Raw genomic sequence first — 72089 nt, 5'->3', positions numbered from 1 at the left:
GAGGAAGTAGAAGTTCATGAAGTCATCTCTCTAGAACTCTACAAAGTAGCCGAAAAGTCCTCCACCTTGGCAAGGCTAGCTTTTCCTCATCTCATTTGCCATATATGCAACTTATCTGGAGTTGTCATAGAAGGAGACATCCTCATTGAAGAGGACAAGCCCATCACTAAGAAGAGGATGGAGCAAACAAGAGAGCCCATTCATGGATCTCAAGAGATGCATGAGGAAGCTCATCATCAAGAAATTCTTGAGATGCCTCAAGGGATGCATTTTCCTCCAAACAACTATTGGGAACAACTCAATACTTCTCTAGAAGGATTGAGTCATAACATGAACCAATTAAGGGTGGAACACCAAGAGCACTCCATCATTCTCAATGGGATTAGAGAAGCTCAAAGAGCTATGAGGGAGGAGCAACAAAGGCAAGGAATAGACATAGAGGAGCTCAAGAACACCATTGGTTCTTCAAGAAGAAGGCGCCACCCTCACTAAGGTGGACTCATTCCTTAACTTCCTTGTTCTTATCTTTCTGTTTTTCAGTTTTATGCTATATGTTTGTCTATGTTTTGAGTCTTTACTACATGATCAATAGTATTTAGTAACTATGTCTTAAGGCTATGAATAATTCCATGAATCCTTCACCTTTCTTAAATGAAAAATGTTTTTAATACAAAAGAACAAGAAGTAAATGAGTTTCGAATTCATCCTTGAAATTAGTTTAATTATATTGATGTGGTGATAATACTTTCTGTTTTCTGAATGAATGCTTGAACAGTGCATATTTTTTATCTTGTTGTTTATGAATGTTAAAATTGTTGGCTCTTGAAAGAATGATGAAAAAGAAAAATGTTATTGATGATCTAAAAAATAAAAAAAATTGATTCTTGAAGCAAGAAAAAGCAGTGAAGAACAATGCTTGCGAAAAAAAAGAAGTGGCAAAAAAAATTTAAAGAAAGAAAAAGAAAAAGCAAGCAGAAAAAGCCAATAGCCCTTAAAACCAAAAGGCAAGGGTAAAAAGAATCCAAGGCTTTGAGCATCAATGGATAGGAGGGCCCAAGGAAATAAAATCCAGGCCTAAGCGGCTAAATCAAGCTGTCCCTAACCATGTGCTTGTGTCATGAAGGTCCAAGTGAAAAGCTTGAGAGTAAGTGGTTAAAGTCGTGATCCAAAGTAAAAAGAGTGTGCTTAAGAGCTCTGGACACCTCTAACTGGGGACTTTAGCAAAGCTGAGTCACAATGTGAAAACGTTCACCCAGTCATGTGTCTATGGCATTTATGTATCCGGTGGTAATACTGGAAAACAAAGTGCTTAGGGCCACGGCCAAGACTCATAAAAGTAGCTGTGTTCAAGAATCAACATACTTAACTAGGAGAATCAATAACACTATCTGAACTCTGAGTTCCTATGGATGCCAATCATTCTAAACTTCTAAGGATAAAGTGAGATGCCAAACTGTTCAGAAGCAAAAAGCTACAAGTCCCACTCATCTAATTAGAACTAATATTCATTGATATTTTGGGATTTATAGTATATTTTCTTCTTTTTATCCTATTTTATTTTCAGTTGCTTGGGGACAAGCAATAATTTAAGTTTGGTGTTGTGATGAGCGGATAATTTATACGCTTTTTGGCATTATTTTTAGGTAGTTTTTAGTAGGATCTAGCTACTTTTAGTGATGTTTTTATTAGTTTTTATGCAAAATTCACATTTCTGGACTTTACTATGAGTTTGTGTGTTTTTCTATGATTTCAGGTATTTTCTAGCTGAAATTGAGGGACTTGGGTAAAAATCTGACAGGAGGCTGAAAAAGGACTACAGATATTGTTGGATTCTGACCTCTCTGCACTCGAAATGGATTTTCAGGAGCTACAGAACTTCAAATGGCGCGCTCTCAATTACATTGGAACGTTGACATCTAGGGCTTTCCAGAAATATATAATAGTTCATACTTTATTCGAGTATAGATGACGCAAACTGGCGTTCAACGCCAGTTCCATGCTGCATTCTAGAGTAAAACGCCAGAAACACGTCACAAACCAGAGTTAAACGCCAAAAACACGTTACAACTTGGCGTTTAACCCCAAGAGAAGCCTCTACACGTGTAAAGCTCAAGCTCAGCCCAAGAACACACCAAGTGGGCCCCGGAAGTGGATTTCTACATCAATTACTTATCTCTGTAACCCTAGTAGCTAGTTTAGTATAAATAGGACTTTTTACTATTGTATTTTTATCTTTGGATTATCTTTTGATCCTTTGATCACGTTTTGAGGGCTGGCCATTCGGCCATGCCCGGACCACTATCACTTATGTATTTTCAACGATGGAGTTTCTACACACCATAGATTAAGGTGTGGAGCTCTGCTGTACCTCGAGAATTAATGCAAAGTACTACTATTTTTCTATTCAACTCTTGTTTATTTCTATTTTAAGATATTCATTCGCACCCAAGAACCTGATGAATGTGATGATTATGTGGCGCTCATCACCATTCTCACTTATGAACGTGTGCCTGACAACCACTTTCGTTCTACATGCAAATAAGCTTGAATGAATCTTCTTGGTATAAGCTAGAATCCATTGGCAGCATTCTTGAGAATCCGAACAGTCTAAACCTTGTCAGTGGTATTCCGAGTAGGATTTAGGGATTGAATGACTGTGACGAGCTTCAAACTTGCGACTGTAAGGCGTGGTGACAACGCAAAAGGATAGTAAATCCTATTCTTACATGATCGAGAACCGACAAATGATTAGCCGTACGGTGACAGCGCACCTGGACCATTTTCACTGAGAGGACGGACGGTAGCCATTGACAACAGTGATCCCCCAACATACAGCTTGCCATGGAAAGGAGTAAGAATGATTGGATGAAAGCAGTAGGAAAGCAAAGATTCAGAAGGAACACAGTATCTTCATGCGCTTATCTGAAATTCCCACCAATGAATTACATAAGTATCTCTATCTTTATTTTATGCTTTATTTATCTTTATATTTGAAAACCATTATAACTATTAGGATTCGCCTGACAGAGATTTACAAGATGATCATAGCTTGTTTCATACCAATAATCTCCGTGGGATTGACCCTTACTCACGTAAGGTTTATTACTTGGACGACCCAGTGCACTTGCTGGTTAGTTGTGCGAAGTTGTGAAGAATGTGTGTGAACCATAGTATTGTGCACCAAGTTTTTTGAGCCATTGCTAGGAATTGTTCGAGTTGTGAAAAGTATGAGTCATAATTTTGCCTATCAGATAACAACTAATAAAAAGATGCATTCATGGTAAGGATTGAGAATCAAGACTTTCCATCCTAGTCATTAATTATCATACAATAGTTAACAAGAGCTAATCCTATTTCGTCATCTCCACCATTGGAAGAAAGTATAATGTTATCTTCACATTGAGAGAAAGTCAAATAAGACTAGTTAATCTCAATCCATAAGTCTTAATCAACTTACTAATTGAATTAGCAAGAGATTAGAGTCAATGGAAACAATATTAACTAACAACTCTAGATCACTAACATAAGTTGGGTATTAATGACTCAAGAGAACCTAATTTCTCTTTCCAAGCCAAGAACACACAAAATCTACTCTAAACCTAAACCAAACATTTTGTCAAACACTTGGAAGGTATAAAAGGAAAGCATGATAAAATTGCAAGAAATATAAATTCTGCAATTACCCACTACAAGAAAATTAACAATAACTCAAACAAGCAAGAAAAGAACATAAAACCTCAATTGCATTAAATAAAATTAAAATTGACAAGAGTTCATCAAACTAAAAGGTAGCTCAAAAGAGAAAATAACAAGAGAAATGATACGTAAAAATGAGATTTCACGTACAACCGGCAAGTATACCGGGTCGTATCAAGTAATAAAGCTCACAAAGAGTGAGGTCGATCCCACGAAGATTGGAAGATTAAGCAACTTTAGTTAATGGTAAATTTAGTCAAGCAAACATAGTTTTGATTTCATGAGCATTTTGATTTTTTGAACATAATTGCAAGAATGTAAATGACACAAAATGTAAAGAACTAGAATAGAGAAATAAAATGGAAGTAAATGACGGAAACTTAAAGTGCAAGAAACTTAAATGACATCAAAGATAAATTGCAAGGAATTAAAGTGCTGAATTCTAAAGAGCATAAGAGTGAGAAATAAGAAACAGAATGTAAATGACAAGAATAATAAATTACAAGAATGTAGAAGGGAATTGGGTAATGGGTTTTCAAACACTAAGAACAAAAGAAATGAGAATTAATGTTGGAGAGGATCATTAGGGATCAGAGATGTTAGTTTTCATGAATTGATGTTAGTCAAATCCTTCTCAATCATGGGTATAGATCTATGGCAAGTGGGTGATTGAACCCCAATCTCTTGGTGATTCAATCTCTCTCAACATAACCAATTGCCACTCTCGTGATCTAATTGTTCATGAGAAGAGATGAAGCTCATATATTATCCAGCCACACAATTTCTATAATCTCAACCAAGGAGAGTTACATCTCACATACTAACCAAGGTATATTGATTAAAGAAATCATGAAAGGATGAACTCTAAACTGAATTATGTGGCTCATTCCTCAAACTCACCACATAATTCATATAGATTAACCCCTCTCTCGATGGTGGTTGAATCTGTGAAGATCAAGAGTTCCCTCTTTAAATCAACCACTAGAATTGAGGAGGAAAGATGGGTTCATCAATCCATTCCAACAAACAGAGCTCCTCCCCCTAATGAAAGTGGGGTTTAGTGAGTCATTACTCCAATTTCAACAACAATTGCCATAAATCAAAATTAAACTAAATGTAAAGGAAGAAGAAGAAGAAGAATGAAATGCTTAGAACTTGAAATTCAAGAAGAAAAATTCCAATAAGAATCAAAGACAAATGCTCTCCGGGTATCCTCCCGGAAGTACCACAAGAGTTCTCAAAAGTGCTAAAGAGTCTAAAAATTCTAAGTGTTAGAAAGTATTCCAAAAGTGTAAAAAGTAAAAGTGTAAAAGTCCTCCACAAGTACAAACTCCATCTCTATTTATACTAGTCCCAAAACTCTTTCAAAGATCTTGAATTGGATTAGCAATATGGGCTTCCTCTTTGTTGAATTCTTGGCTCAATTGGAAGTGTTGCTAGACTTGGAAAGGAAGAGTTCATTCATCATGATTCTGGCCCATTGGCTTGGCGTTATTGGCACTAACTCCAGGCCAAATGCACGTTGGCAACGTGCAAGACATTTTCCTGGAAGTGAAGTATGAGACTTGGGCGTTGCTAGCCCAAGTTGTTGCCAACAACTTGCTTTTCCTCTTCTTGGCTTTACTTTCATGCTAAATGTAGCCCAGAATTTGAGTGTCAACCTTCAGCTTCAATATGGACTATTATACATCATTGGAAAGCTCTTGATGTCTATTTTCTAATGCCACTGGAATCACCTCAATTGGACTTTCCTAGCTCAAGTTATGGTTCCTCAAAGAAGGTAAGGTCAAGCTGCCAAGTTGTTGTGAATAACGCACCTTCAACCCCAAGTTAGCAACGTGCCCGCGCCTTACTCTCCCAAGGCAAGGACTTGGGGCTGGCGTTGTTGCAAAACACGCCTTTCTTCTGGCACGTTGGCAACGTGCTCGAACCACACTCCAAGGCTAGTCTCTAGCCTTCTTGAATTTCACTTCATGTTCTTGTTTTTAGGGCCTAAAGATGACTATGGTTTGGCTTCAATTTTGTGCTCCACCATAGACTATTATATATGGTTGGAAAGCTCTGAATGTCAGCTTTCCAATGCAACTGGAAGCACTCAATTTGGATCTCTGTAGCTCAAGATATCTTCCATTGAAGAGGACATGGTCAGGCTGCCTTGTTGGAGTTGTTGTGAATAACGCCCATACATTTCAAGTTAGCAACGTGCACCATAATTTCCTGGCGTTGTTGTGAATAACTCCTTCTCTTTAGCACGTTGGCAACGTGCTCGAGCCTTTCTCAAGGCTCCATGTTTGCTTCCTGGCGTTGGCAACGTGCATGGCAAGGCCAATGGGCGTTGGCAACGTGCATGGCAAGCTTGTGGACGTTGGCAACGTGCATGGCAAGGCCAATGGACGTTGGCAACTTGGTTGGTGTGGCTGGTGGGCGTTGGGAACTTGGTTGGCACGGCTTGTGGGCGTTGGGAACTTGGTTGGCACCAAGACTTGGTGCCTAGCCAAGCACCCATTTCTGGCGTTGCCAAGGATAACGCCAATGCTTCCTAGCTTCAATAACGTGCTCGAGCTCCTCTTCAAGGCTTCATTCTTGCTTGTGTGCGTTGCCAAGGAACACGCCTTCATAACTTGGAGTTGGCAACGTGCATCTCATTTTCCTGGGCCAAGTTTGCTTGCTTGTGGCTTGTGTGTGGCGTTGGCAACGCCCTTCTCAAGTTGGCAACGCCAACTTTGCTTCTTATCTTCCTCCAGGGCCAAGCTTGTGTGTGTGGGCGTTGGCAACGCCCTCCTCAAGTTGGCAACGCCAACTTTGCTCCTTGGTTGCCTGGCGTTGTCCATGAAAACGCCCTTCATCCTCCAAGTTGGCAACGCCAACTCCTCTTCCTAGCGTTGCCAAGAACAACGCCCCTTATGTCCAAGTTGGCAACGCCAACTTCTTGCCCAGCTTGCATCATTCTTGCTTCCATGCATCCTTGTTTCATCACCTATCATCAACAAGGGAAATAACTTCAAAGTCTTGCCAATTCATGCAATAAATTTCATGAGATTCATTCATACTCATTCATATATGCATTCCTTAAATCATTTGCATGAACTTGGCTAGAATCAACATATTCCTTGGTATTCTCATGCATGGAAACAAAACTCATAAAAGGACTTGTTTATTTAGAGAAAATGAGTGAAATTAAGCTAAAACTAACTAAACTAACTAACTAAAATGGCAAATATGCGAATGCATCAAGAAACCAAAAAAATTGAAGTTAATCAATAAGGAAACATAACGGAAACTAAATCAAAACAACTAATTAAACCTAAATCTAAGAGAAAACTAAACTAAGAACCCTAATTTCTAAAGAGAAGATGGAGCTTCTCTCTCTAGAACTAACCTACAACATGTTTCCAACACTACCTAATTGCTCTCCCCTTGTTTCCTCTTGAATTCTGCATCAAATAACCTCAGAAATGAGTTGGATTTCAGCCTGGATGGCTCAAAAATCACCTCCAGCGTATTTACTTTAATGAGGTCACGTGACCAACATCACGCGTGCGCGTGGATGACACGTGCGCGTCACCTGGCAAATTCCCTCCTCACGCGTACGCATGGGTGACGCGTGCGCGTGGCCTTGAATCCTCCAAATGCTCATTTCTTTATGAATATTCCACTTTGCATACTTTTCTCTTCACTTCTTCCTTCCAATCCTTGCCTTATGAACCTAAACGCACTCAACAAACATATCAAGACATCAAGTGGAATCAAAGTGAATTAAATTTAGCAAATTAAAGGCCCAAAAAGCATGTTTTTAACTCTTAAGCACAATTAGGAGAAATTCACAAAAGCATGCTATTTTATTTAATAAATGTGAGATAAGTTGATAAAATCCCCTAAATTCAACACAAGATAACCACAAAATTGGGGTTTATTAGGGACACTAGAGGTCAGCCATACTAGCTAGGTAGGCATGACCTGAAGCCGGTTGCTAAAGAATAGTTAGAGTTCATTCAACGCTCCATCATCCACACAAGCAACCGGTCTTAGGTTACAGTAGACCAAGCAGTGATGATTCATTGCATCATGCTCAGCAATGAGGTGGTGGTTCACCGTGTGATTCCTTAAGAGCTGTACCACATAGCCATAAAGGCCTCCTCCTCTGCCAGATTGGCCTTCCCTCATCTCATATTTTGCCTGTGTGAGGTAGCCTAAGTTCGTACTGATGGAGATACCCCAATTGAGGTTGACACACCGATCACTAGAAGGGGTACGGAGCATTCTAGGGAGCTTGGGTATGCACCACCACAGGAGCCAGTTTCACTTCCTTAGCAGGACCTTCCAGAGATGCATTAGGGAATCTATTTCCCTTTCTGTGACTACTGGGACCATTTGACTACATCCATTGGAGAGCTGACATCTTCTATGGATCAATTGAGGATTGAGCACCTGGACCACTCAGCTCTCCTTCATCAGCTAGTGGAGGAGCAACTGAAGCAGAGATCCAACATAGATGAGCTGAAATGCTAGAGAGGATTCCCAAGAGGGAGCAGCAGCCGCCATGACTGAGGTGGTTGAGTTTCTTTATCTTCTGCTTTCCTTATTTTTCGTTCTTCAGTATTTCTATCTTATTTCCTATTTTCTATTTAAGTTTTTCCATGATCACTAGTAGTATTTTACTACTTTCTAGTTTAGTTATTTATTTTGTTTTATGCTTATTTTAAAAGATATCTCATGTATTACTCACTGAGCTTAAAAAATCAAAATCAAAAGAAACGAAATAGTAAAATGCATGAGGCTTGAGTTATATATTATGAGTTTTTCTAGTTACCTTGATGTGGTGGCATTATCTTTAATTCTGAATATATGAATAAACAGTGCATATTTGATATTGAAGTTAAGAATATTGGTTCTTAAGGTACAGGAACCTATAGAAATATTATGGATTCTATAAAGTAAGTGAGACATTGATCCTTGAAGCAAAACAAATAGCAAAAAGAAAAAGAAAATAACAAAAAGGTCCAAGACTCTGATCATCAATGGTTAGGAGGGTCAAAATTGATCATAAAGCTCAAAAGAGTTGTTTTCCTAACCATATGCTTGTGGTGTGAATGTGTCAAGTAATTCTTGAGATAGAGCACTAAGAGTCGTAACCAAGTGCAATTACAGAGTATGCCAAAGGCTCTGAGCACCACTATCTGAGAAAAATAAAAAGAAAAATTAGAACTCAAGGAGAAAACAAAACACTTAGAGTCACGGCTAGGCTCAAGATGCAAAGTACCAAAAATAAAAGAAAAGAAAAAGTTGTGTTCAAGGATCGATTAGAGCCTAAAGAAAAGAATCCATAATATTATCCGAGTTCTATTGCTAAAGGATACCCATATTTCTGAGCTTCAAAGGAGAGTGAGGTGCCAAACCTATTCAAAATTAGAGTATCTTTGGCCCCACTCAGTAACTAGACATGAGCTTAAATGAACACTCAAGTCCTAGGCATTTTCTCTTCTTTTCTCAGTCCTATATTATTGTAGTTATTTGAGAATAAGCAACAGTTCAAGTTTGGTGTTGTGATGCGTGAGCATCTTGTACCCATTTTCCCTGGTTTTCTAGTCATTTTCAGTTAGAATTTATTAAGTTTTATTATGTTTTAGTACAAAAATTCTCTTTAGATGCTACTTTGAGTTGTTTTAGTATTTTTATGATTTCAGGTGAAATTTAAAGCAATTTGGCAGAGTTATGTGCTAAAAGGAAAAGATTTGAAGTTGCCTCTCTGGGTGCTAAATGGCAAGCCTCAACAAAACAGAATGCTACTGCTTCTTCGGGAGCTAAATCCAAGCCAAGCCCACATCAATGAAGCATCTTCAAGTGGATTTAACTTTATTAGTTATCTTTTATTTTATTTTTATAATTTTTAATTACAAACAATATCTTTTAGTTTTAGGATTTATTATTTTATATTGTTTCAAATAAAATTAGGTTAGATATAAAAGGGAAAAGATTCACCCTTCAGGGGATCTTCTCTCTTCTGCACTTTCATACTTTTCAGAACCCTTGTTTTTTCTATAAGTCATGAGCCACTAAACCTCATTGGTTAAGGTTAGGAGCTCTATTTATTTTTATGGATTAAGATTATTACTTTTCTATTTTAATTAATGTATTGATTCAGTTTAAGGATTACTTTTGTTCTTCATTTTGTGAATATGGGTGGAACAAAAGTATAACCCTTACTCTATATGTGTTCTTGTGATCCTTGGAAGAGGTCGCTCACCTGGACAACAGCTTGAAAGTAAATTCCTCCTAAATTTCTAATTAATTGAACTAATCAAGATACGTGACACATAAACCTCTTCACTTTGTGTAATTAGGGATTTTATGGCCATAAATTAGATTTAAACTTAACCCTCTAATCGGAATCAAGTGACCAAGACATTGGTGGTTGATGAAAGTTAGAGGAGACTAAATCACTAAGACATTAGGGTTTGGTCAATTACAAATTGCCATAAAATGAATCTTGCATGATTAAAATAGTTGGTAAGAAAACTTAATTCGAAAAAGTAAACGTCTCCAATACTTTAACTGCTTTCTCTTATTGATTTCTCACCAATTCTCTTATTTGCTTTCTTTACTCTTGAATTACTGTTTAATGCGATTTTAAATCACCAAACCAACTTTTCTGTCTGCCTAACTAAACCAATCATTCGACTATTATTGCTTAGTCCATCAATTTTCGTGGGATCGACCATCACTCACCTGAGGTATTACTTAGACCCCCGGTGCACTTATCGGTTAGTTTGTGGGTATTCAAAATTCCGCATTAGTCACCAACACAAAAGCTATTTTGAGTATGAAAATGTAATTTAATAAAAGATTAGGATTAGAAATAGTAATTACATAAGTTTTAGGAGCATTTTAAGTAAAATATAAAAGTTTCAAGATAAATCGGATATTTTATAAAATTTCAAAATTATTTCTAGAAATATAAAGTTAAATTAGTAATTATATATATATATATATATATATATATATATATATATAAAGTTAAATTAGTAATTCTATAAAATATCGGGTTAAAAATTAAAATATTTAAAAGCTTGAGATTTAAAATGAAATTTCTAAAAACTTAAGAATAAAACCTTACAAATTTGTTTTTGATAGTAAAATAAAAATATTAAATATTACTAATCTTTAGTTAATATTGTTACTTGTACTAATTTTATTAGTATAATTTTATTAAAGTTATTATTATTAAATAAGAAAGAAAAATAAAATAATAAGATTTCTTAAAAGCATTAGAAATATAAAATTAAATTAAGAATTTTGTGATTCTCCTTCCATAAGACACGTAGGTAAAGGTAAATAAAGAGTGCGAAATTAAGTTGAAATACTAAAAATAAGGACTAAAAATAATAAAGAGAAAAGAAAAGAAAGAGAAAAGGAAAAAAAATGGGTGAAAGTTAAGGAAAAATTTTAAATAATGAAAAAAGAATTTTTGTCCTAGTTGAATATTTAAAGAAACCTAAAATAATTTAAAAGAATAATAGCTTTGGAAAGTAGAGAAAGGATATTGAAATAATGTTTTAAGGAATTGATATGAACGAATAAATGATTGAAAATGAGAATGGCTAAGCCTAACTGAGAACTGAAAACTGAGAAAGATATAAGGATTAGTAAATGAGAACTAAGTGATTGAAGGTTCACCTGGCAAGGACGAGGGTTTTGTCCCATTTGCCTAATGCATATACTGATTGATTGTTGAACTTGGAAAAATCCATGTATTGATTGATTGTTGAACTTAGGGAAAACCCACGTACTGATTGATTGTTGAACTCGGGAAAACGACGTATTAATTGATTGTTAAACTCGAAAAAATCCACGTACTGATTGATTATTGAACTCGGGGATGCCCACATACTGTTAGTTTCTATTTCTCATTGTGCGTATATTATGGTGATTATCTTTGCGACGATTGTTGGTGGTCACATACTGATGGTGTTCTTAACCATATCGACACTTGCATGTATAGTACACAATGAAAAATCATATTTAGAGCTTATTTCTAGGTAATGTCGGGTTATGGAATGTAAACCGACACATGAGCCTATGGCCTACATAGGACAGACATGTATCATACTTATTTGTGCATACTTCTCTGTGATTTTGTGTGTGTGTTTCTTGACTTGTGATTTTTTCTGTATCTTTGGTTTACTAAAGTTGTTTGTATTAAGGAGTTTATTGTTGTTGGCTATCTATTGAAGATTGTATGTATTCTGTTGTGGGATTGTTGTGTAACAAATAGTAAAATGAACCTAATCAACTACTCCGACCCTACTAATAAGGACTCCCCAGTTCTTACCCCTCTTTCCACCCCCTTCCAACTACAGGTGCGAAGGCTTATTGCGAAGCTGCAAGAGCATAGAAGAATATGTTTGCAAGTTGAGTTATTGTTAGAATTCATTTTTCCCCTCGCCTTATTAGTTGAAGTTTTATTTAGAGGAGTAGGTTATGAATATGTGTTATTTGTTCTTGACGAAAAATTTTAATCTTTTAGTAAAATTGTTGACAAATTAACGCGTAAAGGCTCAATATTAAATACATAATAAGGAATTAGGTCAGTAATGCCTTACTTTTGGTGCGATCATGACGTGCTAGAAGTTAGGTCATTACAGGATTTAGAGATCGTGCCCAATAAAGTGTAAAAAATAATAATTATACAATGCAAAAAATAAGAAAGAACAAATAGAAAGACATAAAGTATTGAAAATTACAAAATTTGTATTAAAATATGTAAAAATTGACGAGTAATTTAATGAAAATGATAGAATTTAAATAATAGAAAGGAAAGACAAAATTAAAATTACTAAAAGGAAAAAGGATAGAGCTTTTCAATACTTACATGGACTCGTGACTCATGTTTCTGTGTATTGGTGTGACTAGAAATTTTAGAGTGAGAGGAGTGTGTAAATGCATGAAAGCTCCTTTAGCTTACTGAAACTAATCCTAGTTATAGAGAAAAAATCTTAAGCTAAATGGTATAATCTTAGACTTCCTGTAAATTTACACTTCAAGTAATCTTGGACCTTGAATTTCAAGTAAACTTGCATTTCGAGTAGTTTTGGATCTTAAGCAAACTTGGACTCCAAGTAGTCTTGAACCTCAAGCAAACTTGGGCATGAAGTATAAGGTAAGTTGATCACCGAGCCTAACTCATTCTTACTTTCTCCAATCATGGTGTGCTTCATATACATATGATATTCGACTTTAACTTTTGAATTTTTTTTCGAGATCGACCAATTTGGCACAACAAAATGCTCCTCGAAATTTTAGATGACTTCGATTTTGATTAAGAACCATTAAAAACTTTGAAACCACTTATAAATTCAATCCAAAAATAAATTTGAATTGATCTCCGTCTTCTATATCAATTTTCATAAGTGCGTGTGTCTTTTATCTTGGTTGTTTATCAACTATTTCTTTTTTTTCTCTTTGCAACGTACCTAAAGCACATAATTATATTCATTTTTTATTTTCTTTGTTAGGTCAGAAAGTCTAACAAATCTTCACCAGCCTTAAAGTATATAGGTCTTACTTTGAGCATGCTGGCGTCAAAAAGAATTTCTCATTTTACTATTCTATTGACAATAAAACCCTCAAATTTAGCAAAACACAAGGTCAACTCGCAAAGAATTTGGTCGACCTTCATATCTAGTGTCTTGTTTGAAAATCTTGACTTGCTTTCAGTAATTTTCTTCTTTCGGAATATCTTTTTTCTCAACAAGGTTAAGAGATTGACACATAAATTGTGATTTGTCTTTTGTTTCGACTCCAAGTACATCATTTTTTACCATCAAATCAAAATATATCACACAACCAACAAAAGTTACTACTTTTTCAAAAAAGTTGTCATCTTCTTGGTATTTTTCTTTTTGTAGCCTTTCGATTTGTTGAACTTTATCTGCCAATTGAGCAAGGTCGATAAATTGTTATTTAACTATCTTCTTTCTAATTTTGAAGTCAAGCCCATTAATAAGACAAATTAGAGAGTGTACTTTTTAGTTCTTCTATAAAAAATTGATCATGAAAATTCATCTCCAACAATTAGCATTATCATGAATGTGTCAACTTGGACTACAAATTTAAAAACCAAATGAAAATATTTGTGGTAAGAGAAGAAGAAAAATATCTCATTTTAATTTATTCATTGCTAGATAGAACTCTGATTTCGACTGTGTAATGAGTCCTATGCTCGACAGTCGACTCTTCACTTTTCGTAGAAAACTTAGTCAAAGATTTTAGAATTTTGACTCCTCTAGAAAATTCTGCTTGCAACATGTGGTCAGGAAAAAAAGATATAAAATATGGTTGGTGAGTCAATTTTATGTTAAAACCTACTTATTTAATATATGCTCGACAACTTGTGTAATATTCTCCTCATCAATTTGGGTAATATTATGTTGGGCAAATTAATTTTGTTGGAAATCATTTACTACATCATCTGAGTTCTACTCCTGACCTTCCAAATGAGGTTGGTGACCTCCTAATAAATTTGGTGCCTTATAGTTACTTTGGACCGCCACAGGCAATTCATTCATCTACATTACTACTTGTTTAAACTTAGCATTATTATTTTATATAAAAAAGTTTAAGATAATTATCATTTTCTGAATCAAGTTATTGACTAAATCATTATGATTTTCTACTAGTTACTGTCTAAAAACTACTAAAGAATCTATGGTATTAAGCAGCGTTGCTCCCGATATTGATATTTTCTTTGACCTTTCTGAGAACAATAGACCTTTATGCATTTTTCTAGATACCGAAGGACAACAAAGGTCGAACAAGGTACTTCCATTTGTATCGATGGTTGAGTCAATAGATCAACTTGGGTTGGCATTTTCCTTATATATGGTTGTATCGATATTGACAAAATACCTTGTTGAGGTAGTTCTGATATCACGAATCCCGATATCATCGATCCCAAATAAGAAAGATTGACCATCAAATATTAATATAAGCATGGGTTGTATCATTGTACAAAACCTTAAAATTTATTCCAATAATTGAGTTTGATTGAACTTTTGAATATACTCTAAAAATATGTGAATTAGCTAAAGATGGTAAATATTGAGATAACTTATACATAGACCAAGTAGTCAGATTTACTACGATTACACTAGAAGAAGCCACTGAAGTCACATTTATGTTGTTCATATGTCTAATCAGACTTTCAGCAAAAGTCCCAAATACTTGTATTGGTTCAGTGACTTTTGGTTGCGAAGATAATATTATCTCTTCAGAGTCATGGTCGAACCCTTCGGTTGAAGAAGACGACTGAGATGACATAAAAATAGAAGCATTTGGACCAATATAGGATATGAATTTACCGCTTCACATACAACAATCACTTTAGGCATTCAATCTTACCTAAGGTCTCACCAAGTGTGCCAATTTGTTTCGCTTGATTTTGATTTTTGGACCTCAATAGGAGATGTTGATCAAACTTGTATCAATAATCTTAATTTGAGAAGTAGATACGATTTTTTTTTTGTGGGTTTCTCTTAGAATTTAGAGATCATGCCCAATAGAAATATAAAAAGTAATAGTTATAGAATGCAAGAAATAAGTAAGAACAAATGCAAAAACATAAAAAATTGAAAATTACAAAATTTGTATTAAAATATGAAAAAATTGACAAGTGTTTAAATGAAAATGACAGAACTTAATTAACAGAAAAGAAAGACAAAATTGAAATTATTAAAAAGAAAAAAGCTGGAGTCTCCCAATATTTACATGGACTCGTGACTCATGTTTTTATGCGTCAGCATGACTAAAAATTTTAGAGTGGATGTGTGTGAATGTATAAAAGTTTCCTTAACTTCTTGAAACTAATCCTATTTATAGAAATAGAGAAAACGAAATCCTATACTAATTGGTATAATCTTTGGATTTTAAGTAAACTTGCATTTTAAGTAGTCTTGGACCTAAAGTAAATTTAGACTTCAAATAATTTTAAATCTCAAGTAGTCTTGAATTTCAAGCAAACTTAAACACAAAGCATTAAAGTAACTTGACCATCGAATCCAACTCATTCTTATTTTCTCCAACTATAGTATGCTTCATACACATATGATCTTTAACTTTAACTGTTGAAATTTTTTTTATATCAACTATTTGTGTTAAATTTTTGGCATAACAGACCCAAGTTTGTTTACTATTTATTTTTTACATAATATGTTGCTTCTAGTTATCATGTAAATTTATTTTTAAATTTTGCACTTTTTATCATTATTTTCTTTTTTTTTAATGGATTAGGGGCAATGAACTTTTTTTGTTTTTCTTTTTAATACATACCTAGTTTTATAAGATTTCATTCATGATTAAAATTTAGAGGCGTTAAAATAAATAAAAAAAAAACATTAATTTTTCAACGAAAGTAATTATTAATTCTTTTGGAGTTATTCGCTCTGATTCAGACGCCCATTTCATCCCATTTCTTGTTTGATCTTAGAACATTGAAGTTGTGGGTAGGAGTGAAGATGTATGGGTTCGCATTTGAATGAATTAATTATTTTGATCAAATAATATTAATGGGATGAGTCTAAAATAAGTCTAATAAATTTATGCACATTAGATGTACTTTTTTTATAAATTATTAGATTTTATTAAATAAAAATAAAAAATTATTATAAAAAAATATTGATAAATTTTATAAATATAGAATATATTAATGGAGGTATACATAAATATATTTTAATATATAATCTTTAAAAAATAACAAATGTAATTTTTATTTTAAAATAAATAAATAAATATAAAGTATATAAATATATATAAAAATATTTTTTATTTATTAATATTAATTATTATGTAATATTATTTTAATTGAAAAATAAAAAATAATTAAATTATTTTATAGTACTTGAAAATAATTAAATTATTCGTTAAAATTTTGAAAATATTGTAATAATTAATTTTGTTAAAAACATATTATTATATAATACAATTTTCTTTATCCAAATATTTATAAACATGTATTTTATTTAAGAGTATATACCTATTTTGGTCCTCAAAAAATTTCAAACCAGACATTTTAGTCCTTAACTAAAATTAATTACTCGATTGGTTCCTAACAATTAATTCTGTCAATCACTTAGGTCCTTGGCTCCGTTAACTCCAACGGAAGACAAAATGATCCCTAAAAACTCTAACATGGGACAAAATGATCCCTGACAATTCTAACAAGGGACAAAATGATCCCTGACCCCTTTATTCGAAAACGACACTATTCTTCCCCGATTTTTATCATATCTCGCATAACCCTAACATTCATACTTTCCTTCTTCACCTTCACAGTCTTCTTTTCCATCTTTTCCTTCCTCCTCTTTAGCTCCAAGATTAAGCCATGGTGTAATTGTCACACGTATCGCACCAACCTCAACATGTCATGGATCACACACTTTCTAAATCCTTGTGACTGGTACATTCACCTCCTCTGTACTTCACCCACCAAAAACATCTACTTCCACGTCTTTGATAACACCACCTCCAACTCTGACAATGTCCACGGCATCCTCAAGACCAAGTTCTACAACTATTCCAAGGGCACGCCTTTCTCTACTCTCCGACAAGCAATATAGATTGTTGGACATCAGGACATCATGAGAAGATTCTCCTTCGATATCATATGCAAATTCTCATTTGAAATAGATACTGAGTGCTTCATTCCTTCTTTTCCGGAGTCCAAGTTGGTAGACAGCTTCGACCTCGCATCCAAGCTATTACAACGAGCAATGTCGTCGTTGCCGCTTATATGGAAACTGAAACGATTACTGAACATTGGTTCGGAGAAGAAGTTGAAGAAAACGATCGGAGTGGTGGACAATGTGGTCATGGAGATGTTAGGGTAGAGGAGGAGGCAGATGGCAACAACAACGACTAGTCTTAACAAATCAGACTTGCTGTCTAGATTCATGGGATCCATCAAAGACGACAATTAGTTGAGAGACATAGGCATTAGTTTCCTGAGTATAAATTGGTTGAGAACAAGTTGAGAATTTTTTCTTGTGAACATTAAATTTATAGAGTATGCATTGTGTAGTTTGAAGTTACAGTGTTAGACTGTTAGTGTTATGCGAGATATGATGAAAATTTGAAAAGAACAGTGTCGTTTCCAAACAGAGAAGATCAGGGACCATTTTGTCCCCTATTAGAGTTGTTAGGGACTATTTTGTCCTCCGTTAGAATTAACGGAGTAAAGGACCTAAGTGACTGACAGAGTTAATTGTTAGGGACCAATCGAGTAATTAATTTTAGTTGGGGACTAAAGCGTCCAGTCTGAAATTCTATGAGGACCAAAATGGATATATACTCTTTATTTAAAATATTATACATAATTAATTTAATTTTTCACACTTTAAATAAACATTTTTGAATTTCTTTATTTATGCTCTTAAAAAATAAAAATAAAAATAAACAACATTATTTTCACTTTTTTAAATAAAGATAAAATTTTAATTCTACAAAAAGCAAAATCTATGGGGTGACATGAAAATTGTATAATTATCATTAACATTTTTATATAATTATATATATGTAATCTTTATATAATTATGTATAGTTTTATTTTCATAAATGTTTTTTACTTTATATGAAATTGATGTTTTAGCTATTATTACAAAGTAAAAATTAAAAAGGTAAAAATAATTATTTAGCTATAATTTAATAAATAATTGACAATTTCAGTAAAAAAAAGTTAAAATTTCATTCACTTGTGGCTAAAGTTTTTTAATATTGAATAACGAAATATAATTTATGTTAATATTGAGTTATTTTAGTGTAATATATTGATATGAGATATTTAGAGTTAAAATAAATCGTTGATCATAATTTTACTAAAGACAAAATTTTGATATAGCAAGTGAAATCGTGAATTACGGTCTTACAAAAGACAAATTTCTTCTTTCAAAGAAACATGAATACCGATTTCAAAATGTAAAAAAAAAAAAAAAAAAAAAAAAAAAAAAAAAAAAAAAATCCATACTTTAAGAAATTGTGAATACCAATTTCACATTTTAATAATAAGAAGAATGCCCACCGTAAACTTGATTATAAAAAACAACTATAATATACTTAGTTAACATATCATTTTTATAATAATAATAATAATAATAATAATAATAATAATTAAACACTATTCTAAAAAGTTTCCTAATTATCTCCAATCCACGTCATATTTGTCATAATAATAATAACTAAAAAATATTTTAGAAAAAATTATTAAATACTTTTTACCCATTTTATAATAATAATAATAATAATAATAATAATAATAATAATAATAATAATAATAATAATAATAATAATGAAACCTTCATCCATTGATATAATCCTACTTTTATCATTTTTGCAATTTATTTATTTTATTTTAATCTTTGACAATGGAGTTTCTGAAAATGAGAGAAAGTGAGCTAAGAAGTGAGTGTTTCGCTTTTCATTGGAAGAAAGTATTAAATGTTGTATGTGTTGGAATAAATTATTTCATTAACTCAGATCATTCATATTGAATCACCAAAAATATATCATAATACGAAAGCATATTTTTATTCATAGAAATAAAAAATTGACGGAAGGATTATTGCAGTCTTGTGTTCTTTCGATGTTCCTCAACTAAAGCCTTCTGTATCCTTAATAGGGCTTAATTGTGACTCTTCTGATAAGGAAAGAGCGACAAAGGCGGCCATTATTTATATTTGAACATGTCACCTATTAAACCCTAAAGTCCAAATAAAAATAATATCTAAATTCTAAAGTCCAAAAGATAATATATCTAAAATCCAAAAAATAATTATCTAAAGTCCAAAAGATAATATCTGATTTTATTCTCATTTAATTCCAAATCAAAAGTAATTATGACTTATTCAACTCACTACAAGAGAGGCGAAGGATACTGGCCAAAAATTGTCGACCGTTGAACCAGTTGCCGCAAATAACAGATATACCAGCCATTGTAATTCCACTGCCGCATCATTTGATTGATTAGCGGCTACTGCATGAACCGCCGGTAATCAGAACCTTTATATCAATTTTCATTTATTCAATCTCTTTTTTATCTTATAACAAACACCCCCTCCCCCAACATCTGCCGAAATCCCTAATCTCTGCTCCACTCTGCACCTCTGCGTGGTTACGGAGTTGCGCGCCTGCCGTCAATCCTTCTCTCCCCGACGTCAGCCTTTTGCCTCTCCTCCACATGCACAATGCGTGAAATCCCTGCTTCCTCCTTCACGATGTGCAAAATCCGTAGTCTCTGCTCCACCGTGCGATTCTATGTCATCGTGGAGTTGACCCCGTGGCTGTCCATACATCCACTTCTCATCGTTGTTGAAGAAGAAGAAGAAGAAGATTTATACTTTGATGCCATGGAAGAAGAAGAAGATTTCTTTGATGAAATGGATGAAAACAACCATGCTGATGGTGATGTTGCCGGCGATGATGCTCTTGATGAGTATGAGATAGTAACCCCTTTTCTTTTTCTGTTTCTATTTCTTTGAACCCTTTCAGTTATTCATCGAGTTCATATAAAAACCTTTTTTTAATTTGTTTATTTAAGAGAAAAATGGGGTATTTGTTTTCATGCTCATAAGGTGTTTGATGATTGTTGCAGCTCACTAAGGTAACTGATACATCAGCTACACAAGCAAGGAAGAAAAAAGACATTCAGGGTATTCAATGGGATAGATTGAACATATCAAGAGATAGTTGCAGAGTTACAAGGCTTGAACAGTATAAGAATTATGAGAATATTCCTACTTCTGGAGATGTTATAAATGAGGTTTCTTCTTTTTTTAATATTTTTTATTTTATCAAATCCTTTTCCTTTGGGATTATGGGAGGCAGGGAAAGATGCAGAAGTAAATTTTGTTTCTTTTTCTCTCAGGATTGCAAAAGGTCTGTGAAGGGTGGAAAATAATATGACTTTTTTTATAATACAATAATGGTTAAATCTACCATTCTTCATTTTCAGGTTTGTTTGATTTTTCACATGGTGCTTGGACCTTGTTGCTACTTGATTTTATTCATGTTGATTCTCTCTGTCCATAGCTTGTGGTTGTACAAGCTGACTTGAATCGTCACTTGAAGGCCCTGAAAGACTATTTTCTTTTGGCAAAAGGAGATTTCTTCCAGGTAAAGTATGAAAAGTTATCTATACTACTAACATTTTTCTGCTGACTTGTGTTGATTCTTATTTTTTATTGATCTTTTTTAATTTTTTATTGAGGATCTTTTGTCCTTATTTCCTTTTGTAATAACCTTTTCTAATTACTAATATTTTGTCTTGTATGAAAAAAATACTAACATTTTTTATACATGCATCATTTTTTGTGCTAGTGTTTCCTCGAGGAAAGTCACCAGCTAATGCGTTTGCCACCTCGACAATCAATTGCTGAAGCTGATCTTATGGTGCCATTTCAACTGGTTAGTTAAATTTTGCATATGATCTTTACTTTTTAATGCGGTTCATCCTTTAACTATTTAATCTTGTTCATGTTTTAACTACATCAATGAAAGATGATTCCAATTCCTTAAAATGTAGGCTGCGTTAAAAACTATTGGTGAAGAAGACAAATATTTCTCAAAAGTATCCTTGCGATAAGGTTCTGCCTTCATTTTTAGTTCTTCTGTTTAAGTTAGCTTGGAGCTATTATGAAATGTGCTTTCCCTCTTCTAGGATGCCATCTTATGGAATCACAGTTAGACCTTCCCTATTAGATGTATCAAGCGCAAACACTTCAGCAGATGGAACTAGTGCTTGAGTATTCTGTCGATTGGCCTTTGCATTTGTTCTTTACTCAAGAAGTCCTCTCTAAGTAAGGTTTTACTCCTATAATATTGATATTAATGGTGGATTCTTTCCTCTTCCTGTCCTGCTTAGATATACTCGATGTGATTGAATTCCCTTCTGAAATGATAAATTTAGAAATTATTATGGCCTCATAGATACAAACCGTGTTATCAAGGCATATAGGAGATGTTGAATACCTTAAAAGGGACCATTGGTTTAGGAGAGACATCTTTTATAGAGGATATATCTTGTGAGAGATCATTGGTTATTAATTATGAATAAATCTTGACTATGGTCTTATTTAGTTTAAATGGTCAAGATTAATGAGGTCTTAAAATAAAATTGAAAAAGTCAAATGACTTTGTCTATTAATTTTGACCATTTATGTGAGACATGCTAATCCTGTTCTCGTATTATGACAATGATGTGACATTACATGGCTTAATAAAACATGATATTTTTCAATAGGTCACTAAATTGTGGGCATCTGTAATGCATCAATATCACCGTGATTTTGCCAAACGCAAAAAAGATCGAGCTAAGAGCCCAACGGCACAGCAGAAATCTTAGCGATCTCGACCAATGTGGCACGTTGGAGAACATCTGGCATTCTTGATCAGAAATCTCCAATTTTATATTCAGGTTGATTTACATGACTTGATATTTATGCTAAAATTTTTAGATGACTGCGATAATCATTGTTAGAAGTTGTTGTGTGATCTATTACACTAGTTCAGTGCTATTGTGCTAATTATATACCCGTGCACTTAATAACTTAAAATGCTTCATATGAGCAGAAATGGAACAAATGGTGATCAATAAATCTTGTACAATTTATGTTCTTTTCATTTCTGCATATTTCATTTTTGCGCATATTTGTTCAATATATTTACAAATTTTGATGTCATTTCAAATTTGTATGGTTTTTCTTCTGCTTGAGTTAGCATGAGTGATTTTTAAATGTAAATGTAAATTATTAGTTATAGGCAGATACTAATTATTAGTGATTTTCAAATTTGTAAGTGTTATGTTTATCATAATCTAGCAGCAAGTTTACAATTATGTTTTTGTTTCCTACCAAAATTACTTCTTTAATTAATTATCATTGATTAGGATTTAAGATCAGTCACGCTACGTTTGTAAATTTAGCCATCCAGGTTTTGCTTTTACGAAACAGGAAAACCAATGTATACATTAAGGAGAAACTTACCACCATCGAATATTGACAATAGCAAGGTTGGTACAGAAAAAAAATAATACTAACTTGGTATTATTTTATAACTAAGTATCAAAAGTCATATATATCACTGGTTTAAGTGTGTGTTTGATTGTTTAATTAGACTAAAACATTGTTATTTATCCTTATGCAGATTGTTGACTCAATAATATCGCATGGATGAATTTCCTGGAAGGACAAAGTGAAAAATAGAATCCTAGGATTGGACTTATTTTTATTTAAAGCAAATATTTTTTTAAATTTGACTATGCAATTTTTAGCAAGAGATTGACTATGTTGATATTTTTATAAAGATATTATTTTATTTTTCAGTTAATTTTGTTGTTTTTGCCACAAGTTTATATTCAATAGATGAAAAATATGAAGATTTACAGCATTAAAAATTTTAAAAAAGGCCAAAAATTTATCTTTAAAATTAAACAAAAAAATTCAGCATTTTTTAAAAGGATTTTTTTTTTAAATTTGTATTGAAAATAGCGGCGGTTTTATAACCGCCGCAAATAGTGATAAATAAAAAACCTAAAAACATTGCGGCGGTTCATAACCGCTGGTAAAAAATGGACTAAAATCCTATACTTGTATATCGCGGCAGTTTAAAACTGCCGCTAAATTAGTGGCCACAAAATTTTGATTCAACGGCGGTTGCTGGAAACCGCCGCCAAACCCAATCCTGGCGCCTCTATCCATGGCGGTCCGGTTAATCAAGAAAAAAAACCACCGCTAAGCAGCGCCTCTGTTGTAGTGACTTAACATTTATAACAATAAATGAGATTACCATTATATAAGTCAATTAATTTGAAATAACATAATTTGTGATTATAATTAATATATGTATTGTCCACAAATAAATTAGAAAATTAAATAATTTCCTAACAATCTCCCACTTGGGCTATACATGCATATATTCTTTCTTGACATAATCACATCTTATAAACTTTATGCGCGCATCTTAATGTTATTTCCCTTATTACTTTAACAATCTGGTCCGTCTCATACATTAGATATGGAATTATCGCAACTTTTATCACATTAGTGTCATGACTAAACCACGATGATCACCATACTAATGTATTTAATGATATAGATCAAATTTGGATGAGTAATATGGAAATTACATGTCAAGTGATCTCATACCTGTCTATTTCCAGCTAGTCCAACTTTAAAACTTTATTGAGATCAAACACAAAACAAATATTGCAAAATGAACATTTCACATAACATGAAATAAACCATCAACTTAATTCTGCAGAAAAATAATTCAATATCTGTCATAGGAAATATAGTATAAAATAAACTCCCACTAAACCAAGGCATCACAAATATTGACACCCATCCGAGCAATGTGCTCATGAAAGACTTTAGGGATCAATCCCTTGGTAATGGGTCTGCTAGCATATACTTTATTCCCGTATGTTCTATGATAATCTGTTTTTCTTGAACTTTCTCCTTGACAACTAAGATCTTGATGTTTATATGATTCAATTTTGTCAAGCTCTTGTTGTTGTTGGAGTATAATACTGCTGACTTGTTGTCACAGAATATCGTTAATGGCTTTTCAATGTCATTTACTATACGAAGCTCAGTGACAAAGTTTTGCAACCATATGCCATGTTTGGATGCCTTAAAGCAAGCAACATATTTTGCCTCCATTGTTGAGGAGGCTACAAGAGTCTGTTTATTAGACTTCCATACAATAGCTCCTCCAGCCAAAATGAAGATACAGCCTGAAGTAGAGCGTCTACTATCTTGGCATCCTGCAAAATCGAAATCAGAGTATCCAATGATCTCCAAATTTTCTGATCTCCGATAAGTAAACATGTAATCCTTTGTTCTCTTCGAATAACGTCTTACGTGTTTAACAGCTATCCAATGATCCATACCCGGGTTGCTCAAATATCTACCCAACACTCCCATTATGAATAATATATTGGGATGCGTGCAGACTTGAGCATTCATTAAGCTCCCCAGTGCTGATGCATAAGGTTTATTATGCATTATTGTCCTCTCAAGATCATTTTGGGGCATTGCTTGAGACTGAACTTGTCTCCTTTAACTGCGAGTATGTCCATTGATCTACAACTTTTCATGCCATATCTACTTAATTTTATTTATATAGTTCTTTTGTGATAATCCAAGAATACCTTGAGAGCGATCTCTAAGTATCTCGATTTCTAATAGAAACGAGGCATCACCAAGATCTTTCATTTCGAATTTGTTCGATAGAAATTTTTTAGTTTCATGCAACAAGCCTATATCATTACTGGCAAGTAGAATATCATCAACATATAAGACCAAAAAGATGTATTTACTCCCATTGAACTTGCGGTATACACACTCATCTATGATATTTACTTCAAAACCATATGAGGTAATGACTTGATGAAACTTGTGATACTATTGACGAGAAGCTTGTTTGAGACTATAGATGGATTTCTTTAACTTACAAACCATAGATTTTGAATCACCTAATACAAAATTTTCTGGTTGTACCATATACATCATTTTATCAATGTCACCATTGAGAAACGCTATCTTTACATCCATCTGATGTAACTCCAAGTCAAAATGAGCTACTAGTGCCATTATGGTTCTAAAAGAGTCTTTCGATGATACCAGAGAGAAAATCTCTTTATAGTATATGCCTTCTGATGAGCGGATAATTTATACACTTTTTTGCATTATTTTTAGGTAGTTTTTAGTATGATCTAGCTACTTTTAGGGATATTTTTATTAATTTTTATGCAAAATTTACATTTCTGGACTTTACTATAAGTTTGTGTATTTTTCTGTGATTTCAGGTATTTTCTGGCTGAAATTGAGGGACCTGAGCAAAAGTCTGATAGGAGGCTGACAAAGGACTGCTGATGCTGTTGGATTCTAACCTTCCTGCACTCGAAATAAATTTTCTGGAGCTACAGAACTCCAAATTACGCGCTCTCAACTGCGTTGGAAAGTAGACATCCAGGGCTTTCCTGTAATATATAATAGTCCATACTTTGTTTGAGTTTAGATGACGCAAACTGGCGTTCAACGCCAGTCCTATGCTGCATTCTGGAGTCAAACGCCAGAAACACGTCACAAACCAGAGTTAAACGCCAAAAATACGTTACAACTTGGCGTTTAACTCCAAGAGAAGCCTCTGCACGTGTAAAGCTCAAGCTCAGCCCAAGCACACACCAAAGTGGGCCCCAGAAGTAGATTTCTGCATTTAGACTTATTTCTGTAAACCCTAGTAACTAGTTTAGTATAAATAGAACTTTTTACTATTGTACTAGGGGTCTTGGCTTTTGATTGATCTTTAATCAGTGTATGCGTGTATGCGATTTTAGACCTTCAAGGGGGGCTGGCCATTTGGCCATGCCTAGACCATCACTTATGTATTTTCAACGGTGGAGTTTCTACACACCATAGATTAAGGGTGTGGAGCTCTGCTGTACCTCGAGTTTTAATGCAATTACTACTATTTTCTATTCAATTCAGCTTATTCTTGTTCTAAGATATTCGTTGCACTTTAACCTGATGGATGTGATGATCTGTGACACTCATCATCATCCATCCTTATGAACGCGTGCTTGACAACTACTTCCATTTTACCTTAGACCGAGCGTGTATCTCTTAGATTCCTTAATCAGAGTCTTCGTGGTATAAGGTAGAATTATGGTGGCCATTCTTGAGAATCCGGAAAGTCTAAACCTTGTCTGTGGTATTCCGAGTAGGATTCAGGGATTGAATGACTGTGACGAGCTTCAAACTCGCGATTGTTGGGCGTAGTGACAGATGCAAAAGAATCAATGGATTCTATTCTGACATGATCGAGAACCGACAGATGATTAGCCATGCTGTGATAAGAGCATTTGGACCATTTTCACTGAGAGGATGGGAAGTAGCCATTGACAACGGTGATGCCCTACATACAGCTTGCCATAGAAAGGAGTAAGAATGATTGGAGGAAGACAGTAGGAAAGCAGAGATTCAGAAGGGACAAAGGATCTCCATACACTTATCTGAAATTTCCACCAAGGATTTACATAAGTATCTCTATCTTTATTTTATGCTTTATTTATCTTTATATTTGAAAACCATTATAACCATTTGAATCCGCTTGACTGAGATTTACAAGATGACCATAGCTTGCTTCATACCAACAATCTCCGTGGGATCGACCCTTACTCACGTAAGGTTTATTACTTGGACTACCCAGTGCACTTGCTGGTTAGTTGTGCGAAGTTGTGAAGAATGTGAGTGAACCATAGTAGTGTGCACCAAGTTTTTGGAGCCATTACTAAGAATTGTTCAAGTTATGAAAAGTGTAAATCACAATTTTGCCTATCAAGTTTTTGGCGCCGTTGCTGGGGATTGTTTGAGTATGGACAACTGACGGTTCATTTTGTTATTCAGATTAGGTAATTTTCTTTTCAAAAATTTTTCAAAAATCTTTCAAAAATTATTTCTTTGTTTTCGTTTTTCCAAAAAAAAATATTTTAGAAAAATCCAAAAAAATTAATAAAATCATAAAAACCAAAAAAAAAGTTTTATGTTTCTTGTTTGAATCTAGTGTCAATTTTCAAGTTTGGTGTCAATTTCATGTTTTTAAAATTTATGCATTTTTTCGAAAAATACATGCATGTGTTCTTCATGATCTTCAAGTTGTTCTTGATAAGTCTTCTTATTTGATCTTCATATTTTCTTGTTTTGTGTCTTTTGTTGTTTTTCATATGCATTTTTGCATTCATAGTGTCTAAGCATTGAAAATTTTTAAGTTTGGTGTCTTGCATGTTTTCCTCTCTTGAAAATTTTTTTAAAAAATAAGTCTTGATGTTCATCTTGATCTTCAAAGTGTTCTTGGTGTTCATCTTTACATTCATAGCGTTCTTGCATGCATCTTGTGTTTTGATCCAAAATTTTCATGCTTTGGGTCATATTTGTGTTTTTCTCTCTCATCATTAAAAATTCAAAAATCAAAAAAAAAAATTTTTCCTTATTTTACTCAAAATTTTCGAAATCTTTGAGTTGACTTGGTCAAAAATTTTTTTAAAATAAGTTGTTTCTTGTAGTCAAGTCAAGATTTCAATTTTAAAAATCTTATCTCTTTAAAATCTTTTTCAAAATCAAATCTTTTCTTTTTCTTTTTATTATTTTCGAAAATTCTTTAAAAATGATTTTCAAAATCTTTTTCTTAATTTCATTTCAAAATTTTGAAAACTTTACTAACAATTAATGTGATTGATTCAAAAATTTGAAGTTTGTTACTTTCTTGTTAAGAAAGGTTCAATCTTTAAATTCTAGAATCATATCTTTTAGTTTCTTGTTAGTCAAGTAATCAATTTTAATTTTAAAATCAAATCTTTTTCAAAATAAATTTCAACCATATCTTTTCAATTCATATCTTTTTCAAAATCAATTTCAAAAATCTTTCTAATTTCTTATCTTTTCAAAATTGACTTTCAAATCTTTTTCAACTAACTAATTGACTTTTTGTTTTACTATTTCTTATCTTTTTCAAAACAACCTAACTACTTTTCTCTCTCTAATTTTTGAAAATTCCTCACTCTTTTTCAAAATTCTTTTAATTAACTAATTGTTTCAAATTTTAATTTTAATTTTATTTCTTCTCTCAATTTTCGAAAATCACTAACCATTTTTCAAAAATAATTTTCGAAAATTCTCTCCCTCTCATCTCTTTCTATTTATTTTATTTATTTACTAACACTTCTCTTCATCTTAAAATTCGAACCATCTCTTCTCTTCTGTGTTTGAATTTTTCTCATCCTTCTTCTATTCTTTTCTTCTTCTACTCACATAAAGGAATCTCTATACTGTGACATAGAGGATTCCTCTTCCTTTTCTGTTCTCTTCTTATTCATATGAGCAGGAGCAAGGATAAGAACATTCTTGTTGAAGCATATCCTGAACCTGAAAGGACTCTGAAGAAGAAACAAAGAGAAGCTAAAGCACAACAATCTAGAGAAAACCTTACAGAGAATCTCGAAAAAGAAAAGGACATGGCCGAACCCAATAACAATGGTGGAGGCGCAAGGAGGATGCTTGGTGATTATACTACACCTACTTCCAATTTTTATGGAAGAAGCATCTCAATCCCTGCCATTGGAGCAAACAATTTTGAGTTGAAGCCTCAACTAGTTGCTCTGATGCAACAGAACTACAAGTTTCGTGGACTTTCATCAGAAGATCCCTATCAGTTTTTAACTGAATTCTTGTAGATCTGTGATACTGTTAAGACTAATGGAGTAGATCCTGAAGTTTACAGGCTCATACTTTTTCCTTTTGCTGTAAGAGACTGAGATAAAACATGGTTGGACTCACAACCTAAAGATAGCCTGGACTCTTGGGATAAGTTGGTCACGGCCTTCTTGGCCAAGTTCTTTCCTCCTCAAAAGTGAGCAAGCTTAGAGTGGATGTTCAAACCTTCAAGCAAAAAGATGGTGAATCCCTTTATGAAGCTTGGGAAAGATACAAGCAGTTGACCAAAAAGTGTCCTTCTGACATGCTTTCAGAGTGGACCATTTTGGATATATTCTATGATGGTCTATCTGAATTCTCTAAGATGTCACTGGACCATTCTGCAGGTGGATCCATTCACCTAAAGAAAACTCCTGCAGAAGCTCATGAACTCATTGACATGGTTGGGAATAACCAATTCATGTACACCTCTGAGAGGAACCCTGTGAGTAATGGGACGCCTCAGAAGATGGGAGTTCTTGAAATTGATGCTCTGAATGCCATATTGGCTCAGAACAAAATGTTGACTCAGCAAGTCAACATGATTTCTCAAAGTCTGAATGGATGACAAAATGTATCCAACAGTACTAAAGAGGCATCTTCTGAAGAAGAAGCTTATGATCCTGAGAACCCTGCAATGGCAGAGGTAAATTACATTGGTGAACCTTATGGAAACACCTATAATTCCTCATGGAGATATCATCCAAATTTCTCATGGAAGGATCAACAAAAGCCTCAACAAGGCTTTAATAATGGTGGAAGAAACAGGCTTAGCAATAGCAAGCCTTTTCCATCATCTTCTCAGCAACAGACAGAGAATTTTAAGCAGAGCCCCTCTAGCTTAGCAAACATAGTCTCTGATCTGTCTAAGGCCACTTTAAGTTTTATGAGTGAAACAAGGTCCTCCATTAGAAATTTGGAGGCACAAGTGGGTCAGCTGAGTAAGAAAATCATTGAAACTCCTCCTAGTACTCTCCCAAGCAATACAGAAGAGAATCCAAAAAAAGAGTGCAAGGCCATTGATATAATCAAAATGGCCGAATACACAAAGGAGGAGAAGGATGTGGATCCCAGTGAGGAAGACCTCTTGGGACATCCTCTGAACAAGAAGGAGTTCCCTATTGAGGACCTAAAGGAATCTGAGGCTCATATAGAGACCATAGAGATTCCATTAAACTTTCTTCTACCATTCATGAGCTCTGAGAACTATTCTTCCTCTGAAGAGGATGAAGATATAACTGGAGAGCAAGTTGCTCAATATCTAGGAGCCATCATGAAGCTGAATGCCAAGTTGTTTGGTAATGAGACTTGGGAAGGTGAACCTCCCTTGCTCATTAGTGAACTAGATACATGGGTTCAGCAAACTCTACCTCAAAAGAAAACAAGATCCTGGTAAATTCTTAATACCCTGTACCATAGGCACCATAACCTTTGAGAAGGCTCTGTATGACCTGGGGTCAGGTATAAATCTTATGCCACTCTCTGTAATGGAAAAACTGGGGATCTTTGAGGTACAGGCTGCCATATTCTCATTAGAGATGGCAGACAAGTCAATAAGACAAGCTTATGGATTGGTAGAGGACGTGTTAGTGAAGGTTAAAGGCCTTTACATCCCTGCTGATTTCATAATCCTAGACACTGGGAAGGAGGAGGATGAAGGCATCGTCTGGGTAAAAAAATGTGGATTTTTAAAAGGAAGAGAAACGACTTCGTTTTGGACAAGGTACTCTATGGTCACCCTTTTTTAAAAAACCGTGACCATAGATCCTTTTTGGTCACCGTAAAAAACTGTGACCATAGATCCCTTTAGGCCACCTCCTAAACCGTGACCATAGACCCTTTTAGGTCACCCCTCAAAACCGTGACCATAAACCCCTTTAAGCCACCTTCCAAAACCGTGACCATAGACCCTTTTAGGTCACCCTTTTTTGAAAAACCGTGATCATAGACCTTTTTTGGTCACTGTAAAAAACCGTGACCATAGACCCCTTTAGATCACCCCCAAAACCGTGACTATAGACCCTTTTAGGCTACCCCCAAAACCGTGACCATAGACCACTTTAGGCCACCCCCCAAAACCGTGACCATAGACCCTTTTAGGTCACCCTTTTTTGAAAAACCGTGACCATAAACCCTTTTTTGTCACTGTAAAAAACCGTGACCATAGACACCTTTAGGTCACCCCCTAAAACCGTGACCATAGACCCTTTTAGGCCACTTTTTTTTAAAAAACCGTGACCATAGGTACTCTATAGTCACCTTTTTTTTAGAAACCGTGACCATAGCTTTTTTTTGTCACGGTAAAAAACCGTGACCATAGACCCTCTATGGTCACGATTTTTTACCGTGACCAAAAAAACCGTGGCCATAAACCCAAAATGTTGTAGTGGATCCTCATGTTCTTGGAGATAGACTACATATTCATCTGAAATTGCACTTTTTCTTTCTCTGTTGAATCTCTTTAATGGCACTTCTTGATATTGTTGAGCTTGTTGTATGGGTTAGGGTTGAGGAGGATTCTCAATATTTTTCTATGTTGTAGTAGTATCTTGAGCAATAACAATATTATCATTGTTCTCTTGTACTATAACTAGATCCAGAGTAGGATTCTCATTGTGCTTTTGTACTATAACTGTATCTTGAACAATGATAGGCACAAAGACCTAATCATTGTTAGTTATAGAATCCTCATCAAAAGCAACATTCTTAGTATTTTCTCCCCTCTCCCCCCTCCAAACTCAATATTCTCAAGAAATCTCGCATTTTCTGTTTCAAAAATAGACCTTGATGCAAGATTGTAAAACTTGTACCCCCGTGAAAGGTCAGCGTAACCAACAAAGTAGCAACTAATTGTCCTTGAGTCCAATTTTCTTTCATGCGGCCTATAAGGTCGCGCCTTAACTAGACATCCCCAAATATGCAAATGCTTTATACTAGGCCTTTTCCCAGTCCAAATTTCATAAGGGATTTTGTTAACTGCTTTGCTTGGCACCCTATTAAGGATGTACACTGCGGTCTTTAAGGCTTTTCCCCAGAGTGATTCAAGCAAGGAATACTGACTAATCATACTTCTCCCCATGTCCTTAAGAGTTCGGTTCCTTCGCTCTGCAACACCATTCATGCTAGGTTTGCCCGCCATAGTGTATTGTGGAACAATACCATACTCTTCTAGGAAAAGAGCAATAGGCCGGGGACGTTGCTCACCTGAACCGTCATATCTTCCGTAGTATTCACCACCACGATCAAATTTGACAGTTTTAATTTTTTTCTTAAGTTGAAGTTCAACTTCAGCTTTGAATGACTTGAAAACATCCAAGGCTTGGGACTTTTCATGAATTAAATATAGATATCCGTAATGAAAGTAATCATCTATGAACGTAATAAAGTATTGTTGTCTATTCCAAGAGACAATAAAAAATGGGTCACATATATCGATATGTATTAGTTCTAAGACATCTTTAGCTATCTCGGCACCTAATTTTCTTTCGTTTGTCCTTTTTCCTTTTATGCACTCAATTATAATTTAATAATAATTGTTGGATGTTTTCTTGGATGTTTTCAATAATAATTTAATAATAATACTCTTTTAACATTTCAGAATGAATTATAAATTTTATGAGTATCATTATACATATATATACAAAAATTAAAACATGCTTATATTATATTATCAGCACACAAGAATATATATAATCGAAAGAATAATAATATACATGTATATATAAATGGCCGAAAACAAACGTAAGCAAGTTCAACGCAAACAATATATATAGAGGAGGGCATATCGATATATATATTGATTCGATAATAGAAAACAAGTTCATATGCCCTGCAACAATTTTATAACGTAAATAATATATATATTGATTCGATAATAGAAAATATAATAAAATTAAATATTTTCGATAATTAAATTATGATAGCTCTGATATTATTTGTTAGAATAAGTTATTTCATTAATTTAGATTATCTATGTTGAATCACCAAAAATATATCATAATATAGAAGCGTATTTTTATTCATAGAAATAAAAAATTGACGGAAGGATTGTCTCAATCTTGTTATTCTTTTGATCTTCTTTAACCAAAGTTTTCTGTATTCCTATTAGGGCTGAATTGTGACTCTTCTGATGGAGAAAGAGCGACAAAAGTGACTTGGTGTATTGGGGGACCGAAACCCTGAAGGCACTATTTATATTTGAGCATGACACCCATTAAATCTAAAGTCCAAATAAAAATAATATCTAAAATTCAAAAGATAATATATCTAAAATCTAAAAGATAATATCTAGTTTTAATCTCATTTAATTCCAAATCATTATTTATTCAACTTAACATTTATAACAATAAATAAAATCACCATTATATAAGTCATTTAATTTAAAATAACATTATTATTTGTGATTATAATTAATAAATGTATTGTTCACAAATAAATTAAAAAATTAAAATAATTTCCTAACCGTATGAATAAAAAGGGTAAATTAAGTGTAAGTGTAGCTGCTGTGTGAATAATAAAAGAAAATAAAGTTGAAATCGTGGATCACGTTTTGAGAGAGAATCTCCATTATTGATTTCAAAATCAACAATTCATATTGACAATTTTTCTATCCAAATCCTTAATCATGATTTGTATTAACTCATGTAAAATCATCATATCTACTACATATTACATGGTACTGCCATCATAATTTAGTATTGTACTCGTTAAATCATCGTATTAAAAATAAAAAATGTTCACGTGTATTTTTTTATTTGTTATAAATACTATTTATTATGACCGATTTTAGATTTACTAGAGAGACAGAGATTTATTGTATACGAATCCATAAAAATCACAGATTAATATGTATATATATCATATATGTAAAAGTTTTTAACTGTGAGTGTGTTTATATATGTAATTTTTATAAGTAAATTCTTACTTATATTTAAAAAAATGAAAACAATATTGTTTATTTTCTATTTTTATTTTTTAAGAATGTAAATAAAAAATTAAAAAATATTTTTTTAAGTGTAATAAAAAATCAACATTTTTACGTGTTATATATAATATTTTAAAACATATGTTAATATCAAATGATAATTTTGTGGACATTATAAAATATATTATTATATAATAGTTAATTTTGTTAAAATAATATTATATATAATATTTTGAATAAAATGCATATTTATAAATATTTTGATAAAAAATTATATTATATAATAATATATTTTTAGCAAAATTAACGGTTAGAGTGTTTTTATTTTTTAATGAAAAATTTAATTATTTTCAAGTATAAAATAATTAAATTATTTATATTTTGTAATTACAAATAATACTGCAAAATAATTAATTTTAATAAATAAAAATATTTATATATATATTTATATACTTTATATTTATTTATTTTAAAAAGAATTATATTTGTCATTTTTAAATATTATATATTAAAATATAATTATATATATATCTACTAATATATTCTATATTTATGAAAATTAATATTCTTTTTTTTATAATATTTTTTAATATTCATTTAATAAAATCTAATAATTCTCAAAAGGTAACACATCTAATACATATATACAAAATTACGAAGTTCGTTTTAGATGTACCTATATTAATATATAATATAATTTGGGTATGGCTCACTTAACTGATTTTGTTGGATTTTTTGGTCTAATTGAGAAAAGTTTTGAGAACATTTAAATTAAGAAAAAATATCTATTTTGATTTATTTTTGACAAAGTCTTTTTTTATGAACAGTTTCTATCTTCAGGGGTAGAACTAGAATAGTTTTTTGGAGGGACTGATATAAGAAAATATAATTTTAGAAGCGAAGAATAAAATTAGAGAAGCTAATGTAAAAAATTAAAGAACTATATACATACAAAAATTTAAATTAGAAAGGGACATTGCTCTCCTTAAAATCTACGAGGCTCTGCTCTTAGTTATCTTCCTCTTGTAATGAAAAAAGAATTTTAATAATTTGTCTCAAAAAATTTAAACAAATTTTTTTAACCAGAACTAGTATATTATTATATTAGAAAATAAAATTTAAATAAGTCATATTTATTAAAATTATGTCTAATTATTATATAAATTACGAATTGATAAAAATTAAAAAAAATATTGATAATTTTTTCATTAATTTTCATTTATATTATATCACTATTAATACCAACCTTTTTTATTAGACTAGCATTATTTACTAAAATAATTATCGAAATTAAAAAAAATTCAATATTATCAAAAAATAAAATAATATAAAAAAATATCGATCCAAGTAAGATGAGAATGAAAAGAAAAATATTTTTTTTAAAAAAGGAAAAGTAAAGGAATATCAATTAAAAAAAATTATTTATGTTACTCTTGAACATATTTAGATATTTTGCACTATAAAATGAAAAGAGGGTTAAAAAATGAGAAGATGAGAGATAACAATGAGAAAAGACAAATAGGTGAAAAAAGATAAAAAATAGAGAACGAGTTAACATGAAAAAGAAAAAGAGAAAAAATAGGAGAATCAAAGAATATGAATAGCATATCAAAGACTTAAAAAGAAAAGAAAAAAAGGAGAAAGAAAAAAAAAGAATTTTGATATAAAAAGACAAAAGTTAAAATAAAAAACTTAATTAAGAATATAAGTAAAAAAATTTATATTTTAATATTTGTCTCAATATTTTAATTATTTGATAGTATATAAATTTTATTATTTATGTGTTATTATATATTATTATATTCTATATTATTTTGTGTTTTTAAATATGAAATGTGTTTGATAGTATGAGTATATCACTATATCACAATATTTTTTTTAGTCACATACTTAAGGAGATGTTAGAACTCGAGACCTATATATGAAAACTAAAAGAAAAGGACAAATGCCATCTGAAAATTTTCATTCTACATTCTAAAAGTCCTCTTGAGACTAGATGACCAAGACATGGAAAGAAAGATGTGACGAAAATTTTTGGCTTTGAATGATTTTTTGTTTTTAAACATGGGATTTTAAATGCATGAGCGCACACAGTAAAGATTTAAGGGTTGGTTTACCTTCTTCTGTATTGGAAGCTACTCAACACTATTTTTTCCGCATGCCATTTATGCTTTGCATCTGATCTTTAACTATTTCTTACATCACATTCATAGCATCAGGGGCAGTAATTATTGTTTTTTGTTCAATTAAGTGAAGAGCTTTTAAAAAGTAAAAACTGTAACTTTCACTATAATTTCTTCTCTCATCATGTAAATACTTGTTTGTTCTGTTACTGTGGGTTTGGTTTAGTCCTAAAATAAAATTTGGAGACAAAACTAAAATTATGGATAAACATAAAAATATTTAAAGTTTATTTGAGGAGTTTAGCTAACATGTGTCCTCAAACACATGATAAGTTTATCAATAGTAGAAAATTTTAACTGTTTTTATTTAATAAATACAAAACAAATGTATTAGAAATTTAGGTAGTGTTTAACATGAAAAAATGTTTTCTTTTTTTATTTTTAATTTTTATTTTTTGAAAACTATTTTTGTTTTCAAATTTTCAGATTTTAGAAAATATGTTTGTTTTGATCATTGTTTTCAATTTTCAAAAAAAAAAAAATAAAACACTAAAAACATGTGTTGGTTTGATTGTTTTCAATATATTAAAAATCTTTAAAATAATATTATATGAACAAATAGTCATGCATAAATTCATTCTTATTAAAATGTCATAGTTATGTATAAATCCATTTCATTCTTCTTAAACATCATATAGTTCCTTCACAAGTATAAATACATACAATTAACAAATAAACTAGAATTTAAAAGGTTTAATTACTTTGCAGGTCTTTAAGTTTTATCGAATTTTCAATTAGATCTCTATACTTTTTTTATTAATTGAGTTTCTATACGTTAAATTTTTTTTTTTTTGCAATTTAGTCCCCTTTAACATTAAACGTCAAAAAAACGTTAGTAAATCGTGAAATTACTTATATATCCCTGTATTCGACCTTCCTCGTCATCTTTCCGCTATTCACCATTAGCCACTTTCTAAAATCTTCTCTCCCACAACTATAGAGTAACAATAATAATAAAAATAAATAATAATGATAACACATTAATTAATTCAATTTTCACCATTGCATGCAGCTAACTTCTCCACCACCACTATCACCGCCACCATGATCTCGTCCCATCATCCCCGCCGCCACGATTCCTTTCCATGTTCCTTCCCTCCCTTGTCCTCCACGCCACCCTCCTCCTTCGCTATTCCCATCCCAACCCCACCCCGCCCCCACCCACACCCATCATAAATTCTCCCCATTCTCCCTTTTTCCACCATCTTCCCTTTTCGCAGACCCGCTACGACCAACATCTCCACCATCTCGCCGGTGCCATAGCCACAGTGAATCTTTACCAGGCCTATCCTTCCCTATGATTATCCGTCCCATTTCCAACCACAACCGCCGCGACTCTTGTTCCGATTACTTCCCAATATCGCCTACTTCGTGTGCTGAAACGCCGTCATCTTTCACCACCAGTAACAATGCAATGATACTGACATCCTCTCAACAAAGCTAACAACTTGTTCATTATGAATCAGATCCAGTTTTTATGCCTCCTACGTTACCATTGGAATCACCACAACCATTATGCCCTTCAAGCTACTTCTACGACCAACAATATAACTACATTGCAAAAGCCAAATAAGATCTCTATGATAAACAAAGCGATCTGGCATGGCCGTTTGGAAATCTTCAAGGGATCGACGTCGATAACTTCAGGAAAACCGCATACGAGCTATTCTTCACGCATGTAGGTCCTCGTTGGGCTTCGGTGACCAAAGCAACCTCACGTTCTATTTGAAGCATGAGAATAATAATGATGCGAGTGCTAGTGCTGGTGGAGCGCCGGTGTCACAGTCGAGTAAGGTGAAGCGTGCGCTAGGGTTGAAAATGATTAGGAGAACTTTGGATTAGATAATTTCGGTGGCGAAGTCTCTAGCAGTGTCACGGTTGATATCACCTTTGGTGTCGCCATTGGTGTGGCCGGTGGTGGGAGGTAGCAGCCTCAAGTCTTAGTTGGTGAAGCTGAGGAAGTAGATGAGTATGGCGGATGTGATGAGGGTGCAGATGCGTGCGATGCTGGTCCACTGCTTGCATATGCTTTCCATAAATTTTCTTTTTTTTTTTCGTTGGTTTTGATCAGATCTGCGAAGGGAGTGAGAGCGGGGATGAGAGAGCAAGAGGTGAGAGTAGGATCAGAGAGGGAGGGCATGGAGTTTCTGAATCTAAAAAAATGCTAAGAGTGTTTTTGAAATTTAAAAATATTGAGGTGCTTTAGATTAGGTTTTCTATCTTTAATTTTAGAATATTCCTTTTTTAACAGAATATTTTATTATCTTATACATTTTTTCTACAGTAGGAACTTAATTAAAAAAATTAAATGGTTTAGGAGCCCAATTGAAAAGGAAAAAATATTGAGATCTAATTAAAAATTCGATGAAACTATAGGACCTGAGAGTAATTAAACCAACTTAAAATGTCATAGTTATGCATAATGTCATAGTCATGCATAAATCGATTTCATTCTTCTTAAACTTCATGTAGTTCCTTCACAAGTATAAATACAGTTAACAAATAAACTAAAACTTTAACACAAAAAATGCAAACAATTTTCTAAATTAGTTACTAATAAAGACAATCTTATCAAATCATCCAAAATCACATTATATTCAATATACTTTTGTCAAAAGTCAAAACATAATCTTATCAAATAATCCAAAATCACATTATCTTCAACATACTTGTATCAAAATTCAAAACACAATCTTATCAAATAATCCAAAATCACTTCTGGTGAGGGCTCAATGCTCAAATCTTTGTTCCTGGCTTTTATGAGCTTTCTTCTTGCAAGTCTATTTGAACTTCATTTTAATATTTGAATTGGTGGAATTCGTGAATCATCATACTACGTTAGCCCTACATGTTCATATGTGTTCTTGGAGATTGATTTACTTTTAACCAAGTAGGTAGAAGCATCTTACATTTAATTGCATTCATAAAGATAGGTGCATATAGTTTATTTGTATTGAATAAATGTTCATACCGCATTTCTTGTCTTTCTTGGTTTAGCATGAGGACATGCTTAGCTTAAGTGTGGTGAGGTTTGATAAATCCTAATTTTGTGGTTTATCTTGTGTTGAATTTATGGGATTTTATCAACTTATCTCACATTTATTCAATGGAATAGCATGGTTTTGCGAATTTCTCCTAACTTGTGCTTAAGAGTGAAAACATACTTTTTAGGCTTTAAAATTGCTAAATTTAATTTACTTTAATTCCATTCGATACCTTGATATGTTTATTAAGTGATCTCAAGTTTAGAAGGCAATGATTGAATTGAAGAAATGAAGAAAAAGCATACAAAAATAGAGAATTCATGAATAAATGAGATTTTGGTAATCTGCCGAGCGACGCGTGTACGTGGCCCACGCATACGCGTGAAGAAGCAAATGTCAAGGCGACGCGTACGCGTGATAAGGAAAGTTGCCAGTGACGTGTACGCGTGACCCATACATACGCGTGACAAACGGCACATGACCTCATTAAAGGCAATACGCTGGAGGCGATTTCTGAGTTCAAGGAGGACCAAATCTAACTCATTTCTTATACTTTTTGAACCCAAGAATTGAAAGGGGAGGGGGGGGGGAGGTAGTCATAGTTTAGTTTTCATCATGTTTTACGTTAGAATTCTAGAGAGAGAAACTCTCTCCTCTCTCTAGATTTTAGGGTTCTTATTTCACTTCCATTTAGATCTAGATTTTAATCTTGTTTCATTTTAGCTTTCTTTTACTTTAATTTGTTCTAGCATTTTAGTTGATCTACTTCTCTTGTTAATTTCTTTATTTTGCTAATTTAGTTTATGCACTCTCTTGTCAATTTCAATTCTCTTTTGATGCAATTTTATGTTTCTATGTCTTTTATTTCATGTTTATCTTAGTTGCTATTGTTGATTTCTTGCTTATGTTAGTTATAGTTTTTATTAATTCTTGCATTTTGTGATGCTTACTTTTATTGCACATTAGGTGTTTGATAAAATATTTCCACTAGTATTAGAGTAGTTTTCTATACTCTTGGCCTAAGCTAAGAGAATTGGGTGACCTTAAATCATTGGATCTAACTGAATTGGTAATTTGAGAATCCTTACTGGTCAATTCGATACCCATTAATAGTAGCCTACTATTAAGTCAATTAGTGGCTAGATTGGGACTTATGGGTTGATGTTGATTAAGCCTATTTGACTTACTTCAAGCATAGAAGTAGACTTGATGGGTTTGTCCCTCTTAATTGTTAATATATGGTTGTTAGACAATGATGGTGATCTCAATTTCTATGCTTTAGTTAAGAAATTTTTTTCCTTCCTTTATTAGTTAATTATCATTTACTTTCTTGTTATTTACTTTTCTTGTCAATTATCAAATCAAACTCCCTTATTCCTTCATAGCCAATAATAGAACATTTTATTACAATTTCTTATAAGACGATCCGAAATTTAAATATTTCGGTTTATTTTTATTGAGATTTATACTTATGACAACTAAATTATAACTTTGATTGAGAATTATTAATTAGTTTAAAATTATACTTACAATGAAATTCTATTTATATTGAGAAATTCTAGATGAACGATAATTCTCCGTCAATGTGAAATGCATTGTTGATTACACTTTTCCTTTAGCCTAGCTATATCGTAATGTTCTGTAACAATTATAGTCAATTGATTTTTTATTTTTTCCTAAACTATTGTCTTAAATGTTGAACATTGCAGCTGCCCATTTTTTTCTCGTTCATACAGTATGTCAATAGAAGCTTTGTATTTTTATTGGACTATTTTTTACTATATTCAGTTTCAGATTTTTCTTATCTTATGTTAATAAATATTAACTATTATTACATATAAGATGCAACAAAGGAAAGAAATATCAACAATGTTACATATAACTATTTAAATATAAAACAAAACTTAACCTCTTAATAAAAATCATCACAATGCTAAAAAAGGAAAAACTTTTGAGAAACAAAAATTCTCAAAATGTCATTTTAAAAATAGAAACGCGTATAAAAAAGAAATGTTTCATTTTTTTCAGAAAAAAAAGTTTACCAGCAAAATTAAGTAGTATAAGAAAGAGTAACGACCAATTATAGAAGAGTTGAGAGAATGGATCGGAAGTGGCATAAAAAAAAGAATAAAAGTAATGTTTGTTTTTGGAGAAAAACACAGAGGACAATCAATATTTAAAGAATATTCGGAGACAGAGACATGAACACTGAATATATTATCTCTCAAACAATTTTTTATATTTTTGTATCTATTTTTTTATAAAGGATAATAATAGACACGGAATTTAAAAAGGTATACACGGATTTTTTATGATTTTTTTATCCATAGATATTTTTTATTATTTCACTATTATCCCTCCTTATTTTTCGTAATTTGAACTTTTTCTCTATATCATTGTTCTCAAAGAGGTATTCTCTTCTTGCCGCTTTTTCTCTATTTTTTTTCTTTCTTTTTTGTACTATTTTCTGGTAGAATTTCTTACTTCACTGAATAATTCCTTCTTTCTTAAAGTTCATTATCTTTTTTATGGCATGTTGTAAGTTTATTTAATGGAGGTTTAATTTACTCTTACGTTACTTTATTTATTCTTAATTTTGTTGCTTCAATACCATTTTTACCTTGTTGATTCATAGACTAATTCTTTTTGTAATTTCCTATATTTTTACGTACTTTCATTAAATTAGTTTGTATTTGATACAGAAAATTTAGAACATATGACTATTTTAACCATTTTGCATAATATTTTAATCATTTTACATATCTATCCGAACATAATACAAGATATTATATTAATGTCTTGTATATTATATCCAAATACAATAAAACATACGCAGCGAAAGAGATAAATTTAGAAAAACATATTTTTTTTAATTTTAGCTGTGATGAGAATGAAAAAGGTCACTCCATAATTACATACGTGCCATCGCATTTTTAAAGTTTTCAAATGAAAATTGTAAAAAAAGGTGTGTGTTTCCTTGTTTTCACCTTATTATAAAAACATTTCCATAAAAACAATTTTCATTAAAATCAAACTAACATATATTTATCTCTATTTTTTATTTGAAGTGAAAATAAAAACTAAAAACACTCAAACCAAGTACATCTTTAAATTTTTTATATTTTTAACAATAATTTTTTTAATTTATAAATTTAACATGTGTCTTAAATAAATCCTTGTTTGAGTATTATTAAATTGTTAATTTTTTTAAAATTTTTTAGTATATTCAATAAAATTTTAATAGTAAAAGTTAAAATATTAAAAAAATAAATTTTTTCTTAAAAATTATAATTTATATTTTTTATTTTTATTTTTTTACTTAAAAAAATATTTTTAACCTTATAATAAATAAAAAATGATTTTGTATTATCATATCTAAATATAATTATTAAATAAAATGATATTTTTACAAAAGAAATATTTAAATATAAAATTATTTTATTTTTCTAAAAGATTTTTCGTATAATCTAGCCAAAACAAACTGTTACTATAATTTTCGAAAAATTGAACTTCTTGGGACAGTGAAGCCCTGAAACATACCTTTCCCTGCATCTAAAGTTCTAAACCCCGCTAAAGTGGCTAGCCACCATCTTCCCGCCGTGCCGCCGTCGTGTCCTTCACGCTGCGACGCTCCCTTTCCACTGCTGCAGAACCAAGATTTGGAATGCGCTGCTGATTTCTTTTTTATTTACGTTTTTGTTTTAATTATTGATGGCCTTGCGGTTCCATAACCATAAGTGAGGGTTTCGTTCTAGACTTCAACATGGTAAGCTCTCTTCCGCTATTTTCCGTATTCCACTTGTTGAGTAAAACACTGCCCCAATTTTGAACACTGTTTTGTGTGAATTGCTGTGTTTGATTTGAATCCCTTTCCTGTGTTCTAGAACTTGGCGCTATTACTTCCTTTTTCTTGATTGCTTGTTGTTGTTGTTGTTTCGCAGGAGGTGTTTAAAAGGGCTATAATGCAGCCTGGGCCACCTGAGCATTTCGCTTTACTGACAGTTCAAGAAGTGATCAAACCTCAGGTATATCCATCCTCTAATCTTTTGAGAATTTCAAATGTAGCGGAGAATTTTGTATATAGAGAAATGTACATTTGATTATGATCACTTATCTTTTATTTTTATTTTTATTTTTTTGTATTAATGATATTTATTGGGGGAAGGGGTACTAAAATGAAGAAATTTGTATTTAAGGTTCAGTAGGAAGTATCTCGAATCATTATAGGATATGTAATTCTATCCTTCATTGATTGATGTTTGTTCCTGTGGTGACTGATTGGCAATGGGAGCCCAGGATTCCCTTAGTTTTCATGTGATTTTGTTAACAGCTGTGGTTGATTTAATTGATTTGTGTCTAACAGAAGCAAACGAAATTGGCCCAAGATGAGAACCAGTTGCTAGAAAACATTCTACGCATGCTACTTCAGGAATATGTGGTATGTCTAGCTGGAGTTTCTTTTTCATGGATTAGTCATGTATTTTTTCCCCCTCTTTTTTTTCCTGTTGAATGTTGAGTTTATTGGTTTCCTCTGTTTATGACATGTATGATATTGTTTGTACTTTGGAACAGTCATCGGCAGTACAGTCTGGGGAGAAAATAATGCACTTTGGGCAATCAATTGATGCTACTGAAACTACTCAAGGCCTCATTCCTCGTCTTCTTGGTTTGTTAACCATTTTTGCTTACAAGAAAATTTTCTTTATGGTGCTTTCTGATCATTTGATGTAGTATAGATCACTTTCCTACAATGAGTAACTGTGCAATCTATGTTGTTACATAAGTAAAAAAGTTCTTATTTTCTCAGACTTAAAGGAACGTGCATCATTTAATTATTGGTTTTATTTTGATTCTTTGGTTGAATTTTACACTCATTTTTCTTCTGTTTTAGGAATGTTCCAATTAGTTTTGGCGTGCATCTTATTTATGTAGTCTTCCATGTTTATCTCCTGCTCATATTTGCATACTGTTTTCACATTTCAGATATAGTACTATATCTTTGTGAGAAAGAACATATAGAAGGTGGTATGATTTTTTCACTGTTGGAAGACTTGACAGAAATGTCTACAATGAAAAACTGCAAAGATATTTTTGGTTATATAGAGAGCAAACAAGATATATTAGGGAAGGTATATTTGCCAACTGTTTCTAGCTTTTATGTTCATCTAATTATTTTTTGGATATGTACATGACCATTGTTTGTTTGGAACTCTTATCATTGCATGACATACAGCAAGAACTTTTTGCTCGAGGAAAGCTTGTGATGCTGAGAACCTGCAATCAGCTCCTACGCCGGCTGTCCAAGGTCCATTAAACACCAGTTATGTTTGTGTAAAAGATTATAGTGTGACTCACCCTTGTAAGCTATATGATAATATGCGCAATGTGTTCTGTTAGATGGGTATTATTTAATTTTGGGTTAGCTGCAATTGTGTTCTTCTCATGACAGCCATAACTTTAATGTGTTGATGTTATCGTTATAGGCAAATGATGTGGTGTTTTGTGGAAGAATTCTCATGTTTTTGGCTCATTTCTTTCCATTATCAGAGAGATCAGGTTCAATTGTGTGAAGCCTATCTTCAGTTCTGGATTTTTTATTTCCTTTTCATAATCTTCTTTCTTAGATGGCTCTCCCTCTTTTTTCTTGAAGCCTTAAACATCAAAGGAGTATTTAACACATCAAACGAAACAAAATATGAGAAAGAACCCCTAGGTGTGCCTTCACCACTCTTTGCTTACTCAATATTTTTGAGGTTAATTGTTTGATTCTAGTCTACAATTCCTTTTTTATTACTTTTCAGGCATATGTATTGATTTCAAGTTTTATGAGACTTTCTGGGGATTACAGGTAGGTCTGTACTGAAAAGTTGGTTTGAGTAATAATTTGATGCTTGTTCCTTGCCTTAATATTCTGTTTGTTGGATTTAGATCTAAGCTATGTTGTTATAGTTACTAACAGGATTTCTTAACTGAACTCTTCTCTGAATTTATTAAGTCATCGCAGTGTGTTCCTTCCTGATGTAAAATTCTTTTCATCAGAAACTTTTCTTTAAGCTGACAAGAAGTTCAAAGTCTATAAGCTGTTTTATTTGCTTTATCGCTGCTTTCTTCTTTTGCTAGATTTTAATTTCTAAACATGATCTCTTTGTTCCGATCTCCATCTATTCATCCCTTTTTACGCAATATTCTTTATCCAAATAAATGGATGTCGCTTCTAGAGTTCGACTACATGATGTGAGATATTTAAATTGAAGAAAAAACTTAAAAAAAGTAATGTTTATTGGTCTTATTTTATTTGATGCAGGAATATTTTTCTAATCCAACTATAACTCATGCTCCTTCCAAGTGGCAGAAATTTGCGTCCAGTTTGTCGGTAATTCTTTACTTCATAGTTTCCTGTCTGGTTGTGTGGATGAATATTTTCTGTTATGAAATTTCTTCTGTTCTGGCACAAATATGTTTAATTTTTATTTAATAACCAGAATTATTGTTGAATGGAAGGTTGTACTGAATACATTTGAAGCACAACCTTTAAGTGATGAAGAGGGGGATGCTAATAATTTGGAGGAAGAAGCTGTCAATTTTAGCATAAAATATCTCACAAGCAGTAAACTAATGGGACTGGAGGTAGGCAGTTTGACAACCATACTAAGAATGCATGTTTAAACAAGATGTTTATATGCTGACTCAGGATGCTCTCTTTTCGTTTCTTTTTATTGGGGGAACTTCTAGTTAAAGGATCCAAGTTTCCGACGCCACGTTCTGGTGCAATGCCTCATCTTGTTTGATTATTTAAAGGTAAAAATTTAGAATACTTGTATACATATTATATATCTGGTATATTTTAAACTGGATTATCTGATGGTTTCTCCTCCAATTGCTTTTAGGCCCCTGGAAAAGGTGATAAGGATCTGCCATCTGAAAGCATGGTTAGGACTGTCTCCCTTGAACTTTTATGTTATGTAGTATATACTAAATACTAAATTTGCATCTGGCCTCTATCTCTGCTGTTAGTCTCTTTGCTATCAAAGCCACTCCACTGTCTTTATAGTGGTCCGATGCTGTTTGTGTTTGCTTACTTGAATAGGGACTCTTGCGATTCTCGAAGTACTCCTTTATTTACATGTTTCTAGATATATATTTTTTTTAGTTGTTTTTTATATGTGAACTGTTTCCCCTTTTTTCCTTTAGAATTTTGATAGCAAAACATTTCTTAACTTGATCCTATATAAGGAGATGTTCTATAGAAGTTCTAGTGTATAGAAGGTAGCCAATAGTTACAGATAGAAGGAAACAAAGAAAAATGATAAATGAACAAATTTAGAAATGCCAAAATTTTAATGTCTGTAAACATGAATCAAAGTAGGACAAAAAATGGTGTTTTATCCATTTAGATATGAACAACAGGACAAAATGGTGTTATTGGATCCGTGCAGTTGGCCTAACCTTGTGAAATTGATTATCTTGTCATTTAGTAATAGTACCAAAAGTCTTGAGACTAGGTAACTGGCTATTCATCTCAGGAGTTCCTTTTATGACAAAAGTATCCTGCATATTTTCTTTTTTATTTCAGAAAGATGAGATTTCATCATGTGAGGCGCGTGTTAAAAGACTTCTTGAACTGACTCCACCCAAAGGAAAGGAATTTCTTCACAAAATTGAGCATATATTGGAACGGGAAAAGAATTGGGTGAGGATCCTCCTTAAAGTCTTCCATCTTATGCTTTCTTGCACATGCAATTTAATGCGACATGTGCAGAATCAGGTGATTATCCACTTTTTAATATAAAATGAGACATGATACCATTCTATACCTTTTACTGTTAGGTGTGGTGGAAACGCGATGGCTGCCTGCCATATGAAAAACAACCGACCGAAAAGAAAGCAATACAAGATGGGACCAAGAAGCGGTATGATAGTCATGTTGCCAATCTTTAGTTGTTTTACATTTGGATTATAGGACTAGAAATGGATTGATCCTATAGGAAAATAAGACAGAAGATCTACGTATAAACAGTTCCACTGTAGACATGATACATAATAGAACTTAATGGTGTTGTCTGATCCATGTAGTCGATCTCACCTAGTGGGATTAGGCTTTGTTGTTGTTTTCTACAATGAGTATTTGCTCTTTTCACCTTGTTCATTTTATTTATTTTCTATTTTTTGATTGAGTTGCTCTCCTTTGTTTACAGTAAGCCTAGATGGAGATTGGGTAACAAAGAACTCTCCCAATTGTGGAAGTGGGCAGATCAAAATCCGGTATGTTATTAAGTTTTTGTATTGTGTTGGCTGAAGTCCTATTGGCATCACATTCTATGCTTCTCCATCTAAGTGACGTGGTAGCTATTTAGTTTGACAAAATGAAAAAAAAGAAGAGGTTGAGAAAATTCAAACAAAGAGAACCAAGAGAGAAGTGAATATGGTTGAAACTTGTATTTCCTTCTATGTTGTTGCATGTACACATCTTCAATGAATCATTTACCAAAGCATTGCTCAGACCAATTCTTTCACATCATTGCACTGATGCTATTCTAAGCTTGAATTTTCATTTAACCGCTTAAATTACATATTTTCATTTTCAATGTGTGTTATTCATAATGTGGATTGTCTTTCTATAATTCTCCATTTACATAAGTTCTTGACTTTCCAGAATGCTTTAACCAATCCTCAGCGTGTTCAAACACCTTCAATTATGGATTATTGGAAACCCTTGGCTGAAGATGTAAGATTTTATTTCTGAGCTGCAGTGGGGTGGTTATATGGTTTTTGCAGTTATGGGCTAGAGCTTTTCCCCTTTACTTAAATATCAAAATTGATTCTTTGCATTTTGAAATTACAGATGGATCCTTCTGCTGGAATAGAAGCTGAATATCACCACAAGAATAACCGGGTAATGGACTGCCTAAGACTTCATTTAGACCTGAAGAAATTTTATTTTGGAGAAACAAAGGAAAGGACAAGTTATCTAAAAAGCTTGGAAAATAAACTCTTAAGGCTAGAATCCATAATGTAGCATGTGCAAGGTACTCTTATCATGGATGGGAATAGAATGGTAATAAATAATAATGCAAGAGAATACTTCTAGGATTGAGACTGAATCAGTGCGATGTGAACCTTCTCCATAAGAATTGTATCCCAATCTCTTGACAATAAAAACTACTTCCAAGAGATTTCTTAAAATATTCTATGATATTCCAAGATGTAACCATGATATATTGTATTTTTCACAACTTCTAACGGACTTGAACCAACAGGAATCCCTCCATATTTTGTGGGTGCAAGTTTGTTCTCTTGATAGCTGTTATTCAGTCTTAGTTGTATCTTAGAAATTGCTATTCTTTTTCTTCAATCCAGGTTTATTGTTGGAAGGGTCTACGGCTTTCAGCACGACAGGATTTGGAGGGTTTTTCCAAGGTCAGATGAATATTTTCTACTTGTAAATCTGCAATATATTGTATGCTACCCTTTTAGGTTTGATGAAAATTATGTTGATTATAATTACAGTTTACCGACCATGGCGTTGAAGGGGTTGTACCACTGGAACTTTTGCCACCTGATGTTCGATCTAAATATCAAGCTAAACCGAATGAGAGAGGAAAACGTAGCAAAAAGGAAGAAGCAAAAGGCACAGCTCATCAAGTTGATGAAAATCAGGTTCTTTGATTCAGATCCAGCTTTCCATTTTGTCTAGTTACCTCTGCTTAAAGAGATAAATTTTACTATAGCCAGAGTTCAGCACTATTTCTGGTTGCATTCACTAGCATGCCCTTTGAAATCCCCATTGTGATTTGTGATTTATGCTTCATTTCCCACATCTAGTTAACAAAATTATTTAAGCTTGAGCAAAAAATTCAATCCGGATGTCAGATATGAATGCTTAGATATTCTTTAAACTTACGAATTTCTCACCTCACAACAATTAAATGAAGTTTCATTAAACAAGTTGAAACATGTGTGAGTATGGTCATGTAATCAATTGATTTCTATATTTTTTTTTTTATAAAAAGAAAACTGGTCTAAGGTTCTATCCTTGGTGTGCCTCCAGTAGACATATAATTGCTCAATGTATAACATGCTAAAACAGCATTCGATCAAGTGATTTAAGATCTGAATAGGAAATCCAGATACATCATGCTGAATGTTGCTATTTTTTTAATCTATTTTCATTTTCCTCTGAAATAGATGTCTACACATGCAACGGAGGTAGATGTGGAAGGCATTAGAACTGATATGACAGCGACACCTATGGAATTTGATGCTGCTTCCATCCCTGGCGCACAGGGGGAAACCCCGACACCGGAAGAACTTCAAAAGCAGAGTTCTGACACTGATGGTGGCCAGGAAGCAGGTCAATTGGACGCTGATGCTGAAGTTGAGGCCGGCATCATAGACGGAGAGACGGATGCAGATGTTGATTTAGATGCTAAGGATGATTGATATTGATGCCATTGTCAGCATCGTGTTTGTTTATAATGTGGCTAAGTTAGCTTTAATGTTCACTACTAGGCCAAATAGGAATAGGAATAGGAAGAAAGGAGCGGAAAATGCTGCTTTTTTTTTATCATTTAAGGAGTTGGTGTTTTTCTTGGGTGAAACAAGAAATATTGGATTGAATTCTAATGTTTAGGTCAAACTCTTACAAATGATGTATCTTCTTTTTTTGGTGTCCACAAATTTTGTATCTTGAAATGCTAAAAAGGAGAGAAGAAAATACGATGAACCTTTTATTTGTTCCTTTTGGTGGATAACCTTTTGTTTGTTGTGTATCCATGCAAAATTTACTAGTATTTATATGTTATAAATGAATTGCGGTTTAACAATTAGTTATTATCTATAAAGTATGGATATTTTGCTGAGTTATTGTCACTTATCAATATTTGTTCGACACGTGTATCTTTTATGTCTAATTGCATTTTAATAAATTTTTTTTTTCTTTAGACAAGATTGGACATATCTAAATACCATTACGTATTAGCGTGTTTAATTTTATTTTTAATATGTTTTCGTGAAATGAGTTTAAAAATAATATATTATTATTTATTAAAAGCAAAATATATTTTAAATATTTTATATAATTAAAAAATAAAAATAGTTAAAAATTAATTTATATTTTAATATTAATAATATTAAAATATCTAATTTATCTAAAAAATAATATATATATATATATATATATATATATATTCTGTTTCTATTTTATAAAAATTTAAAATTCGTATGTGTGTACGTGTTGTGTCTCGTGTCCTAAGTTATTATATGAAATTATTGGAAGTTACCTTGGTGAAATGTTGAAAGTTACTTTACAATTAATATAAACTGTATGTCCCTTTTTATTTATTTGCAGAAATATAAACTGTACCTCTATTGTTATAATTAATATACTGTAATGCTACATATTCTTATTATTCTTTCTTAGGCTAGTTTTTATAAAACTGTTTCATTGTATAATAACATGAAATTGATATCTATAACAATTTGTTAATAAATTAATTATTAAAAAAAATTACATTAAACATGTCACACATAACTCACTACTCGTTGCACCACTATAACCCAAAATGGCATTTATAAGCTAATTATAAGAAACTGCATGTAGTAATACTGTTTATACTGTTTATGTTAAAGATACCTGATAAGAATTCATTCCCATGTAATGCTTATTTTTATTAACATAAAAATCTAAAGAGGATTCCATATTTTAAAACACACTACTATTTTTTCTTTTTTCTTATTTTGACAATGACGTTCACTTGGTGAAGTAAAGCTAGAATGACAGAATAATAATATTGGCAAGCTATTACTGAGGGATGGGGCTTAGAAAGTTACTCATTTAATCTTAGCTACATTTTGTGGTCTTTGGCGTGCTCCAAACCTACAAAATATGAAGAATAACAAGAACAAGAAAAATGTAGAAAATAGTATGAATGAATAAAAATGTGTATTGTATTGTATTTTTATTATTGATCAATAATTATAAAGGATGTATATATAGAAAGAAAAATGTACCGTTCACAAAATCTAATAGAAAAGGTAAGTCGCACATTTTGGAACAAAAGAAGAAAAGTATGAGCAACAAGAAATAGAAAGAACATGAACAAAAAGAAATAATAGAGAAAGAAAGGATTTCTTATTATGAATGTTAAATTTGGGTCTGAATTTCTTTTATGTTGTTATGTTAGGCTGATAGAGGTTGGTTCAATATGCCCCCGCAAGCTAGCTAGAGGATAGTATACCTAAAAAATTTTCAGATTGGATAAGTTGGCGTAGAAAGGCTTATTTAGAAGTGGTTTGGTAGAGAGAAAGGGACTGATAGCAACTTCATTACCCTATCCTGTGCCTTTTGACGCACCAGATGTCAGATGGTAGATCTTTGACTAGTAAGGCACTCTGATTATCGCATAACAAAACAGATCTATCACAAGAAACATGAAGGAAACCAGCAAATTCAATATCCATAAGAGTTCACAGGTGGTATTAGCAAGAGCATGGTACTCGGCTTCAGTTGATGAGCGTGCAACAGTGGCTTGTTTCTTTGTTTTCCAGGAAATAAGGGACTTTCCTAGAAAAAAGCAGTAGCCAGTCAAAGATCGACGCGTATCCGGACACGCGGTTGAATCAAAATCGCTAAAACCAAAAATCTAAAGGGATGAACTCCTGGGAAAGAAAAGCCCTCTCCCTGGGCTGTTCTTGAGATATCGAAGAACTTGCAAGGTTGCCTTATAGTGGTTCTGAGTTGGGGTGACCATGAACTAACTCAATTATTGGGTAGCGTAAGTAATATCTGGCCGAGTGGTGGTTAAATAGATGAGTCAGCCAACCAACCATCGATAAATAAAAGGATCTTGTAGCAGGGAACTATCATCTTGTGAAAGTTTAGTAGTACTATCCATCGGAACCCTAGTAGGCTTGCCTCCCGAAAGACCACAATCAGATAACAAGTCTAAACAGTATTTATGCTGTGATAAGAAAATTCCTGAATTAGAATGAGCAACTTTAATACCCAAAAAATACTTCAAAGTCTCCAAATCCTTAATTTTAAACTGATCATTCAGAATTTTTTTTTATTACTGCCATTTCAGAAACTGAATTACCAGTAAATACAATATCGTCAACATAAATAAACAAGATACAAACTTCAATGTCTTTAACTTTAATAAACAAGCTATGATAAAAAAACGGTTTGTTGATACCCACAAGAAATAAGTAGAACAGAGAACTTCTCAAACCACATATGGTTGATTGCCGTAAACCATACAACGACTTAAGAAGTCAGCAGCATTGATTGGACCGACCAGAGAGACCAGGGGAGGGAGTTACATATATACAACTTCAGACAAATCGCCGTGTAAAAAGGCATTGTTCACGTCTAGCTGCTGTATGGGCCATCGTCGAATGAAAGCTAGAGCAAGAACGATCTGGATTGTCGCAGATTTGACAACAGGGGAGAATGTAAAATCCTACCACACAGAGTTTTACGACCTCGACACCTCTGATTTACGTCCTAGGCGTAAGGCTCTGTGTGGTAGGGTGTTACAGAGAATGTTTCCAAAAGATCCACGCCCTCCGTCTGAGTGAAACCCTTGGCAACTAAATGGGCTTCGTAACACTTGATTGATCCATCTCACCGGCATTTGATTTTGTATACCCAACGACAACCAATTGGTTTTACTTGCTGAGGACAATCTACAATGAGCTAGGTTTGATTTGATTCTAATGCAGCAAGTTCTTCTTGCATTAGATGCCAATGAGAAACTCCATTGGCTCCCCAAAACATCTTTGGTTCATGCTCAGAATGCAAGGATGATATATATGATCTGTGAGAAAGAGACTGATAGAGCAAAACCGTCGGTTAGGAATTTCTTCTCGGTAAAAGAGAAATAACTTCGTTGCAAATATAGTTCTAAACCGACAAATAACACTCAATCAAAGTTTAATTTGTTTGTCACGAATGCAAACCAATAAAAATACCGAGGGTATTAGATCTCAAGTCTTCTCTCAAAGGAATTGCAGTGAGGTATGCATATTATTGGTTATGGTATCCAAGGGGTGGTTTGCATATAAGAAGACAAGAAACTAAATGGCAAGAAATTAAAGAAAACAACTAAAGATAACAAATGCTAAAAAGAGGCCTTCATGGCAAGGATTGAGAATATAGGCTTTCTATCCTAGTCATTAATCATAATACAATACTTAACAAGAGCCAATCCTATTTCGTCATCTCCAACATAGGAAGAAGGTATAATGTTATCTTCATATTGAGAGAAAGTCAAATAGGACTAGTTAATCTCAATCCATAAGTCCTAATCAACTTACTAATTGAATTAGCAAGAGACATGAGTCAATGGAAACAATATCAACTAACAACTTTAGATCACCAATATAAATTAGGTATTAATGACTCAAGATTGCCCAATTTCTCTTTCTAAGCCAAGAATGCTCAAACACTACTCTAATATCCAACCAAGTATTTTGTCAAAACTTGGAAGGCATAAAAAGAAAGCATAATAAAAATGCAAGAATAATAAATCTACAACTACCCAATGCAAGAAAAGTAAGAATAACAACTCAATTAAACAATAAAAGAACATAAAACATAAATTGCATTAAATGAAAATTCAAATCCAACAAGAGTGCTCATAAACATAAAAGTGACATGAAAGGGAAATCAACAAGAAGAACTAAAAGAGCAAGGATGTAGCAACAAGAAATTGAAAGAAAAACTAGATGGAAACAAGAAATTAAACATAGATCTAGGAGAAATTAACCTAATTCTAACCTAATTCTAGAGAGAAGAGGGAGCTTCTCTCTCTAGAAACTACCTAAAGCATGGTCCTAATCTAATCTAATTGCTCCCCCTTTGTTCAATCTTGAATTATGCATCAAATAGCCTCAGAAATCGCCCCCAGTATATTGACTTTAATGAGGTCACGTGATCAGCGTCACACGTGCGCGTGGTTGACGCGTGGACGTCGTTGGAGAATTTCCTCCTCATGCGTATGCGTGGGTGACACGTGCGCGTGGCCATGAATGTCCTCTTCATGCGTACGCGTGGATGACGCGTGCGCGTGGCCTTGAATTCTCCAAATGCTCATTTCTTCATGAATTCTCCACTTTGCATGCTTTTCTCTTCACTTATTCCATCCAGTACTTGCCTTATGAATCTGAAATCACTCAACAAACATATCAAGGCATCGAATGGAATTAAAGTGAATTATATTTAGCTATTTTAAGGCCTAAAAAGCATGTTTTCACTCTTAAGCATAAATTAGGAGAGATTCACAAAAGCATGCTATTTCATTAAATAAATGTGAGATAAGTTGATAAAATCTCTTAAATTCAACATAAGATAAACTACAAAATTGGGAGTTTATCAGAGACAGAGAGGAGAGGGAGAAAACAGATGAAATTAGATCTCTTGACATTGAGGATGGAGAAATTTGGGGAGTAAGAGAAGTGTTGCATAGGTAATCATAAAGATTAGTAGGCAGCTTGGTCGGTCGTTGGCTCTGGTGAGGTGGCGATGGAGGCGAAGGAGAGGAAACGGGCAAATCGGTGGAGGACGGGAGGGATCCTTGGTCTGGAGGGGTGGTATAGAGGAGTTGGGGGTATGAGGAGAAGATGTATGTGAGTGGGTTGTTGTGGTGTAAGGGTCAATATCACAAGACAGGAAAGAAGTGGGAAGAGAGGGAGAAGGGGTTTGATGATCGAAAACAGAAGCTCACGGATACCGACAAGTGAACCGAATCATTCAAGTAATACCATGGTGAGTGGATATCATTTTCCCGAGGATTAAAGGACCGAGAATGCAAATATTGAATTAAATTACTAATTAGATCAATAAAACATGGATTGGAGAATTGTTGAGGTTTGCTCGAAAGTAAAAGGCTTGAAATTGAGGTTGTTTGAGTGTTGAATGCTTCGGACAGTGAGTGAATTGTGAGAAATCAATGAGAGTGAATGTCTAGGGCTCGGAGATGTTTATGTTCTCAGGAAAATCAAGCCTTGTTAACTTAATTCTAAAGTTTGCAGATCTTTATTCACGACGAATCTAAAGTAACCAATTTTCGATGTCTCGACTCCTCGGTTTCTCTTTAATTAACCAACCGCCAATGTCTTGGTCGATCGACAAATTAAAAAGGTTAAGTTCAAAAATCCGATTCAGTTCCTCAAAGAGAAAACATAATTTTCGAGAATTGTCCTAATTTGGATTATATGTTACTTATCCTAAACTAGGGTAATAAAAAATCATGTATTGCCGCATGCATACAAAATCCCCTACGTCTAGTTGATTTAAAAAGTTATGTGAAAGAGTTTTCAAGCATGATTTGAAAATCAGTTCTATCGAATCAGTAAACAAATCCAAGATGGGATTAAAACACCCTACTAATCCTTTATTGATGAAGAACAAAATACTCAATCATAAACAGATTAATGCAAAACCTTAAAATAAAAGAAAACCTAGATTAGTAAACCATTTAAACACAAACAAAGCTCCTAACCCTTTGACAGAGGATTAGTAATTCATGCTTGTTGTAAAATCAAAAGTGGAGTATCCTACTGTTGCTAGCTTTTCTTGTGAATATAATTTACCTATTTATACCTAGGTTAATTCTAATTTAAAATTTAAAACCTACTCTTATCTTAATCATAGTAATTAAGATAATCTCTAATTAATTCAAATCCTAAAATTCAAAACAGAAAACTACATTGATTATAGAATCATCTCAAATCTTCAATTTGAATTCAAATATAAAAAACCGGGCCTTTAATGATTAATCAGTAGGAGGTAGCTTTTGATCAGGGTGTGGCATGCTAGCTTCACTGCGTGGCACGCCTTTTTAAGCCTTGAGTTGGGGTGTGGCACACCTTTTTATGCACGTGGCATGCCTGACTGAGAAATGGACTTGTGCGTACACACAGGATGATGAATTCTCTTGGAGGGCGTGGTGGTGGATGAAATTGTGATCACATCAATGTATTACTCTTTGTTATTGTATGGAATCATTATTATGGCTCTTGGCTATGTGTGGACACAACTCCGTTCAACTTAACCAGCAAGTGTACTGGGTCATCCAAGTAATACCTTATGTGAGTAAGGGTTGATCCCACAGAGATTGTTGGTATGAAGCAAGCTATGGTCACCTTGTAAATCTCAGTTAGGCAGATTAAATGGTTATGGGTTTCGAAAATTAATAATAAATAGAAAATAAAAAGGGATAGAAATACTTATATAAATCAATAGTGGGAATTTCAGATAGGCGTGTGGAGATGCTAGAATCCTTTCGAATCTCTACTTTCTTATTGCTTTCATCCAATCCTTCTTACTCCTATCCATGGCAAGCTGTATGTAGGGCATCACCATCATCAATGGCTACTTTTAATCCTCTCGGGAAAATGGTCCTATGCGCTGTCACTGCACGGCTAATCGTCTGGAGGCATCACCCTTGTTGATAGCTACATCCCATCCTCTCAGTGAAAATGGTCCAAATGCTCTGTCACAGCACGGCTAATTATCTGTTGGTTCTCAATCAGGTTGGAGTAGAATCCCTTGATTCTTTTGCGTTTGTCATCACGCCCAGCCTTCAGGAGTTTGAAGCTCGTCACAGTCATTCAATACCGGAATCCTACTCGGAATACCACAGACAAGGTTAAACTTTCCGGATTCCCGGGATCCTACTCAGAATACCACAGACAAGGTTAGACTTTCCGGATCCCCATGAATGCCGCCATCTATCTAGCTTATACCACGAAGATTCTGTTGGGGAATCTAAGAGATATGCGCCCGGCCTAAAGTAGAACGGAAGTGGTTGTCAGTCACGCGCGTTCATAGGTGAGAATGATGATGAGTGTCACGGATCATCACATTCATCAAAGTATTGTGCAACGTATATCTTGGAATAAGAATAAAAGAGAATTGAATAGAAAGTAATAGTAATTGTATTGAAACTTGAGGTACAGCAGAGCTCCACACCCTTAATCTATGGTGTGCAGAAACTCCACCGTTGAAAATACATAAGTGAAAGGTTCAGGCATGGCCGAATGGCCAGCCCCCTGAATGATCAAAAGACTAAACAGTCAAAAGATTCAACTGTCAAAAGATCAGACGTCTAATACAATAGTAAGTTATCCTATTTATACTAGACTAGCTACTAGGGTTTACATGAGTAAGTAATTGATGCATAAATCCACTTCCGGGGCCCACTTGGTGTATGCTTGGGCTGAGCTTGATCTATCCACGAGCTGAGGCTTTTCTTGGAGTTGAACGCCAAGTTATAACGTGTTTTGGGCGTTCAACTCCGGATCATGACGTGTTTCTGGCGTTTAACTCCAGACAGCAGCATGTACTTGGCGTTCAATGCCAAGTTACGTTGTCAATTTCCGAATAAAGTATGGACTATTATATATTGCTGGAAAGCTTTGGATGTATACTTTCCAACGTCGTTGAGAGCGCGTCGTTTGAAGTTCTGTAGCTCCAGAAAATTCATTTTGAGTGCAGGGAGGTCAGATTCCAACAGCATCAGCAGTCCTTTTGTCAGCCTTTTTCAGAGTTTTGCTCAAGTCCCTCAATTTCAGCCAGAAATTACCTGAAATTACAGAAAAACACACAAACTCATAGTAAAGTCCAGAAATGTGAATTTAACATAAAAACTAATGAAAACATCCCTAAAAGTAGCTTGAACTTACTAAAAACTACCTAAAAACAATGCCAAAAAGCGTATAAATTATCCGCTCATCACAACACCAAACTTAAAGTGTTGCTTGTCCCCAAGCAACTGAAAATCAAATAGGATAAAAAGAAGAGAATATACTATAAATTCCAAAATATCAATGAATATTAATTCTAATTAGATGAGCGGGACTTGTAGCTTTTTGCTTCTGAATAGTTTTGGCATCTCACTTTTTCCTTTGAAGTTTTAGAATGATTGGCTTCTCTAGGAACTTAGAATTTCGGATAGTGTTATTGACTTTCCTAGTTAAGCATGTTGATTCTTGAACACAGCTACTTATGACTCTTGGCCGTGGCCCTAAGCACTTTGTTTTCCAGTATTACCACCGGATACATAAATGCCACAGACACATGACTGGGTGAACCTTTTCAAATTGTGACTCAGCTTTGCTAGAATCCCCAGTTAGAGGTGTCCAGAGCTCTTAAGCACACTCCTTTGCTTTGCATCCTTTTTACCCTTGCCTTTTGGTTTTAAGGGCTATTGGCTTTTTCTACTTGCTTTTTCTTTTTCTTTCTATTTTTTTCGCCACCTTTTTTTTTCGCAAGCTTTTTCTATTCACTGCTTTTTCTTGCTTCAAGAATCAATTTCATGATTTTTTAGATTGTCAATAACATTTCTCCTTGTTCATCATTCTTTCAAGGGCCAACAATTTTAACATTCATAAACAACAAGATCAAAAACATATGCACTATTCAAGCATTCATTCAGAAAACAAAAGTATTGTCACCACATCAATATAATTAAACTAAATTCAAGGATAAATTCGAAATTCATGTACTTCTTGTTCTTTTGAATTAAAACATTTTTCTTTTAAGAGAGGTGAAGGATTAATGGAATTTATTCATAGCTTTAAGACATAGTTACTACATACTAATGATCATGAAGTAGAGACACAAAACATAAATAGACATATAACATAAAAAAACCGAAAAACAGAGAAATAAGAACAAGGAATGAGTCCACCTTAGTGGCGTCTTCTTCTTGAAGGACCAATGATGTTCTTAAGCTCTTCTATGTCCCTTCCTTGCCTTTGTTGCTCCTCCCTCATTGCTCTTTGGTCTTCTCTTATTTCATGGAGAATGATGGAGTGCTCATGATGTTCCACCCTTAATTGTTCCACATTGTGGCTCAAATCTTCTAAGGAAGTGTTGAGTTGTTCCCAATAGTTGTTGGGAGGAAAGTGCATCCCTTGAGGCATCTCAAGGATTTCTTGATGATGAGCTTCCTCATGCATCTCTTGAGAACCGTGGAGGGTCTCTCTTGCTTGCTCCATCCTCTTCTTGGTGATGGGCTTATCCTCTTCAATGGAGATGTCTCCTTCTATGATAACTCCAGCTGAGTAACATAGATGGCAAATAAGGTGAGGAAAAGCTAGCCTTGCCATGGTGGAGGGCTTTTCGGCTATTTTGTAGAATTCATTGGAGATGACTTCATGAACTTCTACTTCCTCTCCAATCATGATGCTATGAATCATGATGGCCCAATCCACAGTAACTCCAGATCAGTTGCTAGTGGGAATGATGGAGCGTTGAATGAACTCCAACCATCCTCTAGCTACAGGCTTGAGGTCCAGTCTTCTTAGTTGGACTGGCTTGCCTTTGGAGTCTCTTTTCCATTGAGCTCCTTCCACACATATGTCCATTAGGACTTGGTCCAACCTTTGATTAAAGTTGACCCTTCTAGTGTAGGGGCGTTCATCTCCTTGCATCATGGGCAAGTGGAACGCCAACCTTACATTCTCCGGACTAAAATCTAAGTATTTCCCCCGAACCATTGTGAGATAATTCTTTGGACTCGGGTTCATACTTTGATCATGGTTCCTAGTGATCCATGCATTGGCATAGAACTCTTGAACCATTAAGATTCTGACTTGTTGCATGGGGTTGGTTAGGACTTCCCAACATCTTCTTCGGATTTCATGTCGGATCTCCGGATACTCATTTTTCTTGAGCTTGAAAGGGACCTCAGGGATCACCTTCTTCTTTGCCACAACATCATAGAAGTGGTCTTGATGGCTCTTGGAGATGAATCTTTCCATCTCCCATGACTCGGAGGTGGAAGCTTTTGTCTTCCCTTTTCCTTTTCTAGAGGATTCTCCGGCCTTAGGTGCCATTGATGGTAATGGAAAAACAAAAAGCTTATGCTTTTACCACACCAAACTTAAAATATTGCTCGCCCTCGAGCAAGAGAAGAAAGAAGAGAAGAAGAAGAAGAAGAAGAAGAAAATGGAGGAGAGTGAGGGGAGATGGATTCGGCCAAGGTATAGTAGAGGGGGTAGTGTTGTGTGAAAATGAAGTAGAATGGAAGGGTATATATAGGGAGAGGGGAGAGGGTAGGTTCGGCCATTTAGGGTGGGATTGGGTGGGAAAATGTTTTTGAATTTTGAAGGTAGGTGGGGTTTATGGGAAAGAGTGGATGGATGTGAGTGGTGAATAGGTGATTGGGAAGAGAGATTGAGGTGATTGGTGAAGGGTTTTTGGGAAGTGTGACATGGGGAAGAGTAAAATAGGATTAGGAGGTAAGGTGGGAATATAGTAGGTGGGGATCCTGTGGGTTTCACAGATCCTGAGGTGATCCTGTGGGGTCCACAGATCCTGAGGTGTCAAGGAATTCCATCCCTGCACCAAATAGGCATGTAAAATGCCTTTGCACACCATTCTGGCATTTAAACGCCGAGTGGTGCACATTCTGGGCGTTCAACGCCCATATGTAACATGTTTCTGGCGTTGAACGCCAGTTTCATGCTTGTTACTGGCGTTCAGCGCCAGCTTTTCTTCTAGGCACATTCCTGGCGTTCAAACGCCAGAATGTTGCTTGTTTCTGGCGTTCAGCGCTAGATTCATGCTCTGTTCTGGCGTTGAACGCCAGCCAGATGCTCCTTACTGGCGTTGAACGCCAGTCTGTGCTTCCTCCAGGGTGTGATTTTTCTTCTGCTGTTTTTGATTCTGTTTTTAATTTTTATATTTTTTCGTGACTCCACATGATCATGTACCTAATAAAACACAAAATAACAATAAAATAAAATAAAATAAAAATTAGATAAATAAAATTGGGTTGCCTCCCAACAAGCGCTTCTTTAATGTCAATAGCTTGACAGTGGGCTCTCATGGAGCCACAAAGGTGATCAGGTCAATGTTGTATAGTCCCAACACCACACTTAGAGTTTGGATATGGGGTCTTAACACCAAACTTAGAGTTTGGTTGTGGCCTTCCAACACCAAACTTAGAGTTTGACTGTGGAGGCTCTTCTTGACTCTGAACTGAGAGAAGCTCTTTATGCTTACTCTCTTTTGTCACAGAGGGATGGCCATGTGCCTTAAACACAAGGTAGTCCCCATGCAATTGAAGGACTAATTCACCTCTGTCGACATCTATCATAGCTCCTGCTGTGGCTAGGAAAGGTCTTCCAAGGATGATGCATTCATTCTCTTCCTTCCTAGTGTCTAAGATTATGAAATCAGCAGGGATGTAAAGGCCTTCAACCTTTACTAACACGTCCTCCACTATTCCATAAGCTTGTCTCAGTGACTTGTCTGCCAATTGTAATGAGAACAAGGCAGGTTGTACCTCAATGATCCCCAGCTTCTCCATTACAGAGAGTGGCATAAGATTTATCCCTGACCCCATATCACACAGAGCTTTTGCAAAGGTCATGGTGCCTATGGTACAAGGTATCAAAAACTTGCCAGGATCTTGTTTCTTTTGAGGTAAAATTTGCTGAATCCAGGTATCCAGTTCACTAATGAGCAAGGGAGGTTCACTTTCCCAAGTCTCATTACCAAACAACTTGGCATTCAGCTTCATGATAGCTCCTAAATATTGAGCAACTTGCTCTCCAGTCACATCTTCATCCTCTTCAGAGGAAGAATAGTCTTCAGAGCTCATGAATGGCAGAAGGAGATTTAATGGAATCTCTATGGTCTCTATATGAGCCTCTGATTCCTTTGGATCCTTAATAGGAAACTCCTTCTTGCTTGAGGGACATCCCAGGAGGTCTTCATCACTAGGATTTTCGTCCTCCTCCTCCCTTGTGCATTCGGCCATATTGATTACATCAATGGCCTTGCATTCTCCTTTTGGATTCTCTTCTGTATTGCTTGGGAGAATACTGGGAGGAGTTTCAATGACTTTTTTACTCAGCTGGCCCACTTGTGCCTCCAGATTTCTGATGGAGAATCTTATTTCACTCATGAAACTGAAAGTGGCTTTTGACAGATCAGAGACTAGATTGGCTAAATTGGAAGTGCTTTGTTCAGAATTCTCTGTCTGTTGCTGAGAAGATGATGGAAAAGGCTTGCTATTGCTCAGCCTATTGCGTCCACCATTGTTAAAGCCTTGTTGAGGCTTTTGTTGATCCTTCCATGAGAAATTTGGATGATTTCTCCATGATGAGTTATAGGTCTTTCCATAAGGTTCACCCATGTAATTAACCTCTGCCATGGCAGGGTTCTCAGGATCATAAGCTTCTTCAGAAGCTGCCTCTTTAGTACTGTTGGATGCATGTTGCCATCCATGCAGACTTTGAGAAATCATGTTGACTTGCTGAGTCAACACTTTGTTCTGAGCCAATATGGCATTCAGAGCATCAATTTCAAGAACTCCCTTCCTCTGAGGCGTCCCATTATTCACGGAATTCCTCTCAAAAGTGTACATGAATTTGTTATTTGCAACCATGTCAATGAGTTCTTGAGCCTCTTCTGGCGTTTTCTTTAGGTGAATAGATCCACCTGCAGAATGGTCCAATGACATTTTTGAAAATTCAGATAGACCATAATAGAATATTTCTAATATGGTCCATTCTGAAAACATGTCAGATGGACATCTTTTGGTCAGCTGCTTGTATCTTTCCCAAGCTTCATAGAGGGATTCACCATCTTTTTGTTTGAAGGTTTGAACATCCACTCTTAGCTTGCTCAGATTTTGAGGAGGAAAGAATTTATCCAAGAAGGCTGTGACCAGCTTATCCCAAGAGTCCAGGCTATCCTTAGGTTGTGAATCCAACCATATTCTAGCTCTGTCTCTTACAGCAAAAGGGAAAAGCATGAGTCTGTAGACTTCAGGATCAACTCCATTCGTCTTTACAGTCTTACAGATCTGCAAGAACTCAGTTAAAAAATGATAAGGATCTTCAGATGTAAGTCCATAAAACTTACAGTTTTGTTGCATTAAGGTAACTAGCTGAGGTTTCAGCTCAATGTTGTTGGCTCCAATGGCAGGAATGGAGATGCTTCTTCCATCAAATTTGGACGTTGGCTTTGTAAAGTCACCGAGCATTCTCCTTGCATTATTATTGTTTTCGGCTGCCATCTCCTTCTCTTGTTCTAATGTTTCTGAAAGGTTACCTTTAGATTGTTGTAGTCTAGCTTCTCTGAGCTTTCTCTTTAGAGTCCTTTCAGGTTCATGATCAATTTCAACAAGAGTGCCTTTTCTTTGTTCCTGCTCATATGAAAGAGAAGAAAACAAGAAAAGAAGAGGAATCCTCTATGTCACAGTATAGAGATTCCTTTATGTTAGTAGAAGAAGAAAGGGGAGAAGAATGTAGAAGAGTGGGTTCGGATATTTAGATGGAGAGAGGTGAAGAGAAGTGTTAGTAATTAAATAATTAAATAGAATAAGAAAAGAGAGGGAGAATTTCGAAAATAATTTTGAAAAAGAGGTTAGTGGTTTTTTGAAAATTAAAGATAAGATATAATTAAAATTAAAATTTAGAAAAGAATTTTTGGAAAAGAGATGAGATATTTTTGAAAATTAGAGAGGAAAGAGTAGTTAGGTGGTTTTGAAAAAGATAAGAAACAAACAAAAAGTTAATTAGTTAGTTGAAAAAGATTTTAAAATCAAATTTTAAAAAGATAAGAAGATAAGAAGTTAGATAAGATATTTTAAAATAAAATTTTGAAAAAGATAAAATTTTGAAAAAGATAAGATATAAAGATAAGATAAAAAGATAAGATAGAAAAGATAAAAAAGATTTTAATTTTTAAATTTAAAATTACTTACTTCACTAACAAGAAACTACAAGATAAAATTCTAGAACTTAAAGATTGAACCTTTCTTAACAAGAAAGTAACAAACTTCAAATTTTTGAATTAGTCACATTAATTATTAGTGAATTTTCGAAAATATGATATAAAGACAAGAAAAAGATTTTGAAAATATTTTGAAAAAGATTTTTTTGAAATTTTCGAAAAAGAGGAAAAATTGGAAAAGATATGATTTTTGAAAAGATAAGATTTTTAAATTTTTGAAAATTTGACTTGACTTGTAAGAAACAACTAATTTTAAAAATTTTTGACCAAGTCAACCCAAAATTTCGAAAATTTGGAGAGAAAAAAGGAAAAGATATATTTTTGATTTTTGAATTTTTCAATTATGAGAGATAAAAACACAAAAATGACCCAAAACATGAAAATTTTGGATCAAACACATGATGCATGCAAGAACACTATGAATGTCAAGATGAACACCAAGAACACTTTGAAGATCATGATGAACATCAAGAACATAATTTTGAAAAATTTTTGATGCAAAGAAAACATGCAAGACACCAAACTTAGAAATCTTTAATGCATGGACTCTAACAAACAAAAAATGCATATGAAAAACAACAAACAACACAAAGCAAGAAAACATCAAGATCAAACAAGAAGACTTGTCAAGAACAACTTGAAGATCATGAAGAACACTATGAATGCATGGAATTTTCGAAAAATGCAAGAAAAATTTTTAAAGCATGCAATTGATACCAAACTTAAAAATTGTCTCAAGACTCAAACAAGAAACACAAAATATTTTTGGTTTTTATGATTTTCTAATTTTTTTTGTATTTTTATTAAATTTTTTTCGAAAATAAAGTTTGGAAAAACGAAAAATAAAAGAAAATTTTGAAAAAGATTTTTGAAAAGAAAATTACCTGATCTGAGTAACAAGATGAACCGTCAGTTGTCCAAACTCGAACAATCCCCGGCAACGGCGCCAAAAACTTGGTGGACGAAATTGTGATCACATCAATGTAGTACTCTTTGTTATTGTATGGAATCATTATTATGGCTCTTGGCTATGTATGGACACAACTCCGTTCAACTTAACCAGCAAGTGTACTGGGTCATCCAAGTAATACCTTACGTGAGTAAGGGTCGATCCCACAGAGATTGTTGGTATGAAGCAAGCTATGGTCACCTTGTAAATCTCAGTTAGGCAGATTAAATGGTTATGGGTTTCGAAAATTAAAAATAAATAGAAAATAAAAAGGGATAGAAATACTTATGTAAATCAATAGTGGGAATTTCAGATAGGCGTGTGGAGATGCTAGAATCCTTTCGAATTTCTACTTTCTTATTGCTTTCATCCAATCCTTCTTACTCCTTTCCATGGCAAGCTGTATGTAGGGCATCACCATCATCAATGACTACTTTTAATCCTCTCGGGAAAATGGTCCTATGCGCTATCACTGCACGGCTAATCGTCTGGAGGCATCACCCTTGTTGATAGCTACATCCCATCCTCTCAGTGAAAATGGTCCAAATGCTCTGTCACAGCACGGCTAATCATCTATCGGTTCTCAATCAGGTTGGAGTAGAATCCCTTGATTCTTTTGCGTTTGTCATCACGCCCAGCCTTCAGGAGTTTGAAGCTCGTCACAGTCATTCAATACCGGAATCCTACTCGGAATACCACAGACAAGGTTAAACTTTCCGGATTCCCGGGATCCTACTCGGAATACCACAGACAAGGTTAGACTTTCCGGATCCCCATGAATGCCGCCATCTATCTAGCTTATACCACGAAGATTCTGTTGGGGAATCTAAGAGATATGCGCCCGGCCTAAAGTAGAACGGAAGTGGTTGTCAGTCACGCGCGTTCATAGGTGAGAATGATGATGAGTGTCACGGATCATCACATTCATCAAAGTGTTGTGAAACATATCTTGGAATAAGAATAAAAGAGAATTGAATAGAAAGTAATAGTAATTGTATTGAAACTTGAGGTACAGCAGAGCTCCAATAGTTTAAAAATATTTATGATAATGAATATTAAGAAAAAGTAAGATCATAATGAAGCATAGAGGTAATTTTTAGAAACAAAAATTAGATTGAAGTGAAACATTGGCATATACAAGACATCGTTCAAAAATAAAGTTGTTGAACTTTTAACAACACCTTTATATTGTGCAATAACTTGTGAACTATTTGGCATATGAATAATAATAGGTTTAATTTTTGTGTAAGAAATAAAATTTGAAAAATTTGATCATAATCAATTATTCAAATACCAGAAAAATTAGAAGATGATGTAATATTATTTAAAATAAAAAAGGTATATAAAGTACAAATAAATGAATACCCAAACATGAGCTAGGAAGCATCCCAGTTTGAAAGGAAGTGGAGCCATTCTCATCCTTCTTTTCTAAAGCATGGGCTTCAGCTCGTTCCAAAAAAAGACAAGAGAGTGTTGTATCGGGAGGGGGTCAAGCCCATCACTGACTACTCCTGGGCTGTTGACGATTGGATTTTTGACGGTTTAGAATTTCACAAGTGAAATCTCGTTGCAAGTATTGTCTCTAAACCAACAATAATCCTCTCATACAAAAATTTGTTTGTCACAAGTACAAACCCCTAAAATCTATAAACCGAAGTATTTAAACCTCGGGTCGTTCTCCCTAGGATTTACAATAAAGTGTCTTGTTATTGGTTGTGAGTTGTTTTGGGGTTTTTGAGATTTTAGACAAGAAATATAAATGGCAAAGAAAATAAACTAACAACTAATAAAACTCTTGGCAAGATATGAGAACTAGAAGTCCTATCCTAGTTATCCTTCTCAATTATGATGAGAATTATGTATTGCTCCCACTTAGTTAACCTCTAACCATGGAGGAAAGTCAAGTGGATGGATCAATTTGATTTCTCAAGTCCTAATCAACTCCCAAAGGAATGACTAGCTTTAGAGGCATCCAATCAATTAGCAATTTCTAATTATCAGTCAACAAAGGAATTAGATAACTCAAGAGTCACTAATTACTCTACCTAGGCCAAGAGAAACAAAACCTACACTAAAATCCAAACAAGCATTTCATCAAACACTTGGAAGGCACAAAAGGAAAGCATAGTAAATCAACAACAAGAATGAAATCTAACAACAATTATTGGAAGAAATTAACAATAACAATCAAAAGAAACACTTTTATTATGAATTACCTTTATTGAATTGGAAGAGAGTAAAAAGGAACAATATTAGATCTAAAACAAAATACAAGAACAACATAAAGGAAATTACAACAAAAGAGTAGAAGAAGATGAATCTAACAACAAAGAATTGAAATGTAGAAGTAGAAGAAATCAAAGATTAAAACCTAGATCTAAGAACTAAACCTAATCCTAATTCTAGAGAGAAGAGAGAGCTTCTCTCTCTAAAACTCTAAAACTAAAGCTATCTATCTAATGATGTCCCCTCCAAAAAGTGATGCCTTCCCCTTAATCCTTCATCCTTTTATTCCTGTCCCTTCTTTATTGTATTATTTTTTTCCTTTTCCATCATCATTTTTCCATTTTTTTTCTTTTCTTTTCATCATTTTTTTTCTTTATATATTTTTCTCTTTTTTTTTTCTTTCAAACTAAATACAAGAACATCAATGCATAAGGTCTCTACATTCAATTAATACATGAATATGTGCCCAATTCCTAAACATAAAAGTGTACTACCCCTTTTATCCCATCCAATGTTCCCAAGTCTCACCAAACTTGAATAATAAACACTCTCACTAGCCTAGGCTAATCAAGGATCCAAGCAAGGATTTTTCATTGGTTTTCCGCCTTGGGCTTGTAATGTGCTAAAATAAGAACAAGTTGGTTAAGCATAGGCTCAAAGTTGGCTAACAATGGAGAATAAAATGTTGGCTATTTGGATAAGTGAGCTAATGAAATGATGGCCTCAATCATATAAATGCGCAAACTCAAGAAATAAATGGATATATAGAATCAAGCAAATCAAGGATCACAATCATAGAAAGAGAGCTATTTCACACAAGAATGGAAAATAAGTGGTTATAAAATATAACCACATCAATAGGCTCAAGTCTCACAAGCTTGTGTTCTTAGTTCAATACATGCTTCACAAAGTATGAAATTCAAGCAAGTTTTCAAAAATTCTCTTTCAATCAATTGGGTTAATGCCCTATATTTAAACTTCTTGAAAAATCTCAATGTTTGACTAAGCATTGTTGTGATTGAAAAGTTCAAAAATTTCCTTAGTTCACCCTTTCCTTTTTCACTTAAAACCAATTTCTTATGCAAAAAAAAGGGTAACTAAATATTTGCAATTCAAAATATGATTTCTAATCACAACTACAACTAAAAATAAAGATAAACAAAATGTATAAAGAAAAACCCAACTAAAAGTACGGAATCTATCATCAAAAACATCTAAAAATAAAAAAATATCCAAACATCAAAATATCTAAAATCCGAAATAAGCAATAAAAGTATCCAAAGCAAACTAGAAATGCATCAAAATGTATACAAGGATGTGCAAAACAAGATAACTAGGCTGAAAAGTTCACCGGTTCCCAAATAATGCTACCGGTGCCCTCCCCACACTTAAAACCAAGCATCGTCCCCGATGCTAAATCGGAGGATCAGTGGGAGGTACAACGATAGGTGCTGGCTCTGACTGTGGCTGTGGGACCGGCGCCTCCTGAGTCTGTGGGTGCTCTGTAGTGCCAGGGGCCTCCTGCTGAACCGGTGCCTCCACATCCTCCTCCTGATGATCCTGCTCATCGGAGGCCGGAGAATCGGGAAGCGGAGGTAGCTCAGCACCCAAAGAAATAAGAGCCTGGTCCATCCGATCTAATCGGCGTCTGACATGGCGTCTCTCGCGCTCTAGGAATCGGAATAGACGCTGGACCAGGAGATAGGTAGGCTCAGGTGCTGCTGGAGGATCTGTAGATGATGAAGGAGCTGCAGCTGTAGAGGATGATGGGGCAGCTGTAGGGGCTGATGGTGAAGGCGTCCCAACAACAGCTCTAGCCCGAGAGCGGCGTCTAGCAGGTGGCCTCTCGTGCACCCAACCACCCCAGGGGATAGTAACCTCCCTGTCATCAGCATCAGGGGGTGGTGGTCGCACATCATCGTCCAACCATGGGACCTCAGCTAGGGCCGCCATACTCGTGACCAAGGTAGGAAATGGGAGTAGGCCACGAATATGCGCCCGCCACATGCACTGTCTAATAAGTCTAGGGAAGGAGACATCCTTCCCCTCCATGACGCAACCAATCAGCAGGAGCATCTCCATGGGGATCTCAGAAAAGTGGGTGGTAGGCAGGACGTAGTGGGCGAAGATCATCTGCCAAGTCCTAGCCTCCCTAGTCAAATGGGTAAACAACATCCCCTTGGGCTTGGTGTTGCCCGCATCCATAACCCATGTAGCGTCCGGTATCCCTATCACGCGCCGAAGCGCCTCATAATCAAAAGTCATGGTATGGATGGCAATCTCAACCTGCTGATGGGCACACATGTCATCCGGAATATGTCGACACTGTAATGCCTCCCCAATGACGGTCTCAGTGATCATGATCTCCCTACCCCGCACCTGAACCGAATCCAATGTCGGACGGAAGAAGTTGCAGTAGAATTCCTTCACCCACGATATATTGATATCACCCAACTCTCGGTCAACAAAGTCAATACCTAAGTCAAGGATCCGACCGGTAATGGACCGTCTCACATCATTAGGTAGGGACAACTTCTTCTCAGTATTCAGCTTAATTGTCCGATATCTAGAAAACCGAAGTTCACAGTAGAGGTTGGGGAATTTGTCGGGGTTGGTAGAAGGCAACTGCTGATTCTCTTTTTCTTCCTCGCTTAACGGATTCTTAGCATAATGTTTGTAGATGGAAGGAATGGAGGGGGTAGAGTGTTTTCTTTTCTTAGAAGCAGTGGCTATGGCTTTGCCTTTATCCAACATCCTGAAAAATATGATTGAATATATAAAACATTTAGCATGTAACAAAGAAGGCATGTTCAGGATACAATGAACAAAGAAAACCATGATGTTGCAATGAATATGCAAAAGTGAACAAGTAAACCAAAAAAAAATGCAAACTTCATTAAGGTCAACAACTCATGTTCAAAAGGCAATAGTATCATCATATAGGTGAAAGAATTGTTAAGGATGGTTAAAGGTGAGTGGAAGTTAGATGGTTAAAGAAATTAGTAAGTTAGAAAAGTAGATTAGTGATATGATGATATTTATGCGCAATGAAAAGAAAAGTTGTGGTTCATGTTCACAGTGAATGATGCAAATCCGGAAAGTAAAAAAGAAACGGAAATCTGCCCAAAATTGAATTAAAGACCAAAAGGAAACTAATTTCCTTGAAAATCGGGCAGCATGCCGGCTTAAAATTGGACGTTCCCGGATAGCAAATTAGCACAATTAGCATAAAAAAACAATACCAAACAAGCACAACAACAGTCAGATCTTATTTGGCAACACATTTTGCATGAAACAACAACCCAAAACCAACATACAGTACCTAAGGAAGCAAACAGTAAATAAGCACATACGGAGCAATTATCAGGCCTAGAATCCTCTATCCAGCCCTAGCTACCTAACCGCAAATATATCTATCTAACCTAACATACAAAATCTTAATTCTAACTAACTAACATGCAATTACAGTAACTAACATAAATGAACAATAAAAGAAAAAAGCAGAAAAAAATACAGAATTGGAGCAGGAACCTGGGAGCAGAAGGGGACTAGGAATGGAAAGGAAATTGGGGAGTGGGCAGCGGCAGCAGAATCACAAATCGCGCCGCCGTCAACGGTGGCGGTTATGGCAGAGGGGTGGCAGTGAGAGTTGCTGTGGCGGCTGAGATGAAATGGATAGGTGAGAGGGAGAGAGAGTTTGGGTGGTGGTGAGGGAGGGAGAGTTGCCGGCAGTGATGGTGGGACCGCGGTGGAGATGGTGGCGCGGTGGAGGTTTGGCTGGGCGGAGGAAGAGAGTGAGCGGCCGAGGGAGAGAAGGACCTGAATGAGTGGTGTTGGTTGAGAGAGTGTGTGAGTCGGCCGGAGGTGGTGGCCGGCGCTGCTGCTGCGACGGCAGTTGGGGGAGAGAAGAGGAAGAAGAAGGTGAAACAGGGGCTGGGAGAAGGTGTGCGCGACTGTGCAGCGTTCGTCGCGCATTAGGGTTATCCCTATTTTTGAATCGGCGCGCACGCGCACCTTGCGCGTCCGCGTCCCTTGAGGAAACTCGGGGCCTACGCGTGCGCGTACAGCGCGCTTAAGCGTGGATGAGCAAAATGGGAAGGAACGCATGCGCGTACAGTGCGCGCACGCGTGCATGGAGTTGGGCTAGGGGCTTAGAGTTGGCCCAACTCAGGCCTAACTCTCTGGAGAATGGCCTGGGAGTCGCGCCACCAGATCTGCGCGCACGCGGCATGTACGCGTCCGCGCGCATCGAGAGGAATGGAGATCCATGCGTGAGCGTGCAGTGCGCTCTAGCGTGGGATGGCAGAATAGGTAAGAGTGCGTGCGCGTATCGTGCGCGCACGCGTACATGAGATTGGGCCTGAGGCTTAGAATGGGCTCGAGACACGCCTAACTCTCGGGTCCGTGGCTTAGTTTGGTGGCAGCACGCAAGGGCGCGCGCGCGGCAAATGCGCGTCCGCGTAAGTTGATGATTTATGACAAGATGGCGCGCACGCGGCAAGTGCGCGTCCGCGCGAAGCAAGTTGGGCCAGGGGCTTAAGGTTGGCCCAGAACTGGCTCAACTCTCTGTGGATTGGCTCAATCGTTGCAGCAGCCAATCGGCGCGGGCGCGGCAAGTGCGCGTCCGCGTGAACGTCCATGTGCATAAAGACGGCGCGCACGCACGTTGTGAGCGTCCGCGTGTATGGTGTTGGGCTCAGGGCATAATGTTTGCCCAAGGGAGGCCCAACTCTCGGGTGTGTGGCTCATACTGCGTCCACACAGGGACGCGTGCGTGTACATGGTGCGCGCGCATCCAACCCCCTTCTTTTTTTTTTTCTGAGAACAAATTGTTGGGTGCTCTCCTTAGTGTTCACAACTCTTATTAACTCAACCATCATACAATTCACAAAAATACAATTTTCGATATTATTCATCTACTACTAAACACAACATGCATGTGACTAAGCTAACAATTAAGTTGTACAAACAATTTTGTGTGAAACATCTACCTACAATGGTAACTCAAATCACTTATTAAGTAAATTTAGAAGAGTGGGAAGAGTTTACCATGGTGGGGTGTCTCCCACCTAGCACTT

General features: G+C 34.5%; 1 protein-coding gene, 1 non-coding gene and 1 pseudogene across 3 annotated transcripts; 2 read left to right on the top strand and 1 right to left on the bottom strand.

The window, feature by feature from the left end:
* The first annotated feature begins 19925 nt into the window (after nucleotides 1–19925).
* On the top strand, nucleotides 19926–21322 carry LOC130979540 (uncharacterized; annotated as a pseudogene).
* Nucleotides 21323–29151: 7829 nt separating this feature from the next.
* Nucleotides 29152–29259, bottom strand: LOC130956763 (small nucleolar RNA R71). Its single transcript, XR_009077202.1, has one exon. It is a non-coding gene; the product is annotated as a small nucleolar RNA R71 (small nucleolar RNA).
* A 13338-nt stretch (nucleotides 29260–42597) lies between these two features.
* LOC130944665 (THO complex subunit 1) lies at nucleotides 42598–49883 on the top strand. 2 transcript variants are annotated; one of them, XM_057873099.1, is made up of 21 exons: nucleotides 42598–42845; nucleotides 43021–43104; nucleotides 43443–43517; nucleotides 43652–43745; nucleotides 44063–44208; nucleotides 44313–44384; nucleotides 44563–44635; nucleotides 44730–44792; nucleotides 44881–44927; nucleotides 45384–45452; nucleotides 45581–45706; nucleotides 45812–45877; nucleotides 45967–46008; nucleotides 46653–46769; nucleotides 46907–46989; nucleotides 47275–47341; nucleotides 47733–47804; nucleotides 47922–47972; nucleotides 48437–48496; nucleotides 48587–48736; nucleotides 49265–49883. In XM_057873099.1, exons 1-21 carry the CDS (start codon nucleotides 42843–42845, stop codon nucleotides 49517–49519), a joined length of 1815 nt encoding a protein of 604 aa, XP_057729082.1. In that variant the 5' UTR covers nucleotides 42598–42842; the 3' UTR covers nucleotides 49520–49883. The 2 variants fall into 2 exon arrangements, with proteins under 2 accessions (XP_057729082.1, XP_057729088.1); XM_057873105.1 differs by lacking the exons at nucleotides 44563–44635; nucleotides 44730–44792; nucleotides 44881–44927.
* Nucleotides 49884–72089: the final 22206 nt, after the last annotated feature.

This window comes from Arachis stenosperma, chromosome 1 (genome assembly GCF_014773155.1).
Source record: "Arachis stenosperma cultivar V10309 chromosome 1, arast.V10309.gnm1.PFL2, whole genome shotgun sequence".
In the NCBI taxonomy this organism is placed as follows: domain Eukaryota; kingdom Viridiplantae; phylum Streptophyta; class Magnoliopsida; order Fabales; family Fabaceae; genus Arachis; species Arachis stenosperma.
The sequence above is the reverse complement of the archived record's forward strand: the minus strand, read 5'-3'. Positions and strand labels throughout refer to the sequence as shown.

Bases quoted from the DNA above. Each gene is read 5' to 3' on its own strand.
- LOC130944665 (XM_057873099.1), top strand. The intron at 45,453-45,580 runs GTAATTCTTTAC...GTTGAATGGAAG, and splicing joins AATTTGCGTCCAGTTTGTCG to GTTGTACTGAATACATTTGA. The intron at 46,770-46,906 runs GTGAGGATCCTC...TTTTACTGTTAG, and splicing joins TGGAACGGGAAAAGAATTGG to GTGTGGTGGAAACGCGATGG.